Here is a 72,089-nt window from a genome sequence, read left to right on the forward strand (position 1 = left end):
AACAGTACAGGAGGAATGATCCTCGCAAGAAATTTGCGTGGCAAAGGAATGATGGTAACAGAGGACGCCGTGGAGAGAACAGAAGAGAGCAGCATGGTGGAAGAGATAATCGGAACCAACCGCAGTACGGAGACCGGATGACAGAGCGCGAGACAATACCAGAAGTTGTAATCAGGATGGTTTGGATCAACGACAGTCATTATGAAGAAGGTGAATCATCAAACAGCAATTTGGATAGCTGGAGATATGCTCCAATTATCTTTCAGCCAATTCAGAATTGGGCGTTGTCCGTCCAACCAGTGATCATTTCAGCAGAGATAGCAAATAAGTTTGTCAACTGTATCTACACAGATACAGGAAGTGAAGCTGACATCATTTACTGGCATTGCTTGAAGACTTTTCTAAGGCATGTGCAGGGCAGAGCTAGGCAAACGAGGTTGAAAGTTTCAGGATTAACGGGAGCACTAGTAAATGCCATGGGGCAGACTCGTTTGGAAGTTGTTATGGGCACATTCCCATTGTTGAGAACAGAAATAATCGATTTCACAATCATAGATGGAAATTCTCGATTTAATGTCCTTTTTGGAAGGACATCGTTGGCTAAATTCGGAGCGATAACATTGACAGCTCATGCAGAGATCAGGTTCCCAACTCCTAACAGAGTAGCCGCCATACATTCACAGTATGTGGCACCGGCTAGGGAGAGATCCACATTTGTGAACTTACCAGAAAGCAACGTAAACTGGAGAAAGCATGATCAGTTGTTTAGTGATGATGAAGTTCACGAGTTTTTCATTCCATAATCAAGTGTGTAGGCCGGATAGCGCTGGGCGCTCGGTGTATGAAGAAGCAAATCTCAGTATGTTATCAAGAATAAAAGTTTATTATCAGAGCAGTTTTTTAGCATTTTTATGAAGACATTGCCTTTTACAATCATTGTATTCATGCCAAAATACACATGTTTGGCATTTGAAGAACATATTTTCGCATTATATGAAGAGCAACGTTTATCAATTTACTGTGAACTATTGTGGTTATTTTACAGTGCATATGTTAGCAATTGCATACATTAAACATTCATGGCGTACTAATTAGGCTTGATCCACCTAAATTCGTCATCAATCATTTATGTACTGCACAGTACCGAACAATAAATTTTATATTTTTCTTAAACAAAGTGCTGCCCGTGACAAATGTAAAACATTATATTTATAACCTGCCCACAGAAGGAGTGTATTTTTAAAATACCTCCGATGGCGGAAGCATTTGTGCTGGCCAGCAAAAGGCACAAGGGATCGGCTAGAAAACGTTTAAGTTTTACTAGAACGCATCGAGGCATGATACAAAACTCAGATATATGTCATGACAAACATTATAAAAAACTTACTTCACAGAACGAAGTTCTATATTTTATATAAAGGCAAAAATATTTGGCAATTCTTCCTCATATACTTTATGACAGAAGGCGTAATACGGAGAGTCTATTGATTTGTAATCATTCTTCTAAAACATTTCATAATTCTTCCTCATTAATTTTATGACGGAAAGCGTGTAACAGAATTCAGACATCATATCAATTTAGCAAAACTTAATACTATAAGGCATCTACATATGAATTACCTTATATACTTTTCAAAATGATTTGCTCAATTATACACTACACAATTGTGTATAGAAATTTTATGCTCGGGTGCATAATCGATTGGTATTAAAGCATTAAGCATCAAAATATTTGCAACAAGCATGTAAACACACATAGTCATCACAATAAAGTTAGTATGTATATAATGTCAAGGTCAGAAGGAAATTTATTACAAAACATTGTTTGACATTTTTACAAAAATCAATCAAATTTCACGCTAAGCACATCTTGAGCAGATGAATCTTCTTTGCTGCATGCTTCATCATAAACGTTTATCTTCAAATTTATCAATTTGTCTTTAGTCTCATCAACCTTTTCCTGAGTACCAGGGGGCATAAGTTTGGTAATAGCAGCAGAAGGGGTTTGGTTGGGAGCAAGGCGTTTAAACAGCTTGCCGGTCACATCAGCAATGGCATGGGTGCGGACAGCATCAACATAATCGTTGTAGGGATTTGCCACAAGACTGGATCCAAGTACCTTAGTTATCAGACCTGGTATACCCTTCTTAAGCTCAGCAAAATTACCTTCGCCTTTCTCCACCCTCCGAAGAAGCTCAACAGACTTTTCCCTCTCTGCATTCACCTGCTTCTCCAGCTCAACCACTTTCACCTGCTCCTCTTCAAGTCTTTTCTTCTCAGCATCCCTTTCCCCTTGCAGAACAACAGCGACATCTTGAGCACTTTTTAGCTCAACTTCTCTAGCCTTTATTATTTTCTGCGCATCACTTAAGGCACGCTCAACATCAGCAGCTCTTTTACGAGCATTTGCACCTTCAGTTATGTCTTTACGGGCTATAGCAAGAATAGACTCTTGATGCTTCTGCAGTTGCAGCACAGAGTCCAGATGATTGGTTAGCAGTACATGAGCTGCCATAGTTGATTCCCTGAGTTGATCAGAGCGGAGAGCAGTGAAATGGGGTTTCAGCTCAGGGATAACACAACCCTGTACAAGAAAAAATTTTATGAGTAATTTTAGGCAACTCACATCAATAAATTACAAACATATACATGCAGAAGGTCTTATCATTCATACCTGAAGAAGAGTTGCAAATTCTTTATCCTTAGTGGCAGGGTTTGCAATGATGGCCTGCAATGCCTTCACATGAGCAGGAAGAGTTGGCTCTTGAACATTGGAGGATGTGATAGCTGGGTTAGTGATATTAGGAGGAGGAGAATGATAAGCAGAGTTGTCTTCCGGCCTATCTTCATGAAATTCAGATTCCTAGAATGGCGTAAAGTTTGGATCAGGAGTTTTCAGGCCCTTCTCTCCTTCACTTTCAAGATTTTCCTCCGGCACCCGTTCACCGCCCTCCGTAGCCTTCCCTTGGCTATCATCCGATTCTGCTAAAATCACTAACAAGAACAAATTAGCATTATGAACAAACATAACGGTTGTAAGCAAAAACATGTGCATTTTTAAGAAAGCACAGAATGGACATACTTCTCCTGCGTTTCTGCTTTTTGCCCTCCTCTGTACTCTTCGCCCTTTTAGAGCCTATGCTCTTCTTTCTTGTCTTTTGGGTTGGAGGAGGAGTGGGGTTAGTTTCACCTATGATGTCAACTGACCCTGATGTTTGTTGATCGGCGGTGGTGGTATCATCCGCTGTCCGCTCAGTGTCTGTATGTTCAGACCCGGATTCACTGTCTGAGCTGCTCACAACAATTTTTTCTCCCTTTTCAGCAGCAGCAGCATTATCAGCAGCTTTAACTTCAGCCACAACTCTCTCCGCCTCTAGCTCTTCAGCAGTTTTGTCACGAGCAGTGATCTCTACATCATCATCAAGATCAACGGATAAAAGAGCAGAACGAACCTGCATCACGACGTTGGCTGCAAAAATAAAACATGAACAGCAATATAAGTAAACATGACAAACAATAGACACAAATCTATATATATAATAGGATGATCATATCACATCCTACCCTGGTTTTTCTCACGAAGTACTGGCACAGAATTGCTTGGCCATTCTTGACTCACTTTGCACAGCACAAGAATTCCCTCATACCTTTCGTATGATCTGGGCGGAAGGCGGAGCTCTTTCAAGCTATTTACTATCCGCTGCTCTGCGGGAGAAATCTTAACACCCTTTCCTATGCCAGCATCAATAGCACCCCATTCCCGGACAACGGAGTATTCCTCCGGAATAACAGTTTCATCAACAAAGAAAAATGGACTTTTCCAGTCCTTCAAATTTGAAACTCTATTCGCACCAACAAAATGAGTATTTTTCTTACTATCAACAGTAAGCCAGCAGTCACTAATTGTGCGAATTCTAAACAAAGAGATAAAAACTTTAATGCGAGGCTTTATATTAATAGTATTGCAGTACATTTCAAAAAGGATGATTTTTTGAAGGCCATGGGGGTACATCTGACTAAGACAGGCCCTATAATATCTAAGAAGGTGAAGAAGAAAGTTAGTAAGGGGAACACGGAGGTTGCCGTGGGTAATTTGTAAAGTGTAAAAGTAATTTTCCCCTTAGGAGGGTTGTCCGCAGTTTGTTTGTTGGTAGGAAGAATAGGGTTGTATTGATTGAGATGGCGGAAGGCAATATTTAAGCCATCTAAATATTCACTTGTCAATGATGAAGCCATTGTGCTAACTTCTGGAATGTCAGCGGTATTTGACTAAGAAGGCTTAGCGTGCTCTTGGCCAGTACTCCGTGTAGAAGCCATGATAATACAGTAAAAGATATCAATAAGCAGAAAATAGCAGTAAGATGAAGTGTACTGACCTTGGAAGACGGTAAACCTTAAAAAGTTGAAGATTGAAGAAGGCGATGAAGATTTGGGGGAGAAATATGCTTTTTAGATCTTGGCAAAAGTAAAAAAGTGATAGTAACAGGGTTATGACGGTTTTTATAGGATTTCATCGATGCAATTTTTATGGTCACGATTAAGACACGTGTAGGGGTGAGTTTGAACGTGGGGTACGAAATAACACTTTTTACAGCTGGAGGTGCGTGGATGATCTCAGCCGTAAAAAATTAATCATAACACCGTCAATAAAATTCGTCTGCATTTAATGCCTAAAATGTTTTCCCCGATGCAAGTGGGCAATGAACAGGCTGGTTTGGCATGCGTTTTCAAAAGTTTAACGACTTAATCATTCTTCAACTGCTTAAGTCATTAAACTGGGGGGACTTAATGGTGTATCCTATCGTATACACACATAAAAGGCATAATGGTTGCATAAAAGTAGCATCAGGAAGGCTGGAAACAACAGTTCTGTGAAGTTTTTCGTTCAGCGTTCTCCACTGTACAGGCTGCTCCGTCATGCGTAAGCCCTGAAGGCCGCCTAACGCGTAAGCCCTGGCCGAAGAACGCCACCTTCAGCGTAAATTTCAGATCACAAGTAACAGAACGTATCATCATCTGACATGTGTCCCCAAGCAATCTGGTGGATCTGAAACTATAAATAGACCCCTTGGGTCGTCATTTTACACAGTTCAGATATTCTGACAACTTTAAGAGCTGAGACTTCACTTCTCTTTCTCTCTCTACTTTCTCTCACTAGAAGTGAACCGGCTAGCACTCTTACGCTCTACGAACGACAGATTGATTAAGCCACCCCACAAGTTTCTACACTTGTGAACCGGGTCTGCAGGGATTATTTCCCGAGAGTAAAAATCAATCGGCAACACTCCGCCCTCCTAAAGCTAGATTACTTCTAGTATCTTGTTGACACACTAAGCCTTACCTCATAAGGAAATAGGTGTTAACAGTGATCATCCACCTGAATCACCTAAGAGACCAGTTTATAAAATGACCGCTCGTATAACGACTGTTGGTTTTGCTCCCAAATAATTAGCCGAAAGAACCAATTGTGAGGAATTGAAAAAAGAACTATCCAAATGAAAATCCAAACCTTTGGCTGAGAAAGAAACAATGTCAACATCTAAGAAATCTCTCCGTTCTTGAACCATCGGCAGCTATCCTGTATTCCATGCATTGTGAAATATGTATTATATTGTGTGTTTAAGTTTGTAAGAAAATCCGCAATGTAATTTTCCTTATGATTGTATAATAAAAAGAATAAGCATGGAAGGTTTATTATTATTATTACAACTTATTATTACGTAGTAACGTAATAACTTACCATAGTTTTTCATATTAGAATTTTAGTAGTTAATTTGTGTGTTAGCTGCTAAGTATGAACATTATTACAGTTATAAAACGCTAATATGAAGAAAAGGCTTTTATAATAATAAGTTCATATGAAGCTACAAAATACTTTTTGGCTACTTCTAAAAATTCTATAAGATTAACTCATTCGGCTATTTTTGAAGGAAATGGCTCCTCCAGCTACTAGACAACAACAATTGAACACAGAAGAACTTCAAGCTTTCGCTGCAAATGTGGCTGCTGTGGTGAATGCAATGAACAACAATAACCAATTGGGTTCCAGCAGTGGAGGAAACAATGGCAGCCGGATAGGATGTTCCTACAAAGCTTTTATGGGCTGCAAACCCAATGAGATTGAAGGAACCGAAGGAACCGTTGGACTAAAGCGGTGGACAGAGAAGGTTGAAGCTGTGTTCGCAATCAGCAACTGCACAGAAGAGGATAAAGTTATGTATGCCACACATACTTTCAGGGGTACTGCTTTGACATCGTGGAATACCTACATGGATTACGTAGGACAGAATACCGCCTACACACTTCCATGGTCTGCTTTCAAGCACATGATGACGAAAGAGTACCGTCCCAGAACCGAAATCAACAAGCTCAAGGCAGAGCTTAAAGCACTGACAACCCAAGGGTTAGATGTCACTACCTATGAGCGGCATTTCAATGAACTATCTTTAATGTGTCCTGGAGCATTTGAGGACGAAGAAGCAAAAATTGAAGCATTCATTAAAGGGTTGTCGGAACGAATCCAAGAGCATGTAGGTGCTAACGACCCTGCAACAATGCAAAAAGCGAGCCGTATAGCCCACAAATTGATAGGCCAAATTACAGGAAGGATAAAGAAAGAAGCGACCGAGGAGGCCATAATGAAACAGGAGAAAAGAAAGTGGGAGGAAAGTGGTGATTAGGGTCACCAGTACAACAACAACAATCAAAACAACAATTACAACAACAATCGCAACCACCCAACAACAACAATAATCGTAACAACAACCGCAACAATAACCGCAACAACCATCCCAATAATAATAACAATAACAACAATCCCAATCACAACAATAACAATAACAAACGTCTCAACAACAATAACCCTAACAAGAACAACAACAACGACAACAAAAAGCAAAGGACTATATGCCCAAGGTGTGATACGTTTCATCCGGAATGGTTTTGTAGAGAATTATGTACCAAGTGCAATAGGAATGGCCATATTGTGGCAAAGTGTGAAGTATACGGACCAAATAGAAACAAAGGAGTAAATAATGCCGAAACAAATAATAACGGAGTTGTTTGCTATGGATGTGGAAAACCGGGACATACCATAAACCAGTGCCGGAATGGAAATAGGCAAGGCCGTGGGAGAGCCTTCAACATTAATGGGGAGAAAGCACAGGAAGATTCGGAGCTTGTTAGGGGTACGTTTCTTATCAACAATACACCTGCTTATGTTTTATTTGATTCGGGTCCCGATAGAAGTTATATGAGTAGAGAATTTTGTGCCAAATTAAATTGCCCGTTAACGCTTTTGGATAAAAAGTGTATAGTTGAAGTAGCAAACGGTAAACTAATTAAGGTTGATAAAATTTACCGAAATCGAAAAATTAGTTTAGTTAGCGAAACGTTTGCAATTGATTTAATACCGGTGGAATTGGGAAGCTTCAACATAATTATTGGAATGGGCTGGATGTCCAAGGTGAAAGCTGAAGTTGTTTGTCATGAGAAGGTGATTTGCATTCCGAGAAAAGACGGATTACCCTTAATGGTGTACGGAGAAAGGGGTAATGCCAAATTAAATCTTATTAGTAGTTTGAAGGCGTGCAAACTAATAAGAAAAGGTTGCTATGCCGTACTAGCACACGTCGAGAAGGTTGAAAAAGAAGAAAATAAAATCGATGACGTTCCCGTTGCAAGAGAATTTCCTGAGGTGTTTTTGGACGAATTACCTGGACTACCTCCACACCGATCCGTTGAATTCCAAATAGATCTTGTACCAAGAGCCACACCAATAGCTCGTGCTCCATATAGACTTGCACCCACCAAAATGAAAGAATTACAAAGTCAGCTACAAGAATTATTAGAACGTGGTTTTTTCCGACCGAGTACGTCACCATGGGGAGCTCCAATTTTGTTCGTTATAAAGAAAGATGGGTCTTTTCACATTTGTATCGATTACCATGAGCTGAACAAAGTAACCATCAAAAACCGATACCCTTTACCCCGAATCGACGATCTATTTGATCAACTCCAAGGTTCGAGCGTATACTCCAAAATAGACTTAAGGTTGGGTTATCATCAACTGAGGGTTAAAGAAGCCGATATATTAAAAACAGCCTTCAGAACTCGTTATGGCCATTATGAATTCATGGTTATGCCATTCGGTTTAACCAATGCACCCGCAGTTTTCATGGATCTCATGCACCGAGTATGTAGTCCATATTTAGATAAGTTTGTTATTGTCTTTATTGATGACATTCTTATCTATTCGAAGAATAACCAAGAACACGAACAACACTTGAGACTTGTGTTAGAATTGTTAAGAAAAGAACAGCTTTATGTAAAATTCTCTAAGTGTGCTTTTTGGTTAAATGAAGTACAATTTCTTGGCCACGTAGTCAGTAGTAATGGAATCAAAGTTGATCCTGCCAAGATCAAAGGCATCAAAAATTGGGATACCCCGAAAACTCCAACGCAAATACGTCAATTTTTGGGTTTAGCCAGTTATTATAGGAGATTTATTCAAGATTTCTCCCGAGTAGCCAAACCTTTAACTGCCTTGACACATAAGGGGAAGAAGTATGAATGGACTTCCGAACAAGAGGGTGCCTTCCAATTGTTGAAAAAGAAGTTGACTACGGCACCTATTTTATCGTTACCTGATGGAATGGAAGATTTTGTTATTTACTGCGACGCATCAAGAATGGGTTTTGGGTGTGTTCTTATGCAACAGAAGAAGGTGATTGCATATGCTTCTCGACAACTCAAAATTCATGAACAAAACTACACCACACATGATCTGGAATTGGGCGCCGTTGTTTTTGCATTAAAGATGTGGAGACATTATCTATATGGGGTCAAGTTTATCGTATACTGATGTTATGCGAGGTGTATATAAAATAGCTTTATTTTTACAACTAAATACTATTAAATACGATACAATTTTACACAAGATATTTATTTATTTATAGAATGGATATACTTAAACCTTGCTACAACACTTATAGGCAGTGTACCTAATCGTACAGTAGTGTAGTTTTTAGTAAGTCCGGTTCGTTCCACAGGGAAAATCTTTAAACAAAGCTTAACGCTATATTAGTTTTAATTTATAAAAATACAAATATATATAAGTAATATTATTATTATAAAGGGGGGTTTTTACCGTTTAATGACCGGTTTGTCAATTTTAAAACTTTAGTCGCAGTTAAAACCTAATGTAAAAAAATAAATAAATAAAAGACTAAATTTAAAGCGTAAAGTAAATAACGATAATGAAATTGCGATTAATAAAAGTGCGATAATTAAAGAGTACGATAATTAAAAAGTGCAATTAAATACAATGACAATAAATAAAAGTGCGATAATTAGAAGTGCAATTAAATATAAAATAAAGGAAATTAAATATGAAATAAAGGAATTATGCTTATTTAAACTTCCGTAATCATGATGTTTGACGCGTTGATTTTAGTTTTATGCCCATGGGTTAATTGTCCTTTGTCCTGGATTATTTAATTTGTCTGTCTGGTTTTTGTCCATAACAGTCCATCAGTCATAGATATAAAGTGCGAGTGTCCTTGTCAAATTATCCTTATACCCGAAGTCAAATATTCCAACTAATTGGGGACTTAAACTGTAACAAGATTTTAATACTTTGTTTAATAATTACACCAGGTTATCGACTGCGTGTAACCCAAGGTTTTAATACTTTGTTATCAATTATGCCAAGTGTCCTTGTACATAATTTCACCCCTGTTTTAATAATTCCATAGACTATTAATCCATTCTCGTGTTCGGTTAAATGAACGATTATTCGTACATATAAATATCCCACCCATCGTGTCCGATCGAGTGTATATGGTTATTTATAGGGACGTCCAATTGTAATCTTTATATTAAAATTAACAAACTATCATTTAGTTAAACAAATATAAAGCCCATTAATAGCCCATAGTCTAATTTCCACAAGTGTCGTTCTTTTGTCCAAACCCCAATTATTATACAAAGCCCAATTACCCAATTTTAGTAATTAGCCCAACATCATGATTACTTCGTTTTAAATAAGCATAATAATAACTTAGCTACGAGACATTAATGTAAAAAGGTTGAACATAACTTACAATGATTAAAAATAGCGTAGCGTTACACGGACAGAATTTCGACTTACACCCTTACAATATTCGCTAACATACCCTTATTATTAGAATTAAAATTAAAATTAAAATTATAATATATATATTACGTATGAATGAGGAGAAGAAAAAGATATATAAAACGTTCAGAATGCGCGAGCTTTTATAGGCATTTTTGTCCAGGACAGCTCCGCGAGTTGCGGCATTTTTGCACTACAAACTCCGCGAGTCGCGGAGTTTGTAAATCCAGCTCACACAAGTTTGGATCCTAGTCTGCCGACGGTTTTAATATATAAATATAATATATATATAATTTATATAATTAATTATATATTATATTATATTTATATACATAGTTAAATTGAAATTTTTAGTCCGTTGAGTCGAGCGTTGAGAGTTGACTCTGGTCCCGGTTCCGGATTTTCGAATGTCCTTGCGTACAATTTAATATCTTGTACTTTGCGTTTTGAATCTTGTACTCTTGTAATTCTGAGACGTTTCTTATCAATAATTGGAACCTCTTTGATTGTATTTTGTACTTTTGAGCTTTTTGGTCGTTTGCATCTTCAATTCGTCGAATCTATCTTTTGTCTTCACCTTTTATTATTTAACCGAATATCACTTGTAAATAGGACAATTGCAAATAAAAGCTTGTCTTTCTTGAGGAATAATGCTATGAAATATATGTTGGTTTTTGGCATTATCAAATATTCCCACACTTGAGCGTTGCTTGTCCTCAAGCAATATAGTCTTGAAATATACTAGAATCACTTCTTTATTCTTCACACTTTGTACATCAGTGATTTCTATACGGCGGTATAAACAATGGTAGTAACGATGTGGTTTACAGTCCCACATGACTATAAAATTTAGATCCATTAAGGAAATTAGATCTTTATGAAAACATTTGATCTTTTGAAAATTCATTCTAGCTTTTACCCTAGTTAAGTTTTCCGGAATAACCCTTCACCGGTGTTTGCAAAATATTTTTGAGGGTTTGGTGGGTTTCAGATTTGAAAATTTTAGCTCAAAACTTGTGGTTTTGTATCACCCACTTGCTAACCTTGTATTAGGAAAGCAACACGTCCAGTATACTTGCTCCGTATATTACCTTTCAGTAAACTACCATCCGGTTGTAAAGGAAAGCGTTGAACAAGCAACTGTTAAGGCAATGTCCCCTGACATGCTTTTAATTATGGTCTATAACGTGTCAGACGCAATTACTATCCTTTGTAGGAGAAATAGTAAAGCTCACCCTTATAATTTTTCGGTCTGGCACAAGGTCATGTCTTTGACCATACTATGCAACCACCGTTCTTACGGTTGACACCCGATTTGGTTCAGGTGACCTAATGAATTCCAGGTGAATTCCTAGGATTTTACGTTCAATGGTAATGAACGCATTGAAAATGGGTTTTTAGAAAACAAATCGGTTTGAAATTTTGATCAAAATATTTTCTCGTTCAAGCTCGAGTTTAGATATCATTGAATTCCATGAGTTTGTAATTCTCAATCTTTAAGGTCAATCTCTAGGATTGAGTAATATCAGTCTTAAAAGCTGATTTTTGATCTTTAAGGAGATTATCCTTTCTGGGGATCTGATTTATTAGTCTTATCCAGCTAATTTGCACGGCGTCCTCCCCATTTTACGAGACAGATCCTCTCATGGTTAGGATAAGTCTGACCACTTGGCGACCCTGTTTGATGCTGAGGTCCGTGGATTTCCTGCTGATTTTAGTGATGACTTTTCTAGGTTTTTCGTCAACCTACAGCTGGTCTGGACGACAACTTCTTGACCTAAATCAAGAAGCGCGTTTCTTTTTCGAAAGACTTTACTTCCTTTTAATGATGGAATTGATTCATCGTGTAGATCCATCTTTCTTTCAAATATATTACAGTAAATTGGGTAAAACTGATTATTTTCGTCCAAAACAAAAGTATTTTCAATTATTTGTACAAAAACATGTGATATATGTTTTGAATAACTTGGTAAAAATTTCCCACACTTGGCTTTTATTTTCCTTTCTTTGCCTTTTTATTTTCATCTATTCCATTTTAAATGAATTCTAACATTTTAGTTTGTTTCTCAATTTATGTCCTTTCCGAGGTAACAATAATTTCGGTGTTAACACCTAGTTTTATCGTTCATAAATATGTATAAACATGATTTTGAGTTCATTTAATTGAAAATTTTGAAAAATTTTACTAGAATTGGATAGTCAGTATATAAGACTAGGGCTGTTCTTTATTATCAGAGAGCACTAGATTCTAATACAACTACTGCGTTACTAGTATTTTTAATGGTAACCAAGTGTTTAAATAAAAAATTTTTAAAATCCGAAAGAATTTAACCCCTTCCCACACTTAAGATCTTGCAATGCCCTCATTTGCAAGAAATCAGTAACAATTTAAATTATTGAGGGTGATTAGCGTAGAAAAATGATTAAATTTTACCAAAGTTTCCAAACATATTGGCGTTTTTTTGCTGAATGATAAATGGTGCACATCATTTGTTCATTCCGTCTTGTTGTTACATCACATTTATTTTTCGTCAAAACTAGCTTTTGTTGAACTTAATGCCAGTCTTTGAAAATGCGTTGTTTTATCCTGTTCTATACATAAGATAAACTGCAAACATATATACATATTTTTGAAGTTTGGTATATTACCCCACATTCAAAAATTATTAAAATCTAATAATAAAAGTTAGAAAATTATAAAAACTATTACAATATCAACATAAGTGCTAAATGTAGTAACATTACAAAAATAAAATAAATAAAACTAAATAAACTTGGGTTGATACTGATACCAGTAGGGGTTCCATGCATAAACTTATGTGTTATAGAATGCTTCAGCTGGGTTATAAGTAGGATACGGTGGTTGAATCTCTATAGACCAGGGAGGAAATACGGGCTTTGGAGTAGGAATATAGTTTCTACGTACATGTTGGCAATGAGCTATGATGTGGTTTTGATGAACTTGCCAATCTACAAATGCTCGATGTCTAGCATTTTCATACTCTTGTGAAGCTATAAACCTTTGCATTTCTGTCATTTCATTTCCTCCTCCCACATTACCTGGCTGTTGATCTCTTTCAACCTGTGGATGTCTTCCATTATATGGTACAGCGGCGTTATTTCGCCTCTTCAAAACCTTAGCACCATGATATACATTTAAACCAATTGTATCGTGGGGTTCTGGTTCTTCGATTAATAATCCCCCCGACTTATATCCACATCGAGATACTTAGCAATTAATGTAATAAATATACCACCTCCTATTATACTGTGCGGTCTCATCCCCCTAACCATAGCCGATAAATAATAACCCACACAATAAGGTATACTTACAACGCTTTGTGGGTCTCGAATACACATGTGGTAAAATAAATCTTGCTCATTTACCTTTTCCTTATTTTTACCTCGCTGTGTAATCGAGTTCGCTAGAAACCTGTGAATTACTTTTAACTCAGCTCTATCTATATCCGTATAAGAGAAATTTCCCCCTTTAAATCGGTGATGACTAGTCATTTGACTCCATACACCATGCGTATCAAAATTTTCATCAATCTTCCTACCATTTAATATCAACCCTTGACAATTGGCAGATGCTAGCTCCTCAGGCGTATATATACGTAAGGCCTGAAGATTCACCCCTTTAGTCTAGTAGAGACATGTGGCGCATCGAACCTCCTAAAAAAAATCTAATAAAAGTTCGATCGGTTAAAGTAGCTACCCGATCATTTATTTCTATACTACACAATAATTCTTCACACCATACTTTATATACAGGTCTACGCATGTTGAATAATCGTACCCAATCGTTAAAAGTAGAATTACCATACCTCTGTGTAAGTAATTCTCTAATCCGTTCGCCCAATCCTACAACTTCTAACGGTTCCCATTCTATTACCCTAGGTACTTCAACAGCTTTAGAATGAAGAGTGTGTAAGCCCCTTTGGTATTTTGGATAATCTATCCAACGTCTGTCTAATCTCAAGTTCGGGTGCAAATCTTCCACGTGCATATCTGAAAATGTCATAACTGGATGAGGTATATCTTGTTTGTAATAGTTATCAACATCCTGTTGTTCCGCATTCTCAGAAGGAGCAATGCGAGCTTGGGATGAAGATTCACCCCTTTCAGTCTGCAAAACACATCAAACACAATTTTTGTGCATCCAAATATGCATTAGTGTCAGCAAAATCATCAATCAAAATAATTACAATGACATGTTCAATTTATATCAAACTTATGCTCATTTTCATATTTTTATCAAATCTACACTTTTTCAAATAAGCATATACGAAAATGTTCGCCAAGTTCATAAGCATTCAACTCAAATAACATGTCAAAATAATCATTATTAGCAATTAAACAAGTTTCAAATGGCATTATCTCTCAAAAATCAAGTTCATGAATTTTAGACTTGAAAAAGTCCACTTTAATTCTCAAAAATCATGTTTAGGCTCAAAGTTTGGATCATTTAACTACCTAAACATGTTACACTACTTAATTTAGCAATAATTCATGATAAAAATTGGCCATAACCTGTTTATATCAAAAAGCCCCAAATTGCTCAAGAACACAAACCCTATATTACTCAAAATTTGAAGTTTAAGGCTTCTAATCATGTTAAATAGCATCAATCTAGGTTATACAAGCATAATACATAAGCAAATTAAGCATAATTACACTAAAAAGCATCAAAATCGAATTGGGTATAAATTTGTTCAAGAACACTAATTTTCGGATTAAATGGCTGTTTTGATGAAGAAATTACCGTTTTTCTTGAGTAATTCCTTGATAGCATCCTTCTCAACATGATTTTGTGAAAGATTTGATGAAAAATGGCCAAAAATTGCGAATTTGGGAGGCTTTTTTTCGGGTTTTTTCGTAGAAAAATGAAGAGTGTGTTTTGGGGACTGTCTGATCTTGCGTTTTATTTTTTTTCCTGGAATTTGCATCCTCCGCGAGTCGCGGTGTATAACACCTTCAAACTCCGCGAGTCGCGGTGTCTTTTTTTTTTTTTATAAAAACCTTAACTTATAAAACAGTTAATTAATTAATTTTAAAATTTTGTTTCCCTTGTTATTTAGGACGAGGTCATTTCGGAACGATGTCCTAGTCCGTCCCTCGACAAAATTTTAAAATTTGTCAATTTAAAGCGCGGTTTTAAAAGCAAAGATTTATGGGTTTTTTAATGTTTTTGGCATACTTTAATTCAATAAGATTAAAAATAATGATAATAAAAGTTCTCGTCCCTCCCTCGGGTAAAGCAATTTCGGTTCAAAGACCTAGTCTTCAACTCACGACGAATTTTAAAAATCATATTTTTAACTTAGCGAAATAAAGTAAATTTTTGTTTTTAAATTCACACCAAACTTAAATTTAAAATGCATAAAATTAAAAATTCATATTTTTTTAAAAATTAAAAATTCACACCAAACTTAAATTATATTTTTGTTTTTATACATACAAACTTATATTAATTTTTCAAATATTTACAATTTTAAATAAGTTTACAATATTAAATTAATATTTATATATTAATTTTAAAAAAAACATGGTAAAAATAAAATTAAAAATCTTTTAGGCTTTTATCCCACTTTAATCAATCAAATATTATCAAAAATATGCGCCCCTCTTTTCGGTAAAGTAATTTCGGTTCCATGACCTAATTTAACTCATGATGAATTTTTGAAATATTTTAGGTTGATTGATTAAAGATATTTATACCTTAAGAATAAACGGTAAATTTCGCAGTGATGTAATAAATTTTTGTATGATATCAATAATTTCGGTCGCAAGACCTAATTTTATTGAATACCAATTTAATACTTTATAGCGAACAAATTAGCGTTTATTATCAAAAGGTTAAAAATAAAAATAAAAATAAAAACTGTACAGACTTACCTGTGAGATATATTTCTTAGTGATATGCTCTAGCCCACTCATAAGATAGTCGGACTAATTGATTTTCCATGGCTACATAGGCGTAACCTCGAGCATTCAGTGTTTTTTCTTCTAAACATATGAACGGTCCATCTCTGCATAAAGTAACAAATTCGGTGTTTGAATAGGTTTGATTATTTGAACATTTACCTTCGTGTGGCCATTTTCCGCATTTGTGACATTTTTCAAGGTGTCGTGCTCTTCTTTTCGCTGCGGATTTTGATTTTCCTTTACCAAATTGTAACTTATTATCTTCGCATCTGGATTCTTTTCTTACTCCGTCCAATTTTTCTCTGATTACTGATACCAGTTCACTCGGAAGTGTGTCATTATTACGTTTAGTAATCAAAGCGTGTAGCATTAGACCATGGTTTAGTTCACAGGAAGTCTTCATATCGTAAAAACCTAAAAAAAATAAAAATTCAGAATGGGGGGAGAAGACTAGTTCTTCAGGGTCTGCTAGGGAAAGACCATTCGAGTTCCATTTTCGAGAACTACACGAAAACAGAAAATCTAACTCTAACAGAAATACATATTATCCTTTAAAGACTTGATTCTCCCCACACTTAGTTAGCTGTGGTATTGAAATTGTGATTAACTTCGTTGTCGACTTCCATCGGACTATCTATGTAGTGTTTAACTCTGTAACCATTAACCTTAAATTCAATCCCATTTGAATTTATTAATTCTATCGTTTCGTATGAGAAAACTCTTTTGACTATGAATGGTCCAGACCATCTTGATTTCAATTTTCCAGGAAATAGCTTGAATCGTGAATTGAAAAGAAGAACTCTGTCTCCTTCTTTAAATTCTTTTGAACTTCTGATTCTTTTATCATGCCATTTCTTCGTTCTTTCCTTATAGATTAACGAATTTTCGTATGCTTCTTGTCTTAATTCTTCTAATTCGTTTTATTGACTTAACCGTAGACATCCAGCTTCATGTAAATCAAGATTACATGTCTTCAAAGCCCAAAATGCTTTGTGTTCAATTTCTACTGGAAGATGACATGCTTTTCCATAAACGAGTCTAAAAGGTGTGGTTCCAATTGGAGTTTTGTAGGCTATTCTAAAAGCCCAGAGTGCATCCTCCAATTTTATGGACCATTCCTTCGGATTTGATCCTACGGTTTTCTCTAGAATACGTTTTAAAGCTTGGTTGGTATTTTCAACTTGTCCACTCGTCTGTGGATGATAAGCGGTGGAGATTTTATGAGTTACTCTATATCTTTTAAGAACTTTCTCAAGTTGATTATTACAAAAATGAGTTCCCCGATCACTTATTAAAGCTTTCGGTGTTCCAAACCTTGCAAAAAGACGTTTTAAAAAGTTGACTACAACTTGTGCATCGTTAGTTGGGAGAGCTTGTGCTTCTGCCCTTTTAGATACATAATCAATGGCTACGAGAATATAGAGATTATTATGAGATTTTGAAAATGGACCCATAAAGTCAATACCCCAAACGTCAAATACTTCACATACTTGAATGACATTTTGTGGCATTTCTTCACGTTAACTTATTTTTCCGGCCCTTTGACAAGCATCACAGGATTTACAAAGAAGGTGTGCGTCTTTGTAAATTGTAGGCCAATATAATCCAGCATCATAAACTTTTCTTGCCGTTAGTTGAGGCCCATAATGCCCTCCTGTTGGTCCTGTGTGACAATGGTTTAAGATTTTACTAGCTTCATCTCCGAATACACATCGGCGTATTATTCCATCGGGACAACTTTTAAACAAATGTGGATCTTCCCAGAAATAGTGTTTTATATCACTGAAGAATTTCTTTCGTTTTTGGTACGACAATCCTTTTTCAAGGAATCCACATACTAAGTAGTTTGCATAATCTGCAAACCATGGAATTTCATTATAATCTATCTTCAATAGATATTCATCAAGAAAGTTGTCTTATATGGCCGATTCATTTAGAACTTCTAATTCGGGATTTTCAAGACGAGAAAGATGATCAGCGGCGAGATTTTCTGCTCCTCTTTTATCTCGGATTTCAATATCGAACTCTTGTAAGAGTAAGATCCAACAGATTAATCTTGGTTTGGCATCTTGTTTCGAAAATAGGTATCTAAGAGCAGAATGGTCGGTATAGACCACCGTTTTTGCTAGAAAGAGATATGAACGAAATTTTTCAAAAGCAAAGACAATAGCAAAGAGTTCTTTTTCAGTAGTTGTATAATTCGTTTGTGCTCCTTGTAACGTCTTACTAGCATAATATATATGTTGAAATCGTTTTTCAATCCTTTGTCCTAAAATGGCTCCCATTGTAAAATCACTTGCATCGCACATTAGTTCAAATGGTAGATTCCAATTAGGAGTTATCATGATCGGCGCATTAGTGAGTTTCTCTTTAAGAATATTAAAGGATTTGATACATTCATCTGAAAAGCTGAATGGAGCATCCTTTTCTAGGAGTTTATTCATAGGAGTGGCAATTTTAGAAAAATCTTTTATGAAACGTCGGTAAAAACCGGCATGCCCTAGAAAACTCCAAACTCCTCTAACATTGGTGGGATGTGGAAGTTTAGCAATTACATCTACTTTAGCTCTATCCACTTCAATTCCTTCCTTTGAAATTTTATGACCCAGAACGATGCCTTCTTTAACCATGAAATGGCATTTCTCCCAGTTAAGTACTAGATTTGATTGTTCGCATCTAATAAGCATTCGTTCAAGATTAGCTAGACATGTTTCAAAAGTATCACCGAAGACTGAAAAGTCATCCATGAAAACTTCCATTCATTCTTCTATCATGTCGTGAAAATTTGCCATCATGCACCTTTGAAAGGTTGCAGGGGCGTTGCAAAGTCCAAATGGCATGCGTTTGTAAGCAAAAGTACCATAAGGGCACGTGAATGTGGTTTTCTCTTGGTCCTCGGGTGCTATTGGAATTTGAAAATATCCGGAAAAACCATCAAGAAAACAATAGTAACTATTTCCGGCTAATCTTTCCAACATTTGATCAATGAAAGGTAAGGGAAAGTGATCTTTTCTGGTGGCGTCATTTAATTTTCTATAATCAATACATACACGCCATCCTGTTACAGTCCTAGTAGGAATAAGCTCATTTTTCTCATTTGTAATGACAGTCATGCCACCCTTCTTAGGCATGCATTGAACTGGGCTTACCCATGGACTATCAGAAATCGGATAAATTAAACCTGCATCAAGCAGTTTAATAATTTCTTTCTTAACAACATCTTGCATATTAGGATTTAGTCTTCGTTGGTGTTGCACATACGTTTTATGACCTTCTTCCATAAGGATTTTATGTGTGCAATACGAAGGACTTATTCCTTTTATATCATGAATCTTCCATGCAATAGCTGGTTTATGAGCTTTCAGCACAGAAATGAGTTGAGATTTTTCATTTTCAATAAGAGAAGACGATATTATTACAGGTAATTCCGATTCACCATGTAAATAAGCATATTCCAAATGGTTTGGAAGTGGCTTTAGCTCTAATATTGGAGGTTCTTCTATCGATGATTTATATCGATATCTGTCTTCTTCTTTTAACATTTGAATTTCTTCTGTTGTTGGTTCATATCCATTAGCCATAAGTATAGCTAACATTTCAGTTTCATCAATTGGTTCAGTTCCTTCTCCTAAAGAACATTCCCCCGTTCCTTGTAATTCTGGAAATTCTTCTAACAATTCTGCATGTGATTCTATAGTTTGAATATAATAGCATGTATCATCTGCAGATTGCGGTTGTTGCATTGCTCTATCAACTGAAAAGGTAACACTCTCGTCCTCTATACTTAGGGTCAGTTTCTTACCAAACACTTCTATCATTGCTTTAGCCGTGTTTAAGAATGGTCTTCCTAATATGAGAGGAACTTGAGAATCTTCTTCTATGTCCAGAACAACAAAATCTACTGGAAATACTAAAGTACCAATTTTAACTAGCATGTTTTCCATTATCCCTCTAGGATATTTTATTGATCGATCAGCTAGTTGTATGCTTATTCGTGTTGGTTTCAATTCTCCAAGGTCTAGTTTAGCGTATAGTAATACGGCATTAAATTTATACTAGCACCTAAGTCTGCCAATGCTTCTATTGAACTAAGACTACCCAAAAAACATGGAATTGTGAAACTTCCTGGATCAGATAGTTTTTCTGGTATCTTATTCAACAGCACTGCTGAACAATTAGCATTCATAGTAACGGCCGAGAGTTCTTCCATTTTCTTTCTATTCGATATTAGATCTTTCAGAAATTTAGCATATCTAGGCATTCCTGAAATTACATCAATGAAAGGAAGATTTACATTTATCTGTTTAAACATATCCAAGAATTTAGATTGCTCGGCTTCAAGTTTCTCTTTTTTTATTTTACTCGGGTAAGGAAGTGGTGGTTGGTATGGTTTAACATAAGGTTTAGCCTTAACTGTGTTATCTTCATTAACCTTTTCAACTACCGGTTCTTTTTCCTTATCTTGATCAGGTTGTGGTTCTTGTGGAGTAGGAATAGCTTCATCAGAAATTACAGGTATTTCAGGTGGTTTAAGTGTAATACCACTTCTTGTGTTAATGGCTTTAGCTGTTTCATTCCGGGGGTTAGCATTTGTATCACTAGGTAGACTTCCCGATTTTCTTTCACCTATTAACCTTGCTAGGTTACTTACTTCTTGTTCCAAATTTTGAATAGAAGCTTGTTGATTTCTAAATGCTTGAGCATTTTGTTCATTGGTTTTTTTCTGAGATGTGAAAAACTGTGTTTGAGTTTCAACTAGCTTCGTCATCATATCTTCTAAATTCGGCTTTTTATCATCGGTTTGTGGTGGTTTGTTTTGAAAATTAGGTCTTTGCTGATTGTAAGTATTATTGGATACTTGTTGATTACTAGGACCTTGTTGGTTGTTGTATGGAATATTTCGGTTATAATTCTGGTTTTGATTGTAAATTGGTCTTGGCGGTTGATAATTATTCTGATAATTATTTCCAGGCCTTTGGTTTATGTATGAAATATTCTCTCTTTGTTCCATTGTTAGCTCAATACTAAGACAATCTTTTGTCAAATGTGGTCCTCCATACTGCTCAAAACTAATTCGTATTGAGTGTATATCCTTAGTCATCTTTTCCATTCGTCTCTCTACATCATCTATCTTTGCTGAAATGGAATCTAAGTCATGGCTAGAATCGGCTCTAGCTGCTTTAGATGATCTAACGATATCTTTTTCTTAGTGCTACTCATGTGAATGGGAAGCAGTGTTATCAATAATTTTATAAGCATCAGTTTCGATTTTCTTCATAATAGAACCACCAGCTGCTATATCGATGTCTTTCCTTGTAGTGATATCGCATCCTTGGTAGAATATTTGTACTATTTGACAGGTGTCTAAACCATGTTGCGGACATCCTCTTAATAACTTTCCAAATCTGTTCCATGCCTCATATAGAGTTTCATTCGGTTTCTGTGTGAACGTAACAATTTCTCCTTGAAGTCTTACGGCTTTAGATGCCGGAAAGAATTGTTTAAGAAATTTTTCAACTAAAACGTCCCATGTATCAATCGCCCCTTCAGATAACGATTCCAACCAATCTTTGGCTTCTCCCTTTAAAGTCCAGGGAAATAACATGAGATATATATGTTCATGTTCAACTTCTCTTATTTTAAATAGTGTGCAGATCCTATTAAAGGTACGAAGATGTTCATTTGGATCTTCCTTCGGCGCACCACTAAATTGGCATTGATTAGTTACCATATGTAGAATTTCTCCTTTGATTTCATAATCTGGCGCATTAATGTCAGGATGAGTAATTGCGTGACCTTGGCCAGTGCGTTTAGCTCTCATTCGGTCTTCCATACTTAAAGGTTCCAGATTTTTCATGATTGAATTTGTTGAATCTGAATCACTAGAGGATTCTGATTTAATGGTTCATTCCTCAACAATCTCTGTTTGAATGATTGGTGGTTCCGGAGGAAAAATTAATGGTTCAGGATCAATGAATCGTCCCTGAATATTCTCCGGATTCTCAATTGTAAGGTTGGGTTCAAAAAATGAATTATCGGAAATTTGAATTGGAGTACTTGGTCGACTGGATGACGATTCTAAAGGAAAATCAACGGCGACAATATTTGCTAGATGTCTTGATCGAGTTACAGGTGGTGAACGTACAAAAGGTGGTGAACGTCTTGCTCGGTGCATTCACTGAATATCCTATTAGTTTTTAAAAGGAAAGAAAAAAAATTATATAAGTTATCCAATTAATAGACTTTTCTGATTTTGCCCACGTTTCGAATAGCCAAAAGATGCAGCAGAGGGGCAGGATTCGTTTGGTCTCAATATAATTGAGTACTGTTTGGCTTCAATAACCCGGTCCACGTACAAATCCAACTATTACTACGAACCAGAAAATTTTGATGTCTATCAATTTAACCACTTAAAATAAATTTTCGTAATTTAAAGAAATTTAGAGAAGAAGTAGAAAAATTCTAAGTCCTAAAAACTAGAATGGCGAGAAATAAGAAAGAAAAAGAGCGCGTCGGAAAAGGTCGAAAAAGAAAAGGGTTGAAAAATAAAAGGCGTCGAAAAATAAGAAAGAAAAAGAGTGACTTATAAAACTTTAAAACACTCGACTAACTCAACCTTATTACTATCACTAACTTAAAATTAAAATTGCAAATTGAGATTACTAATTGGAGTGATAATTGATACATAGGTAAAAGGCGTCGAAAAATAAAAATAAGAAAGTAGCGCGTTGAAACTTAAAAAGGAACTAAAAACTAAAAAAAATAAAAGTTGCGTCTAAAAATATTAAAGTTTACAAGTAAAACTATATCCCAAATGGCAATATCTTAAAAAGGTACTAAAATTAAAAAATGGCGTCGCAAAATTCTAGAGCACCTAAATCTTAGTCTAAAGAAAAAGCACTTAAGGGATTTTACGGCAAAGCCTAAAAATCTAGAAGTGAAAATAAGCTACGGCAAAATACTAGAACTTACAACTAGCTACGAACAAATAAAAATACAAATATTACGATTAAATGATAAAAAGATACAAAAATAAAAATAAGCTTAAATTTGATAAAATTATTTATTTTTAAAAAAATATTATTTATTTATTTTTATTTATAAAAGTATTAATTTATATAAATATTTAATAATACTAATTAATATTTAAAATACAAATTAATTTAAAAAATAAAACTAAATATTAATATTAAATATAAACCTAATTAAGTTTTAATAATAATAATTAAATTATACTCCGTAATAAATGCCAAATTAGGGTTCTGCTCGTGTAAGGGTGGCTTCGCGAGTTGCGGTACACCTGGCAACAAAATCCACGAGTCGTGGGGTATGAAATTTCAGAATAGGTGGTTTCGTTTGACAGGTTTCGTTTTTAATATTTATATATATATATATATATATTTTTATTTTTTTATTTTTCTATTTTAATAATTATATAAAATATTTATATTAAATAAATAAAACTTATATTTAAAAACTAAAATAGAAATAAAAATACTTTATAATTTTATAAATAAAAATCTTATAAATAAATTTATATATATATATATATATATATATATATATATATATATATATATATATATATATATATATATTTTATATTTTTTTTAATATTTAAAAAGTATATATTTTACAAAAACTAATTAAAACTTAATAAAATTTTTTTTTTATGTGTGTGGCGTTTCGCTTCGGCGTTCCCCGGCAGCGGCGCCAAAAATACTTGATGTTATGCGAGGTGTATATAAAATAGCTTTATTTTTACAACTAAATACTATTAAATACGATACAATTTTAAAAAAGATATTTATTTATTTATAGAATGGATATACTTAAACCTTGCTACAACACTTATATGCAGTGTACCTAATTGTACAGTAGTGTAGTTTTTAGTAAGTCCGGTTCCTTCCACAGGGAAAATCTTTAAACAAAGCTTAACGCTATATTAGTTTTAATTTATAAAAATACAAATATATATAAGTAATATTATTATTATAAAGGGGGGTTTTTACCGTTTAATGACCGGTATGTCAATTTTAAAACTTTAGTCGCAGTTAAAACCTAATGTAAAATAATAAATAAATAAAAGACTAAATTGAAAGCGTAAAGTAAATAACGATAATGAAGTTGCGATTAATAAAAGTGCGATAAAATAAACTTGCGATAATTAAAGAGTACGATAATTAAAAAGTGTAATTAAATACAATGACAATAAATAAAAGTGCGATAATTAGAAGTGCAATTAAATATAAAATAAAGGAAATTAAATATGAAATAAAGGAATTATGCTTATTTAAACTTCCGTAATCATGATGTTTAACGCGTTGATTTTAGTTTTATGCCCATGGGTTAATTGTCCTTTGTCCTGGATTATTTAATATGTCCGTCTGGTTTTTGTCCATAACAGTCCATCAGTCATAAATATAAAGTGCGAGTGTCCTTGTCAAATTATCCTTATACCCGAAGTCAAATATTCCAACTAATTGAGGACTTAAACTGTAACAAGATTTTAATACTTTGTTTAATAATTACACCAGGTTATCGACTGCGTGTAACCCAAGGTTTTAATACTTTGTTATCAATTATGCCAAGTGTCCTTGTACATAATTTCACCCCTGTTTTAATAATTCCATAGACTATTAATCCATTCCCGTGTTCGGTTAAATGAACGATTATTCGTACATATAAATATCCCACCCATCGTGTCCGATCGAGTGTATATGGTTATTTATAGGGACGTCCAATTGTAATCTTTATATTAAAATTAACAAACTATCATTTAGTTAAACAAATATAAAGCCCATTAATAGCCCATAGTCTAATTTCCACAAGTTTCGTTCTTTTGTCCAAACCCCAATTATGATACAAAGCCCAATTACCCAATTTTAGTAATTAGCCCAACATCATGATTACTTCGTTTTAAATAAGCATAATAATAACTTAGCTACGAGACATTAATGTAAAAAGGTTGAACATAACTTACAATGATTAAAAATAGCGTAGCGTTACACGGACATAATTTCGACTTACACCCTTACAATATTCGCTAACATACCCTTATAAAATTAAAATTAAAATTATAATATATATATATATATATTACGTATGAATGAGGAGAAAAAAAAGATATATAAAACGTTCAGAATGCGCGAGCTTTTATAGGCATTTTTGTCCAGGACAGCTCCGCGAGTTGCGGCATTTTTGCACTACAAACTCCGCGAGTCGCGGAGTTCATAAATCCAGCTCACACAAGTTTGGATCCTAGTCTGCCGACGGTTTTAATATATAAATATAATATATATATAATTTATATAATTAATTATATATTATATTATATTTATATACATAGTTAACTTGTAATTTTTAGTCCATTGCGTCGAGCGTTGAGAGTTGACTCTGGTCCCGGTTCCGGATTTTCGAACGTCCTTGCGTAAAATTTAATATCTTGTACTTTGCGTTTTGAATCTTGTACTCTTGTAATTCTGAGACGTTTCTTATCAATAATTGGAACCTCTTTGATTGTAATTTGTACTTTTGAGCTTTTTGGTCGTTTGCGTCTTCAATTCGTCGAATCTATCTTTTGTCTTCACCTTTTATTATTTAACCGAATATCACTTGTAAATAGGACAATTGTAACTAAAATCTTGTCTTTCTTGAGGAATAATGCTATGAAATATATGTTGGTTTTTAGCATTATCATATACACCAACCACAAAATTCTCCAACATATTTTAAATCAAAAGCAATTAAACATGAGGCAGCGTAGATGGGTTGAGCTACTAAATGATTATGATTGTGAAATCCGTTACCACCCGGGAAAAGCGAATGTGGTAGCCGATGCCTTGAGTCGAAAGGAAAGAGAACCTATTCAAGTAAAAGCTATGAACATGATTATTCATACTAATCTTACTACTCGAATAAAAGAGGCACAACAGGAGGTTTTGAAGGAAGGAATTTTTGGAAGGGAAATACCCAAAGGATTAGAAAAACAGCTTAATATTCAGGAAGATGGAACCAGGTATTTAGCTGAAAGAATTTGGGTACCAAAGAATGGAGATTTGAGGAAAGTGGTACTAGATGAAGCACATAAAACCATATATTCAATACATCCCGGAGCGGGGAAAATGTACCAAGACCTCAAGAGAAACTTTTGGTGGCCAGGACTGAAGGCCGATATAGCCACATATGTAGGAGCATGTTTGACTTGTTCTAAAGTCAAAGCTGAACATCAGAAACCATCGGGCCTACTCCAACAACCTGAAATCCCAGAATGGAAATGGGAAAGCATTACCATGGATTTCATTGATAAGTTACCGAGAACCGCAGGTGGTTATGATATGATTTGGGTAATAGTCGATCGCCTTACTAAGTCAGCACACTTTCTACCAATAAAAGAAGAGGATGGTATAGAGAAATTAGCACGATTATACCTGAAAGAAGTTGTTTCTAGACATGGTATACCAATCTCTGTTATCTCTGATCGTGATAGCAGATTTACTTCCAGATTCTGACAGGCATTACACGAAGCGTTGGGAACTCGTCTAGATTTAAGTACTGCCTATCATCCACAAACTGATGGGCAGAGTGAAAGGACGATTTAGACACTCGAAGACATGCTACGAGCATGTGTTATTGATTTTGGAAGCAGATTGACATCTACCGTTAGCTGAGTTTTCCTGCAACAACAGCTATCATTCTAGTATTGAGGTGGCACCATTCGAGGCACTTTATGGTAGGAAGTGCAGGTCTCCAATTTGTAGGAGTGATGTGGGGGATAAACATATTACAGGTCCGGAAATTATCCAAGAAACCACTGATAAAATCATTCAGATTCAACAACGATTGAAAACAGCCCGGAGTCGACAAAAGAGCTATGCGGATGTTAGAAGAAAACCTTTAAAGTTTGAGGAAGGTGATATGGTTATGCTTAAGGTATCACCTTGGAAAGGTGTTATTCGTTTTGGAAAGTGGGGGAAATTGAGCCCAAGATGCATTGGGCCATTCAAGATTGAAAAACGCATTGGGCCGGTGGCCTATCGACTTGAGCTACCTCCACAATTAGAAAAGATTCACAACACCTTTCATGTTTCAAACCTGAAGAAATGCCTAGCTACCGAAGATCTCATTATTCCTTTAGACGAGATTAAAATTGACGAGAAACTAAATTTCGTCGAAGAACCCGTCAAAATTATAGATCGTGAGGTCAAACGACTCAAACAAAGTAAGATACCAATCGCTAAGGTTCGATGGAATGCTCGTAGAGGACCTGAATTTACTTGGGAATGAGAAGACCAAATGAAGCTGAAGTACCCACATTTGTTTCCCGATATCGCACGTTAATTAGGTACTATTCTAAATTTCGGGACGAAGTTTAATTTAATGGGTGTGTAATGTAACGACCCGGATTTTTTCGCTAATATATAGAAGATTAATATTTACATAATTAATGTTTCCAACATGTTAAGCAATCAAACTCATTAAGACTTGGTTATTTGAAATGAATTTGATACAAATGTTTGGCCACCCAGTCTGTATGACGATTCACGAACGTCATAACTCGAAATAATTATATAATGATGTATATATGGATATATATACTTATGATTTGATAAAATGATATTTAAGTATCTCATTACATATAATAACAATTGGTTATATACATAAAATGAGATTACTAACTTAAAGGCTTCAAGACTATATACATATATATAACGATTAACGTTGTAATAACTTCTAAATTAAAATGTATATACATATATATATATATATATATATATATATATATATATATATATATATATATATATATATATATATATATATTGTATTAATATGAATTAATACACTTTTAAAGGACTTAAGTACATATATGAATATACTTATACTCAACAAAGATAGCTATATTGGTAATTGCATTCAATTCTATCAAGAATTCTACTCGTATTCATACCGTATTTATACCCGTATCATACCCAGCTTCTATACATATTTACTATTGGTATATACATACCAAATAATTGATCTTAGAAGCCCTCAATCAGTTGTGAGACATGTATAAACATGATGTAGACTTGTGGGAACCATGGCTTGGAAACTAGTATGACTAAATGCATAAAATTACAAACCATGGAGCCATGTTGATGCCCCCATTTTGACGCCAACTTGGAGGTTAAATAACCATCCATTTCATTCTAATTAACTACATCATTTTACTCTTTAAACACATACTCAAACACTCTCTCAAACCTCCATTCAATTCAGCAAGTATTGGTCTCAAAATCCAAGTTATAATTATCATAACAAAGCTTGATCAAGAACACTTCAAGAATCATTCCAAGTGTACAAGTTTACTTCCAATCTTTCAATCCAACTCCACAACTCTTTAGAATCCATAATCCTACTTTCATATCAGTAGCTTCTCATATAATAATCAAGGTAAGAATCATATATAAACTTTGGTTCAATTTATATACTTATAACTATCTTAATTGAAGATAGAATTCTTATTCGAACTTTTGTTCATTCCATGTTTATACTTCAAGAATTCCAAGCCATCAAGGGTATCTTTGAACTCAAAATATTCTCCTTATTTCTCTAGCAACTTTATTCATTTGATTTGAGATAGTAACCTTATTCATAATCTTATTCGATTCGTATTCATATAGCTATCTTATTTTGAGTTATAACTAATAACAACAAGAACATACTTTAGATTATTTCTAAACTAGTTTGCAAATAAACTTAATCTTTCTAACTTGACTTTTAAAATACTTCAACACATGTATTATGACTATATGTCAAGCTAACATAAGGATATAAAACTTGTAAACACGAAGAACACCTTAAAATCGAATATACGCCGTCCTAGTCAAACGGGGGCTGTTTTGGGTTTAATTTTAAAAACCTATCTTAAACTTTGAATTAAAAGATTTCCTTTGGTGAAAAATCTTATTTTATATTGATATGAAATATATCCAAAATCCATGGTTAAACTCTAAGTGGAAGTATGTTTTTCAAAAGGGTCATCAAGATGTCGTTCTTACGACGGATATGACTATCTTCTCTTATTTGACACCTAAGATATATTTTCGACTATAAAAATATACTTTTTCTATTAATATTAATAATCGATATGAAACCATGGCAACTCGAATCACTCAAAACGGATTTGTTACGAAGAAATTATGGGTAAAACAAAATTGGATATTTTTCTTAATTTTTAGCTACGGACATGATTCATAAAAATGAATGCTAACCTTTTCCTAGCTAACTTACCTTGTATCCTACATGTATTTATACATGTTTTTCCCGAACTTATGAAAATACAATTTATAATAGTCGTGATTAAGTTCTACGACAATATATTATAGTCTTAATAAAGATCGTAAGGCACCATATATATATATATATGACTTGATCACCGTGGATCCGTATACAGCGTTTTGATATATCATTTTGATTTTTTCTATATATATTATTGGAACGAACTATAAGACACCATTGGCAGTAATTTCGAGTTAGCTGTGGGTCGAAGTGAATTCCAAAATATTATATACTTTGAGTTGTGATCGAGCCTGAGACATGTATACAATGGGTTGCGGATTGCTTCAGACAATATACATATTATGTGTCTTATTATATTAAGACAATATATTATAGTGTTAGTGAATTCTAACACTATATACGCATTTATATTTATATATATATTTATACTGTTGGACTATTGGACTATTGGACTATTGGACTACGAACGTTGGACTACTAACAATGGACAATTAAAATTATCACAAGTATCATAAGTATGAAATATTAATTATATATATATCTTGACACAAGAATATTATTATTAGGTTCGTGAATTTGTCAAAGGCCAAGTCTTACCACCATCTATTCGGAAATCATCACAAGTGAGTTATAGTCCCATTTTTACTATCTAAATTATTTTGGGATGAGAATACATTCAAAATTTATAAATGTTTTACAAAATAAGCACAAGTTCATGGAACTACATTCTACGATTGTTTTGTTATACCGGATATCTGTACTTATTATTATTATGCTTCGTAACCTAAGAATTAGTGAAAAACACTAATTAACGAGAATCCTAAAGGTAGATCTACGGGCACCAACCACCCCCATTTTCGAATAGTGGAAATGCTTTAGTACTTCGAAGGGTCCTTGTCATACATTTGAATAGTGGAATATATGATGCCAGATATCTTAAGCGCTCTATGTTAAGGTCGGTTACCAGGCGACTCATCGTATGAATGATTTTTGCAGTTTTAATGATCCTGCGCATTTAATTATATGAAATCTTGTGGCTTATTAAATATTATGATTATTATATAGAAATTAAACCTATGACTCACCAACATTTTGTTGACGTTTTAAGCATGTTTGTTCTTAGGTGAATATTAAAAACGCTTCCGCTGTCGTATGCCAACCCAAGGTTAAGATTTGGAGTCGGCATAATTGTTTATATTGTTTAAACTTGCATTCGGAGTATTTGTTGTAATATATTTGATCGTATTGTAATGGGTTTTGTAAAAACTTATTTATTTGAGGAGATTGTCTTTGATAGACAATCTAAATTATGTCACTAAGACCTTTATTCAATAATAAAGGTTATGGTTGTTTCTAAAAATGAATGCAAGATTTGAAAAACGTCTCTTATAGAGGTCAAAACCTCGGAAAGAAACCAATTAATATGAAACGTTTATAATTAATATGAACGGGGCATTTCACGCAACAAGGAGTTTTAAAAGAAGGAAACTTAAAGGATGAAATACCCAAAGGATCGGGGAAGCTCATAAAACCAGATACTCAATACATCCTGGAACGGGGAAGATGTATAAGGATCTCAAGATACATTTTTGGTGGCCAGGTATGAAAGCCGATGTTGCTAAATACGTAGGAGAATGTTTGACGTGTTCTAAGGTCAAAGCGGAGCATCAGAAACCATCAGGTCTACTTCAACAATCCGAAATCCCGGAATGAAAATGGGAAAACATTACCATAGATTTCATCACTAAATTGCCAAGGACTGCAACTGGTTTTGATACTATTTGGGTAATAGTTGATCGTCTCACCAAATCAGCACACTTCCTGCCAATAAAAGAAGATGACAAGATGAAGAAGTTAGCACGACTGTATTTGAAGGAAGTCATCTCCAAACATGGAATACCAATCTCTATTATCTCTGATAGGGATGGCAAATTTGTTTCAAAATTCTGGCAGACATTACAGCAGGCATTGGGGACTCGTCTAGACATGAGTACTGCTTATCATCCACAAACTGATGGGCAAAGTGAAAGGATGATACAGACCCTTGAAGACATGCTATAAGCATGTGTTATCGATTTCAGAAACAGTTGGGATCGACACCTACCATTAGCAGAATTTTTCTACAACAACAGCTACCATTCAAGCATTGAGATGGCGCTGTTTGAAGCACTTTATGGTAGAAAGTGCAGGTCTCTAATTTGTTGGAGTGAAGTGGGGGATAGACAGATTACGGGTCCGGAGATAATACAAGAAACTACCGAGAAGATCATCCAAATTCAACAACGGTTGAAAACCGCCCAAAGTCGACAAAAGAGCTACGCCGACATTAAAAGAAAAGATATAGAATTTGAAATTGGAGAGATTGTCATGCTTAAGGTTGCACCTTGGAAAGGCGTTGTTCGATTTGGTAAACGAGGAAAATTAAATCCAAGGTATATAGGACCATTTAAGATTATTGATCGTGTCGGACCAGTAGCTTACAGACTTGAATTACCACAACAACTTGTGGCTGTACATAACACTTTCCACGTCTCAAATTTGAAGAAATGTTTTGCTAAAGAAGATCTCAGTATTTCATTAGACGAAATCCAAATCAACAAAAAACTTCAATTCGTCGAAGAACCCGTCAAAATAATGGATCGTGAGGTTAAAAGATTTAAGCAAAACAAGATACCAATTGTTAAAGTTTGATGGAATGCTCTTAGAGGACCTGAGTTCATCTGGGAATGAGAAGATCAGATGAAGAAGAAATACCCGCACTTATTTCAAGAAGATACGACAACACCTCCAACTGCTTAAAATTTCGGGACGAAATTTATTTAACGGGTAGGTACTGTAGTGACCAGAATTTTTCCATGTTTTTATATATTAAATGAAATTGTTATTTACATGATTAAGTTTTTCCAACATGTTAAGCAATCAAACTTGTTAAGACTTGATTAATTGAAATAGGTTTCATATGGACAATTGACCACCTAAGTTGACCGGTGATTCACGAACGTTAAAACTTGTAAAAACTATATGATGACATATATATGGTTATATATAGTTAACATGATATTATGACAAGTAAATATCTCATTAGGTATTTTAACAATGTTTTATATACATAAAAATGAGACTATTGAATTAAGAAACTCGAAAACGATATATATAACGATTATCGTTATAACAACGTCTTACTAAGTACATATGAATCATATTAAGATATTGATACATTTAGTTATTTATGTTAAATTATAAGTAAATATATCATTAAGTTTATTAACAATGAACTACATATGTAAAAATAAGACTACTAACTTAATGATTTCGAAACGAGACATATATGCAACGATTATCGTTGTAACGACATTTAACTATATATATATCATACTAAGATATATTATATATCATAATATCATGATAATGCAACAATTTAACATCTCTTTATATATAATAAACAATGGGTTAACAACATTTAACAAGACCGTTAACCTAAAGGTTTCAAAACAACATATACATGTAACGACTAACGATGACTTAACGACTCAGTTAAAATGTATTTACATGTAGTGTTTTAATATGTATTCATACACTTTTGAAAGACTTCGAGACACTTATCAAAGTACTTCTACTTAACAAAAATGCTTACAATTACATCCTCGTTCAGTTTCATCAACAATTCTACTCGTATGCACCCATATTCGTACTCGTACAATACACAGCGTTTAGATGTATGTACTATTGGTATATACACTCCAATGATCAGCTCTTAGCAGCCCATGTGAGTCACCTAACACATGTGGGAACCATCATTTGGAAACTAGCGTGAAATATCTCATAAAATTACAAAAATATTAGTAATCATTCATGACTTATTTACATCTAAACAAAATTATACATCCTTTATATCTAATCCATATACCAACGACCAAAAACACCTACAAACACTTTTATTCTTCAATTTTATTCATCTAATTAATCTCTCTCAAGTTCTATCTTCAAGTTCTAAGTGTTCTTCATAAATTCTATAAGTTCTAGTTTCATAAAATCAAGAATACTTCCAAGTTTGCTAGCTTACTTCCAATCTTGTAAAGTGATCATCCAATCTCAAGAAATCTTTTTTATTTACAGTAATATATCATTCTAATACAAGGTAATACTCATATTCAAACTTTGATTCAATTTCTATAACTATAACAATCTTATTTCGAGTGGAAATCTTACTTGAACTTGTTTTCGTGTCATGATTCTGCTTCAAGAACTTTCAAGCCATCCAAGGATTCTTTGAAGCTAGATCTATTTTTCTCATTTTCAGTAGGTTTATCCATAAAACCTTAGGTAGTAATGATGTTCATAACATCATTCGATTCATATATATAAAACTACCTTATTCGAAGTTTAAACTTGAAATCACTAGAACATAGTTTAGTTAATTCTAAACTTGTTCGCAAACAAAAGTTAATCCTTCTAACTTGACTTTTAAAATCAACTAAACATATGATCTATATCTATATGATATTCTAACTTAATGATTTAAAACCTGGAAACACGAAAAACACCATAAAACCGGACATACGCCGTCGTAGTACCGCGGGCTGTTTTGGGTTAGTTAATTAACAACTATGATAAACTTTGATTTAAAAGTTTATCTTCTGGGAAAATGATTTTTCTTATGAACATGAAATTATATCCAAAAATCATGGTTAAACTCAAAGTGGAAGTATGTTTTTCAAAATGGTCATCAAGACGTCGTTCTTTCGACTGAAATGACTACCTCTTACAAAAATGACTTGTAACTTATATTTTCGACTACAAACCTATATTTTTTCTGTTTAGATTCATAAAATAGAGTTCAATATGAAACCATAGCAATTTGATTCACTCAAAACGGATTTAAAACGAAGAAGTTATGGGTAAAACAAGATTGGATATTTTTTGATTGTTGTAGCTACGGGAAATATTGTAACAAATCTATATTAATCATATCCTAGCTAACTTATATTGTATTATACATGTATTTTAATATATTATGTAATCTTGGGATACCATAGACACGTATGCAAATATTTTGACATATCATATCGACCCATCTATATATATTATTTGGAACAACCATAGACACTCTATATGCAGTAATGTTGGAGTTAGCTATACAGAGTTGAGGTTGATTCCAAAAATATATATACTTTGAGTTGTGATCTAGCCTGAGACGTGTATACACTGGGTCGTGGATTGATTCAAGATAATATATATATCAATTTATTTCTGTACATCTAACTATGGACAACTAGTTGTAGGTTGCTAACGAGGACAGCTGACTTAATAAACTTAAAACATCAAAATGTATTAAAAGTGTTGTAAATATATTTTGAACATACTTTGATATATATGTACATACTAGTTATAGGTTCGTGAATCGACCAGTGGCCAAGTCTTACTTCCCGATGAAGTAAAAATCTGTGAAAGTGAGTTATAGTCCCACTTTTAAAAATCTAATATTTTGGGATGAGAATACATGCAATTTTATAAATGTTTTATGAAATAGACACAAGTAAATGAAACTACATTATATGGGTGAAGGATCGAAGCCGAATATGCCCCTTTTACTTGGTAGCCTAAGAATTAGTAAACCGATCTACTAATTGACGCGAATCCTAAAGATAGATCTATTGGGCCTAATGAACCCCATCCAAAGTACTGGATGCTTTAGTACTTCGAATTCGTTTTTATCATGTCCGAAGGATTTCCCGGAATGATAGAGGATATTCTTATATGCATATTGTTAATGTCGGTTACCAGGTGTTCACCATATGAATGATTTTTATCTCTATGGATGGGATGTATATTGAAATATGAAATCTTGTGGTCTATTATTATGATTTGATAATATATAGGTTAAACCTATAACTCACCAACATTTTTGTTGACGTTTTAAGCATATTTATTCTCAGGTGATTATTAAGAGCTTCTGCTATTACATACCAAAATAAGGACAAGATTTGAAGTCCATGCTTGTATGATATTATGTAAAAACTGCATTCAAGAAACTTATTTTTGATGTAATATATTCTTATTGTAAACCATTATGTAATGGTCGTGTGTAAATGGTATATTTTAGATTATCATTATTTGATAATTTACGTAATACTTTTTAAACCTTTATAGATAAAATAAAGGTTATGGGTGTTTTAAAAACGAATGCAGTCATTGAAAAACGTCTCATATAGAGGTCAAAACCTCGCAACGAAATCAATTAATATGGAACGTTTATAATCAATTTGAACGGGACATTTCATCTTTTGAGAAGTTCGTAGGTCTGATGCTTGGAAAAGTACCTGGCTCTTTCCAAATAATTTTGCAAAAACATAGACATAATCCACTACACAAAATTTTTAGTACATGTTTTTCTGATTATGATAAAAATAATAAACTATAAATAATAGATATTGATGATAACTATCTTGTCTATGTATCTGTGGAGTTGTTGTTAAGTCAGGGTCTCAAATAGTAGCTGGATCAAAGTCCTCGAGCCCAGCTATGTCATCCAATAAACCATCACAAGGTTCCCTCAGAAGATCATCAAGAACAAGGTTTGAAGGTAACGGTAAGTCCTCCAAACTGAAAGGATCATAGGGCAACAGAGCGGGTATGGTATCTGTAAGAACAAAAAGCTGCTCAAACTGTGGCTGAGGTACGAATCCTGGCTCTAAAGTGATGGGGACAGTGATGAGGTGACCGTCAGCAGGTGGTGCGGTAAATGAATGCTCAACAACAACAGTCTCAACTCTAGGCGGTGGTGTGATGATAGGGGCTGCAGATGCCGGAGTGGCAGTAGATGCCGTGGACACAAGGTGTGCGGCGATAGGTGGGACATCTTCGTGAGAAGGATGGGAAGTAAGATCCAACCTAAACGAATAGGGTCTCAAATACCTGCGTGGCATACCAGATTTCTCGAAGTGTGCCACTTGTGCTCCAAATAGTGTCTGATGGTCTTGCATCATACACCAAGTCAAGTCTCTGTCTGTGGAGCATACCCCATAATAGAACACAGTGACTGGTGGGGGTGGCCCTGATGGCTCTTTCTGACGTACCGACCGTGAGGCGAGCCGTGTGGATCATCTCAAAGGTCATGATGGTGCGATCGGTGTCTCATCTTCCTCGTCCAAACTCGGCGTAATCATCCTGCGAGGTCGAATCTGGCCTGTAGAAGGCATAGGCTGATCTGACCCTGAACTGTAAATGACGTCAGTCCTCTTTCGTTTGACCGGAATGCCCGTAGTAGAACCTGTTTTCATCTTTTTATCACATTCAACAACTTTGTCAGAACTAAGTAATTTCTTACACATGGTGTAAGATAAACACTTAGGGTTAGTAATCAGGTAAAGAAAAATGCTAACTAGGATAGGTTTGCGGTGCCTCTCAAGCGTTTTATTTAAAAAGTCTTTCAAGCTCGACTTTTAAAATATGGTTAGTTTAAATTTAAGGTGGATTAAATGTGAAAGAATCTTCCTCCCTTGGGTAATCTTCCATATAAGCCTTTAAACGGTGGCCATTTACTTTGAAGCTCCCAGTGGGTCCTTCTAATCCCACGGCTCCGTGTGGAAAGATATGTAACACTTTAAACAGTCCACCCCGTTTGGATTTAAACTTACCAGAAAACTTCTTTAGTCTCGAATTGAAGAGTAGTACTTTATCTCCAGGAGCGAACTTTATCGTAATTAATTTTGCATCGTGTAAAAGCTTCGTCTTCTCCTTGTAGATATATGACGTCTCGTACGCTTGATCTCTTAATTCGGCTAATTCATTTAACTGCATTTTTCTATGTATGTTGGTTTCAGAAGTATCAAGGTTGCAGGTCTTCAGTGCCTAGAGAGCTTTGTACTCTAATTCCAGCGGAAGGTGACAAGCTTTGCCGTAGATCATCCGGTATGGTGTAGTGCCAAGAGGATTTTTGTAAGCAGTGCAAAATGCCCATAAAGAATCGTTCAGCTTCTCAGTCCATCTATTTCCATGATTACCGACAGTACGTTTCAATATTCTCTTTAACGCTCTGTTCGTGACTTCCGCTTGTCCGTTAGTCTGCGAATGGTATGCAGTGGACATCTTGTGGGTAACTTCGTATTGTTGCATCACCTTCATGAAATGAGTGTTACAGAAGTGTGTGCCTCTATCACTGATAATAGCGCGGGGGGCTTAGAATCTACTGAATAGACTCTTTAGGAAATTGGTGATGACCTTGGCATCGTTTGTTGGGAAGGCTTGTGCTTATACCCATCGTGATACGTAATCTACTGCTACTAGGATGTATTCTTTGCCATTATACTTAGGGAATGGCCCAATAAAGTCTAAACCCCATATATCAAAAATCGTTTTTTTTTAACGGTAGAATTTGCATCAGTGTATCATTTATTTCAACGACACTCATCATTTGCACACACACACACACACATGTTCGAGAGGAATCCCGAATCGCATTACAGGAACCCAATCCTTTAACCATCTCGAGGGGCAGGCGGACCGGGTTTGAATCCTGAATGGATCCAGGAGAAAACCCCCTGAGGTCAATCTAGATATCCATATTTCAGGCAGATTAATTAATAGGATGGGCAGAGCGAGGCTCGAACCCATGAACTAACCCCCAGCCCCAACACACAAGGTGAAGGGGATGTCATTGAAGCAATGCTTCATTGGCTTGTGATATCGGCCAAAAAGTCACGTTTTTACCCCCGATATTAGGCGCTAAATCCATAAAAGTTCCAAAATTTGTCGCAAAAATAATCACTTTGTCAGTTTATTTTATAGATTTAGTAATTACAAAGGCGATGCAAAAAGAATCAAGTAAAACGGAGCTAAAACGAAGAATCTAGAGCGAAAACGGTGTAAGACAAGAAATCAAGTTACGATCCGGTGAATTCAACTGACCAGGCAAGCCAAACGGCTTGCCCGTATGGAAAACGGCCTGCCACACGGTCAGCACAAACGGGCACAGTAAACGGCTGATCTGACCAAACGGGCATAACAAACGGCTTGCCAAATGGCCTGCCAGCCGTTTGCTGGCAAAAACCAAGTCTATTTAAAGGGCTCTTTCCATCCATTCCAACACACACTCAATTTATAATTCATTTTATATTTTCAAGTTTTTAGTTAGTTTCTAGTAGTAGCTAGCTTAGCTTTTATTTTTCGGAGGATATCCCGGCGAGTCCCTGCGATCTCGAGAAGATTTCTTCAGCCTTTTCAGGTTTTTATCCGAAACGCTTGTCTTTTGTATTAAACATGTATTCTTACCTTTTATGTTTAATAATGCATTCTGATATTACCATGTTAGCTTAATTAATCCGTATGTTTCCATGCTAGAAGTTTGGGTTAGCGTAGTTATATTAGCGTAGTTATATTAAATTAGTACGGTTACTATTATTATGCTGAACTTGTGAGTCTGATAGATTTGTATGCTAGCATCTTAAGGATTGAACAACTTAGGTTGTGATCAAGATTTTTCCACCTATATGAACTTAGCTACTTCGTAGGATTAAGACCCCTGGTTATACTGTATCTGAAGATTCTATGAACTCGGTATGGTCGGAGTTCCCGAGAGGCATCTAATGCGCTTTTAGGACACGGAACTTAGGAATTGAGACATGAATGACCTAGTATGCTAATTAACTGTTCCAAGGAGACCTCTTAGGAGCTGTTAAGATCTAGCTAGTGCCTTGATTGTATAATCCAAATCTATTGCGTGTTCTTGTTTGATTGTTGCCTTAGGATTAAGTCATATCAACTGTTTAGGTATCTGCTAGGTTTCTATCTGCTTTACTTTCACTATATCAACGGTAATGCTCTATAATTTTTGATTTGGTATGATCTCATTAGTAGATGAAATGGTTGTTAGTTTTCAATTAAGGTTTTGTCAACTTAACTCGACGGACTCCTTCCATTTGTGATCAGTGTTCAATCAACACGGCACGTTGTTATTCAGTTAAGTAAACTGATAATGATGGTTAGGATTAGAAATCAACTCACTAATAAACCTAGTACTTTACTAAGGATAACCTCCAAGGTATAGTTACCTTTCAATTATACAACCAAGTGACATACTTTTCACTACTCAACGAGAACTCTGAGAGTCTTGAGATAAGTAGGTCTGTATAATTGGCTCATCCAACCAGATCTATGCCACTTTAATCATAGCTTTAACATCAACATAATTACCTTTCCCTAACCCAAACTAATATCTAGGTTAACATTTCCCTGATCTGCTTACACCCGATATCCTTCCACTTTATTTACTTTTCCGCAATTAGGACCTTTAGCTTAAACCCAATTACTATCTTGACCCAGGTAATTTAACCAAAGACATTTATCTACTAGATCTTTAATTCATTAAACCATTCAACAACACGTCCCTAGGTTAACTTACAGCTTCTACATCTTAGAAAGTTAAAAGTACATTTAGGCCCCGCACAATATAAATAATAAACCACTGTTCGCTACTCTGATCAGCTGATTCTGACGTCCTGCGACCTAACGACAACGACCAAATAAAACCGCCCGTTTTGGTCATATCAGCTTGAATGTTAGTGATTGGCATTTCATTCCTTGTGGAAATCATCCCTTGACGTTGACATGCGTCACATCTTTTCACGAGCTCTTGCGCATCTTTAAATATAGATGGCCATTAAAAGCCCAAATCGTAGACCTTTCCTGCTGTTAAATTAGCTCCATGATGACCTCCAGTTGGCCCGTGATGACATTGATGAAGAATCCAGATAGCTTGCTTTTCGTCTACACACCACCTAATTACTTAGTCTGGACATAATCTTCCTAGTAGTAGGATTTCACATCTCTGAAGAATTTGCGTCTTCGGGAGGTGCTCATTCCTTTTTGAACTACTCCAGCCACTATAAAGTTGCTATGTCTGCGTACTAAGGGGTATCAATAAATTGTGATCCTACTTCGGCTTGTCCTAAAGCTCATAAGTTGTTATTCCGGAAATTTGTCTCTGATATCTTGTTCTTCAAGTGGTCCCATCGATGGATTCTCCAATTGACTAAGATGATCTGCTGCGACATTCTCTGCTCCTTTCTTATCTTTAATCTCGATATCAAATTCTTGTAAGAGCAGGATCCATCGTAGAAGTCTCGGTTTTGCGTCTTGCTTTTTGAACAGGTATTTAAGTGCTTAATGGTCTGTATAGACTGTAGTTTTGGATAGGACAAGATATGATCGGAATTTATCGAAGGTGAATACTACGGCAAGTAATTCCTTTTTCGTGGTTGTATAGTTCTCTTGAGCTCCAGTCAAGGTTTTACTAGCGTAATATATCGGATGGAAATATCTTTCCGTTGACCAAGGATGGCTCCAATAGCAAAATCTCTAGTATCACACATGAATTTAAAACGTAAACTACAATCTGGACCAATCATGATAGGTACGTATATGAGCTGCTCTTTCAGATAATTAAACGCTTAAGTGCACTCTTCGGTGAAGTTGAAGGGAATATCCTTTCCAAGGAGGTGAGTGATGGGCCGAGTGACCTTTGAAAAGTCTTCGATGAACCGGCACCTCTGAAATGTTGCTAGCGCATTACATAGCCCGCAGGGCATACGTCGGTAGGCGAATGTTCCATAGGGATAGGTGAACGTTATTTTTTCTTGGTCCTTAGAATCGAGGGGAATCTGATAATAGCCGGAAAATCCATCGAAGAAACAATAGAATTCATTTCTCGACAATCGTTCCAACATTTGATCAATGAACGGGAGTGGGAAATGATCTTTCTGGGTTGCATAGTTTAATTTATGATAATCTATGCAAACCCTCCAATCAGTGACTTCCCGAGTTGGTATCAATTCAGTATTGTCATTTTTGATAACGCTCATCCCTCCTTTCTTTGGTACAACTTGTACAGGACTGACCCATGGTGAATCAGAAATTGGATAGATCAGACCGGCATCCAGAAGTTTGATCACTTCTTTCTTGACGACCTCTTGAATCTATGGATTCATCCTTCGCTGTCTCTGAACTGATGGCTTAAAGTCATATTCCATGAAGATCTTGTGACTGAAGTAATTTGGATTGATTCCTTTGATATCGAAAATCTTTCAAGCAATCATTTTCTTGTGTGACTTTAAGACTATGATTAACTCTGCCTTTTCCTTAGGTGTAAGTTCCTTAGAGATGATGACTGGTAATTGCGAATCTCCTTCTAAGAACGCATATTCCAGGTGCTCAGGTAACTTTTTGAGTTGCAATTAAGGCGGTTCCTCGATAGATGATTTCATCCTGGTGATTTTCTCCCTATCTAACGGATCATACCCTTCTTGGTACTCAGATTCTTCATGTTCTTGGATAGCGGTAACTGAAGCTATCTGTTCTTTTATTCTTGAATTTGTCCATCTTAATGCCTCGTCTTTCGAAACTTCTTCCTTTGTTTCGTATGACTGCTCAGGATTATCTACTTTTGTTTCTTTCCCTCCCCTAGTTAAAACTAGGACATCAAACTCTTTGTATTTTGTCTCGAGTTTAGATGATAATTGTTGTATAGTAAGTTGAAAACTTTCTATTAATTTTCAAGGGTTAAAGCCAAAAATAGGCTACAAACTTACACAAATGTACTGATGTCGCCCACAAACCCATTTCTGTCCTACTATCGCCTACAAACTTTCAAAAAATGTGCTAATATCAACATTTTATAGTTTTGACCTGTTACATACTAATTTTGACCAGATAATTTTTTTTATAGATCCAATCCACGAATGACACGTGTTGATTTTAACCAGTTTAGCCGGTAGCAAGTCATTTTTGTTTACATTGGTACACTTTTTAAAAGTTTTTGTTTACATTGGTACACTTTTTGAAAGTTTGTAGGCGACAGTAGGACGGAAATGAGTTTGTGGGCGACATCGGTACATTTGTGTAAGTTTGTAGCCTATTTTTGGCTTTAACCTAATTTTCAAAAGTAAAGATTAAGTTATCTAACTTATTTTGAAATTCTATAACTTGAAGATTTATACTTTGTTGTTTCGTCATAAAATCAGCTAAGACTCTCTGAGAGTTACAGAGGGTTTGTGTACTGGAAATATTATATTGAATCCGAGCTATTTTGCTGTTTATATGCCCATCTAGGGTAAGGATACCTTAGATTGGTTCTGGTAGCATCGATAATTATTTTAGCAGGAATTGAAAAGTTTTGAAGCGTAAGATTAAGATCTTCTAACCTTGATTCTAGCATCTTTAAAGCTTATGTAGAAACATCTGTCTTAACATCTTCATTACTCCAGTCTTCCTTCTGTGTTGCAATCGTTTCTAGGAGATCCCATGCTTCTGTTGCAATGCGTATCATGAAGTTTCCTTGTGAAGCCATGTTGAGAGTGGATCTATCGTTTTGGGTCAAACCACTGTAAAATGTGCAAAGTAGATCCGGTTGACCTATTGAATGATTTAGACATCTCCGAAGCATCTCCATAAATCTCTTCCATGCTGAGCTTAATAGTTTGTCATTTCATTGGTGGAAATTAACTGTTTCATTCTTTAGTTTGGTTTGAAGAGAAGGTGGATAGAACTTTTCCAGGAATTTTTTTGCTAATTCTTCCCATGAAAGGATCGAGTTGGAATCGCGTCCATCAAACCACAATAAATCGTGTGCAGATAAAGAATATTGAAAAAGATGGAGTTTTAAAATATTTGAATAAGTTATCCCTTGCTTATAAGAGTTGACCAGACTGATGAACTTACTCAGGTGAGAGTTCACGTCATCATTCGGAAGTCCTTGAAATTGAGAGAAATTTTTGACCAATTTGATAATGGGTGAATCAATTTCTGGGGTTTCTTCATTAGTTAAAACGATTGGTCCGCCTCGATTTTCTATACACGACTTTTACATATAAGCAAGAGTAACGCGGTTTTCCATTTTTAAATTTTTCTATTTTATGAAAACGTAAAATGTAACTTTCAGATATTAATCTGAAAGGATCGACAATTTAATTTAAACGGTTATATTTTCAATTCGGTCACTAACCTTATCGATATAATAATCAATCCAGTTTCTTTCAGACAACTTCTTACCTAGGTGGCCAGGATGACAACGAAGAGGCAGGATCCTTTTGGTTCCAATATAATTGGAGACTGTTTGGAAAATCCAACAACTAAGTCTGTATAAATCGTGTTCCTAAGACACCACCCTACAGTATTCTTCGGTTGTGATTAAAACTTTCTTGATTAAAATATTCGAGTCCCCAGAAGCTGCACCAAGAAATTAGATAGCTACTTATATCGCTTAAAAAGTCGGTTACGTTTGTCGTGGAACGAGGTAGACAAGCGGGTCAGCAGGGTTCTCAATTTTTTATTTTTAAGTGCAGGACCTAAATCTTATTAGCACTTTCTAGGGTAGAAAGAGTAATTTGACCTAGGGTCATGTTTTTGAATGGTTTAACGAATTGAATTTCAAAGGGATAATTGTTCTTGGTTAAACTATCTGGATAAAAGAGTAAGTTAAGTTTTAATCTAATAGGTTCCTAAATACCGGAAAAGTAAAAAGGTGGAGGAATATTGGAGTGTGCAGATCAAGGAAATGCTATCCATGATATACGACTAGGCTAGGTCTGATTAGCCAATCGTACAGTCCTACCAGTCTTCGAACTCTCAGAGTTCTCTTTGAGTGAAGGCTGGCATGTCACTAGGGTTGCACTATCAGAATGTGTCTAAACCTAGGGGTTATCCTTAGTTAAGCACTGGGTCATGTCAGAAGTTGACCTCCAATTCTATCCCTAGTTATCTGTTAGGAAACAGATTTACGACATGCCGTGTCGAGTGGACACAGTCACAATAGGAGGGGACCTACAGGGCTAAGTTGGCAATAATAGTAGAAACTAACTAACCTATCATCATTCTACAAAGATCCTATTAAATTACTTATTATATAGTGTTACAATGCTATGCTGACAATGATACAGATAGGAATCTACCAGATGTACTCAATATATAGTAAGACCAGTCCTAAAGCAACAATCAAACAAGATCATGCAATGGGAGATGGGGCATACAATTGGGTACAGCTAAGTGAATCATAATAGGCCCTAAGAGGTCTCCTTGGGTCAGTTTTCAAGTATACTAGGTCATTCATGTCTGAATTCCTAGATTCCTTGTCCCATAAGGTCGGGCCTCTCGGGAACACCGGCCATACCGAGTTCATAGATGCTTCAGGTACAGAATAAACGAGGGTCTTACTCCTATGAAGTAGCTAATTCCATATGGGTGGACAAGTCTCATTCACAACATAGGTTGGTCAATCCCTAAGATACTAGCATACAAGCCTTACTATAGTCATAGGTTCAACGTAACAATAGTAAACGTACTAAAAAGTCATAACTACTCTAGCCTAGGTTTCTATCATGGCAACATACGAATACTCTAAGCTATCATGGTAATATCATAAAGCATATTCAAACATGGATAATAATAACATATATTTAAATAAATAAAAATAAAAGCGTTTAGATTAAAACTTGAAAAGTGATTACAGATTCGCCCGAGATCGCTACAACTCTGGAATTTCCTCCGTAAACACTAACTAACTAACTACTAACTAACTACTAACTAAACTACTATTGAAAAGTGAATTGAAAAGTAAAAATTAAGTGTGTGTTCAAATGGAACAAAATTGCTCTATTTATAGTGTGTAACAACCCGACTTTTTCCGTTGCTATCGTTACTTGTCCGTTAAATATTTAACGGTGATTACTTAGAACCTTATGTGTTTAAAAGAATTAAATGCATATTTGATCCTAGTGAATTACTTGAATTAATATGTTATATTAGTTTATGAACTTATTTCGGATAGCGGAATAACTAGAAAACGTTACGATTAAGTTAATCGCCTAGAAAGCTTTTCAGTTTACGGAACTCGGAAAAACGATGAAATAATTATTTTCAATAATTATTGATTTTAAGAAAAACTTATTTAATTTATTATTTAATTAATGGATTAAATCCGGTGATTTCATTTTAACGACTAGTTAACGTTCCGGAGATCCGGTAAGGTTAACGGCACTCGAAACGGACCACGCGCGTACAAGCAAATACCGAAATGAATAGTATTTCACTTTTAATAATTATTTTATGAAATTATTATGTTTTAAGCATACTTTCAATTTATTAGAATTTATATAGATTAAAAACGTGAGAACATGACGTTTAACGTTCCGGTTTGCGTTTTCGGCTAACGATACTTAATGAGTACACTTAGGAAACTTGTATAGCAACATTTGTGAGCCTATGGACTCCCTTTTAGACCCATTGGCCGAATTCCCATCACCCTACCCATTTATGCGATTAATTTTAGCCCATGTGTGATTAACTAGTAATTTAAGCCCTAACCTAATTAAGGAAATAAGTATAAAAGGCATTTAATCACAATTCTTCCACCCATAACCCTAAGCCACAAAATTTTTCAGCCTCATTCACCCTCCAAATCATCGATCATCATCATCCTCATAATCACCTTCAATTTTGATTATTTGCTCTTGCGTTCTACACGAAAGTGCTTCCTTTGATCGTCCTCTACACGCTAGTACTAATTGATTTGTGTTTTAAGGTATAAACACTAACCCTAATCTTATTAGATCTGATTTTTGTTCAATTACATGGTGTACAAGAGTCTAGTGCTTAATTGATTACATTTAGAGTTGTCGTTAATCGTTAATTTGCTCGATTGTTGTCTTTGTTATGAAAACCAAATTTGATTGTTATGAATCTGATTATGTGATTTTATGTACTGATCATATAATGTATCTAGATGTATAGATCTCAAAATATTAATAAATTTGGACTTTGGATTTGCATGATTTCGTTACCGGATGCTTAAGTTATGATTAATCGAAGTTTCGTTAGGGTTTCACATGTAATCCGAATTTTTTGAGTTGCATGCTTTGTATTTTAGTTTATATAAAGTGTACTAATGTATTTCTTGTGAAAATTTCTGCAATTTAGACTTAATATTTGCGTCAAAAGGTTATGTAATACTCCCGATATGTCAAAATGAAGTTTCGTGTTGTTAAGTGAGCTGAATCTGTTTTCAAAGTAACATAAAAATTTCTAGAGTGAACTAGGAATTGATTTAGACTTTGATCTACTGGAATATGTTAGTTTATATGTTACTTGACATGTTTCATTTGTATGTGAACTTACGAGAACGTAATTTTCCAAGAGATATATGGTCGTCTAAATGATATCTATGTTTGATGAACAAAACTGATAGGTCTGAAAAGGTTTGCGTATCTGTACAAATTGGCTTAAGATATATCTTTGATTATATTATCACTAATATTCTGAGATGTTTTAAGTTGACTCCAAATGGCCGTTCATCAAAATCTATTTTCTATATTTTATAAAAAATGTTTAAAAGCTGACGCGCGGGCAGAAATTTTTGTAATGAACTATGAAAAGACCCTTTCTGATATTGGACTTTTATTTATCGTATGAGGCTTTGGCTGGACTTTTTAGAATCAATTTTAAGTGTAGTTATGATCTGAAGTTTTTCATGATTTAATGATTTATGTTCTATGAGCTATAGTTGGATCTTTCTACGACGTACGAAATTTTAACGCATGCTTTAAGGTGCAAAAGTGCAATATGCTTAATTATGACTTGTAAAGTGATACTTGACCTAGGTTTGACTTATTGATCATGTTTGTATAACCTACTGAGATGTTTGACTTTAGTTGACCACTTTGACCGAGTTGACATTAGGGTTGACTTTGGTTGACTTTTGTTGACTTGCTTGGATTAGTTGACTTTTACTTGTTCGTTGAGTCAGTCTGAGCACTAGGACTTTGCGTACACTATGGATTGGCATAGTATGACCAATATGTGTATACTTAAGATGACTTACAAGATTAGGTTGCGTTGTTCGGTCGAGATTATTCGACTACAATACGTTTTGCTAAGATATTTCATGTGCTTTTGCTAAGGTGAGTCTACAGTCCCTACTACATTTTTACAGGGATGAGATGCATGATTTTTACAAATGTTTTACATATTAGGCATAAGTAACTTAAACGACTATACATATGAGTTCATAGCTTGATTAACTCGTACACTTGATCGGTGTAGCGCCATGATAAGATAAACTCGTACACTTGATCGGTGTAGCACCATGATAAGATAAACTCCTACACTTAATCGGTGTAGTGCCATGATAAGGTAAACTCGTACACTTGATCGGTGTAGCACCATGATAGAGTAAACTAAAGATGTTGGCTCGGCTACGCAAAGGTTAAAGCTTTATAATCAAGTGCTCATGATAATGTATACTTTTCCTATGATGTTTTTCAAGAAAATCTTGTGGCCTAACTTACGAAATAATTTACTAAACCTGTAGATTTACTCAACTTTATGTTGATCCGTTTTGCATGTTTTATCTCATGTATTAGTTGCTTTCGCTGTAGAACATTACTGTTATGTAGAAGTCAAGCCAAGCATTGGGACTAGAGTTAATACGCTGTTAGTGGATTCTGATGGGTATTACATTTGGTATCAGAGCTTTGGATACAGGGAACTAGGATACATTAGTGTCCTAACCGTAGGGTGAATTAGTGGGTATAGTCTATAGCCGTGTACTTAGAATGACTATTATAAGCCATGCTTGCACTGTTTACTCTACTATGCTACCCGTAGGGCTACATATTAGACATCACATGCATATACGCATCTATACCCATAATGATATGGACTTGGACTAGATATATGATGTTACGAATCACATACGTACACACGACGCGATACTTAAGAGCATTAAGTTGACTACGATCTCTTGAACTTATGGAGTGATGTCGAATGGATATGTGAGATAGCGTAATGTAATGACCGGGATTATATTGCGGTAACTCATATAGAAGTTCTGACATCACAAAATAAGGAATTGGGAGCGAGTCAAGTAGGTTACTAGGATAAACACCGTTTAGAACATGAACCGTATAATCTTAAATATTTGTAGAAGTTTACACTGTGCGAATTAATTGCTATTATAACCTATAAGAAGCGTGTAATTACGTCACAACTCGTCACTACTTGACACTGTCCATCACCACGGAACACTACTTGATACTACAAAGACACTGCTAGAACATACTCATCATCTCATACCACTACTTATCGTTGCTTACTACTACACAACGTCGCCTCTCACTGCTAGACATGACTGATCACTATTTTCTCACTGCTTGTCATTACCAGTTACTACTTGATGCCACCCATTACGGCTTACCATACTAAATACTACTCAACACTACTAGCACTTCCACGATTTACTACTAGCTACTATGCATCACGACTCATTTCTGATATATCTTTAGAGGACGAATTCCTTGTAGCAGCTTGCGCAATCCGTAGTAGATACTGTCTACTTGACTTCCGACTTTCCTATCATTCAACCACCCGTGACTTCACGATTATGCTTTCGAATATGAGAGTACCTGAAGAGGTATTCACACCTTTCCTCATAAAGGGTATTTCGTTCTTCTCCCCCACCGATGTGGGACAAGTCTGATAATTCACCTTACAGTCAACATCAACTTTGGAGAAGTTCTTCATGAGTCTGTTCTTACTCAGCAATCATAATGTTTATATACTATCAACATCGGTGCAGATAGAAACTTTATCGCTAGAGAATTGTGTCACAACATTTGGAATCCAATATCTACCTTGGTCAACGTGAACCCTATGGAACTATAAACTGGGAATGAAATGCGTCATGATTGATGTCATTTTAGTTTAAGGAGGTCCTGCTTTAAGAAGTTTGATCGTACACTTCCATCGTAAACGTCTCTCACTCAAAACTCACCCTAAACTTTAATCGACGATTGCTCCTAATCCTTTGCAAATTATAAGCTAAGACCCATACCGTTAAGCTCATAACAACCTTCCGTACCGAACAGTACTTATACCAATAATTGGCGAGCCATTACAATAGAACCTTGTGGTTGGAATGGACTGGTTATATGACGACACAACCGAGGCTGTTGTGACCAGAAGGCCATTCGAATTTCTTTTACCGAAGATGAATCAGTAATGGTGTAAAGAAAGAAGATCAGTACGCCATTGCATTACATTATCTGCTCGAAGGTCCAGAAGTACATGAGATAAGGATGTCTCGCAATTCTGGAACATATGAGCAAGGTTGAATTAGCAGTTAAGAGATCCGAAGATGTCCCAACCATTAGAAATTTTACTTAAGGTCCTTCTGAGAGAATTACCAAGTCTTCCACCGCATAAAGACGTAGAATTTCAGATTGACTTAATACCGGGAGCGACGCCTGTAGCACGTGCACCGTATAGACTTGCACCACCAGAATTGCAAGAGTTGTCTAGTCAACTGCAAAAGCTTTTAGACAAGGGATTCATTCGACCGAGCTCGTCACCATGGGGAGCATCAGTACTGTTTGTGAAGAAGAAGGATGGATCTATGAGACTCTGTATTGATTACAGGGAGTTAAATAAGTTAACTATCAAGAATAGATACCCGTTGCCGAGGATTGATGATTTGTTTGATAAATTGCAAGGAACAGCGTGTTACTCTAAGATTGATATGAGATCAGGTTATCATCAGATAAGAGTGAAGGAGACAGATATACCTAAGACAGTGTTTAGGATACGCTATGGTCATCATGAATTTACTGTAATGCCGTTTGGATTAACGAACGCACCGGCTGTGTTCATGAACCTCATGAACCGGGTGCGTAAGCCATATCTAGACAAGTTTATTATAGTGTTCATCGATGATATTCTGGTATACTCTAAGAATGAGAAGGAACATGAACAACGTCTCTGTTTGTTATTAGAGATGCTCAGGAAGGACAGTTGTACGCGAAATTTTTGAAATGTGACTTTTGGCTGCAAGAAGTGCAATTTTTGGATCATATCGTAGGTGTCAATGGTATTCACATTGATACTACGAAGATAGAAACAGTCAAGAAATGGGAGACTCCTAGGTCACCAACGCAGGTTCGGCAATTCTTAGGTCTCGCCGGTGATTATAGGAGATTCAAGGAGGAATTTTCTACTGTTGCCCGGCCGTTAACAACAATGACTCACAAGGCTAAGAAGTATGAATGGACTGAGCTGCATGAGTCCGCATTTCAGTTGTTAAAAGAGAAATTAACTACTGCCCCGATTTTGCCTTTGCCAAAGGAACCGAGGACTTCGTGATTTATTATGATGCTTCACGACAGGGTTTTGGTTGCGTGTTGGTGCAATGGAAGAAAGTGATTGCTTACGGATCATGACAACTGAAGATACATGAAAGAACTATATGACTCATGATTTGGAACTTGGTGCTGTGGTCTTTGCACTGAAGATGTGGAGATATTACTTGTATGGTACTAAGTTTACTGTTTTCATGGATCACAAGAGTTTGCAATATATCTTTGACCAGAAATAGCTCAACATGAGACAGAGACATTGGATTGAGCTATTAAATGATTGCGACTGTGCTATCATCCTGGCAAGGCTAATGTAGTTGCAGATGCATTGAGTAGGAAGGAGAAGGTTAAGCCTATTCGAGTTAGAGCATTGAATATGACTATTCGAAGGAACCTTACTTCCCAGATACACGATGCACAACTAGAGGCGTTGAAAGAAGAGAACATTGCTACCGAATTACTTCGAGGAATCAATAAGAAGTTTATTACCCGAGAAGATGGAACCCGATATTTCATCGACAGAATATGGGTACTGAAGTTTGGCGGATTAAGGGAACTAGTGCTAGATGAGGCACACAAGATAAGGTATTATATTCACCCTGGATCCGACAAGATGTACCAAGATCTTAAGGCACTATACTGGTGGCCTAATATGAAAGCAGATATAGCAACCAATGTTAGTGAGTGCTCAACGTGTGCTTAAGTAAAAGCAGAGCATGAGAAACTGTCAGGACTACTAACACAACCAGAGATTCCCAGTGGAAATGGGAATGTATTACTATGGATTTCATTACTAAGTTGCCCAAGACTGTGGGAGGTTATGATACGATTTGGGTTATCATTGAACGACTCACAAAGTCAGCTCATTTTCTACCGATTCGGGAAACGGATAAGATGGAGAAGTTGGCACAAAGCTATGTAAAGGAAGTAGCTTCTCGTCGTAGAGTGCCGATATCCATTATTTCTGACAGAGACAGCAGATTTACATCTAGATTCTGGTAGGCATTGCAAGAGGCAATGGGAACTCGTTTAGATATGAGTACAACATATCACCCTCAAATAGGTGGTCAAAGTGAGAGAACCATTCAGACATTAGAAGACATTTTAAGAGCGTGTGTTATTGACTTTGGAATTTGATGGGATAGACATCCACCGTTAGTAGAGTTTTCTTATAACAATAGTTATCACACAAGTATAAAGGCAGCACCTTTCGAAGCACTGTATGGCAGAAAGTGCAGATCACCCGTATATTGGACTGAGTTAGGAGATAGTCAATTGACTGGTCCTTAGATCATACATGAAACAACCGAGAAGGTTACGCAGATACAAGAGAAACTGAAAACTGCACAAAGTATTCAAAAGAGTTACGCCAACGTTAGAAGACGGGATTTAGAATTTCAGGTTGGAGATAAGGTTATGCTCAAGTATTGCCCTGGAAGGGTGTAGTGCACTTTGGTAAAAGAGGCAAGCTAAGTTCGAGATATTGGACCGTTTGAAATTTCTGAAAGAATTGGACTGGTAGCGTACAGATTGAAACTACCGCAAGAACTAAGCGAGAGTCACGAAACTTTTCACGTTTCTAACTTGAACAAATGCTCATCGGACGAAAGTTTGATAATTCCTTTGGATGAGATACAAGTTGATACTAGACTTCATTTCATAGAGGAACCTATTGAAATTACGGACCGTAAGGTCAAACGTATAAAGCAGAGCAACATACCGATTGTAAAAGATCAGAGGAACGCCCGTAGAGGGCCAGAATTAACGTGGGAGCATGAAGATCAAATGAGACTAAAGTATCCACAACTGTTTTCCGAGGAGACGGCTACGACGGACATGCACTAAAATTTCGGGACGAAATTTTTCATAACAGGTGGGTAATGTAACAACCCGATTTTTTCCGTTACTATCGTTACTTGTCCGTTAAATATTTAACGGTGATTACTTAGAATCTTATGTGTATAACAGAATTAAATCCATATTTGATCCTAGTGAATTACTTGAATTAATATATTATATTAATTTATGAACTTATTTCGGATAGCGGAATAACTAGAAAACGTTACGATTAAGTTAATCGCCTAGAAAGCTTTTCAGTTTATGGAACTCGGAAAAATGACGAAATAATTATTTTCAATAATTATTGACTTTAAGAAAAACTTATTTAATTTATTATTTTATTAATGGATTAAATCCGGTGATTTCATTTTAACGACTAGTTAACGTTCCGGAGATCCGATACGGTTAACGGCACTCGAAACGGGCCACGCGCGTACAAGAAAATAACGAAACGAATAGTATTTAACTTTTAATACTTATTTTATGCAATTATTATGTTTTAAGCATACTTTCAATTTATTAGAATTTATATAGATTAAAAACGTGAGAACATGATGTTTAATGTTCCGGTTTGCATTTTCGGCTAACGACACTTAATGAGTACAATTAGGAAACTTGTATAGCAACATTTGTGAGCCTATGGACTCCCTTTTGGACCCATTGGCCAAATTCCCATCACCCCACCCATTTATATGATTAATTTTAGCCCATGTGTGATTAACTAGTGATTTAAGCCCTAACCTAATTAAGGAAATAAGTATAAAAGGCATTTAATCACAATTCTTCCACCCATAACCCTAAGCCACGAAATTTTGCAGCCTCTTTCACCCTCCAAATCGTCGATCATCATCATCCTCATAATCACCTTCAATTTTGATTATTTGCTCTTGCGTTCTACACGAAAGTGCTTCCTTTGATCGTCCTCTACACGCTAGTACTAATTGATTTGTGTTTTAAGGTATAAACACTAACCCTAATCTTATTAGATCTGATTTTTGTTCAATTACATGGTGTACAAGAGTCTAGTGCTCAATTGATTACGTTTAGAGTTGTCGTTAATCGTTAATTTGCTCGATTGTTGTCTTTGTTATGAAAACCAAATTTGATTGTTATGAATCTGATTATGTGAGTTTATGTACTGTTCATATAATGTATCTAGATGTATAGATCTCGAAAAATTAATAAATTTGGACTTTGGATTTGCATGATTTCGTTACCGGATGCTTAAGTTATGATTAATCGAAGTTTCGTTAGGGTTTCACATGTAATCCGAATTTTCCGAGTTGCATGCTTTGTGTTTTAGTTTATATAAAGTGTACTAATGTATTCCTTGTAAAAATGTATGCAAAACGAAGTTTCGTGTTGTTAAGTGAGCTGAATCTGTTTTCAAAGTTACATAAAAATTGCTAGAGTGAACTAGGAATTGATTTAGACTTTGATCTTATGTAATATGTTATTTTATATGTTACTTGACATGTTTCATTTGTATGTGAACTTACGAGAACATGATTTTCCATGAGATATATGCTCGTCTAAATGATATGTATGTTTGATGAACAAAACTGATAGGTCTGTAAAGGTTTGTGAAACTGTACAAATTGGCTTAAGAGATGTCTTTGATTATTTTATCACTAATATTTTGAGATGTTTTGAGTTGACTCCAATTGGCCATTCATCAAAATCTATTTTCTATATTTTATGAAAATTTTTTAAAAATTGACGCGCGGGCAGAAATTTCTGTAATGAACTATGAATAGACCCTTCCTGATATTTGATTTTATTTATCGTATGAGGCTTTGGCTGGACTTTTTGGAATAGATTTTAAGTGTAGTTATGATCTGGAGTTTTTCATGATTTAATGATTTATGGGCTATGAGCTATAGTTGGATCTTTCTACGACGTACGAAATTCGAACGCATGCTTTAAGGTGCAAAAGTGCAATATGCTTAATTATGACTTGTAAAGTGATACTTGACCTAGGTTTGACTTATTGATCATGTTTGTATGACCTACTGAGATGTTTGAATTTAGTTGACCACTTTGACCGAGTTGACATTAGGGTTGACTTTGGTTGACTTTTGTTGACTTGCTTGGATTAGTTGACTTTTACTTGTTCGTTGAGTCGGTCTGAGCACTAGGACTTTGTGTACACTATGGGTTGGAATAGTATGACCTATATGTGTATACTTAATATGACTTACGTGATTAGGTTGCATTGTTCGGTCGAGATTGTTCGACTACAATACGTTTTGCTAAGATATTTCAGGTGCTTTTGCTAAGGTGAGTCTACAGTCCCTACTACATTTTTACAGGGATGAGATGCATGCTTTTTACAAATGTTTTACATATTAGGCACAAGTAACTTAAATGACTATACATATGAGTTCATAGCTTGATTAACTTGTACACTTGATCGGTGTAGCGCCATGATAAGATAAACTCGTACACTTGATCGGTGTAGCGCCATGATAAGATAAACTCGTACACTTGATCGGTGTAGTGCCATGATAAGATAAACTCGTACACTTGATCGGTGTAGTGCCATGATAAGGTAAACTCGTACACTTGATCGGTGTAGCGCCATGATAGGGTAAACTAAAGACGTTGGCTCGGCTACGCAAAGGTTAAAGCTTTATAATCAAGTGCTCATGATAATGTATACTTTTCCTATGATGTTTTTCAAGAAAATCTTGTGGCCTAACTTACGAAATGATTTACTAAACCTGTAGATTCACTCAAGTTTATGTTGATCCGTTTTGCATGTTTTATCTCAGGTATTAGTTGCTTCCGCTGTAGAACATTGCTGTTATGTACAAGTCAAGCCAAGCATTGGGATCAGAGTTAATACGCCGTTAGTGGATTCTGACGGGTATTGCATAGTGCTCCTGGACTGGCAGGCCGTTTATGGCAGGCCGTCTGATTTTATGGCAGGCCGTCCAATTTGGTGGCTGGCTATTTAATGAGCCCGTCCAATTTGTTGTTGGGCCATCCATTTTGAAGGCAGCCCGTTTAATCAGCCTGTTTTCTTGGCAGGTCATTTTCAATCAGGCAGACCGTCCACCATAGTGTGGCAGGCCGTTTTTCTTCTTCACTGGTGTAACGACCCAACAAAATCGTCATTGACGGCGTCGTGAACTTAGGTCCCGTTACGTGGTCGTAGTCCCTATATGAGACGCATTTGACTAAAATTATGTCGCATTCATTTGAAACGTATAAGACTTACAAAGTTTTGTTTACCAAATTGTTCGACAACAAGTTTAAGTTTACAAAAGTTGGAAAGTATAAATGAAATAACTTGTGACATAATAAGTTGAAAATCACGGTTGCTATAAATAGCGTAAATATGTATGCTTTATGTTTGAATCCAAAAGTGCTATCCCTAGCGTAAGCATGTATGCTTGACTCCAAGCAAGTAATCAAAGTGCGGAAGCATGTATCAAGTAGCCAAATATGAACCTGAGAAACATATAGAAAACCGTCAACGAAAAACGTTGGTGAAATCATAGATGTAGTAATAAACGTTATTTTTGAACCACAAGATTTAGTATTCCCATAAAATTGATCATCCAAATAGTTTGCATTCCAAAATAAGTTCGTGAGCACCCAATTATCAAGGCTTAACTTTCCTTCCATAGAACCCCATCACAATAGTGTTAGAACATACATTGTTTCTCAAAAATACATTCCATCCGAATTAACGGTAGCGAACCATCCGGATGAGGGTTTTGTCAAACCCGTATGGCCATACAACATAAGTTCCCGCTTACACCCGACAAGTGTAACTAATGATAATCGAATTGAGGATTTTTGTTCAAACTCGCTGTGGAATGTTTGTTTCATCGGACTTGTGTTCTAAACATAAAAGTAAGTAGTACAAGATGTAACAAAGTATATGTTTCTCAGCCCACGATTTAAAAGTATAAAAGTTGTTGAAAAGGTGAGACTATGATCTCACCTCGAGTGCATGAGTATAAAGGTACTTCACAAAGTAAACGTGTGCATGAAAGTTGCTTAGCCTTGACCTAAACAAGTAAGTTGTATAAATTAACCGGTCACGACACAAGGTCGGGTGAAATGTGTTCAATTAGTCCTATGGCTCGTTACGACTCAAATATATAGCATATGAATCATGTTGTCAAGTTTCATGCAAGATATAAGTATAAAAGCACGTTAGAACGATTGCATAAGTGTTTGGTTAAGTTTGACTAAAATTCAAACTTGGTCAAAGTCAACGGAGTTGGGTCGGGCATCCGATAATTTTTCTATGAAAGATAAGCATATATAAGTATGTTGGCCAAGTTTCATGTTAATCGGAGGTGCGTAGCATAGTTAGAATTAAACGTAAATGAGACTTTTTGGACAACAAGCAAATGGTGCTCCGCTCAGATTCGTGGCGCACCACTCCATTTCAAGGAAAAAGTCTCAGCACCACTTTGTAGGTATTCGGCACTCCGCTCAGAAATCGACGTGCCGCTCCGTATGCCTGACAGAAATTCTGGGCTGTTTTCATGTGTAGGCTCGAACCAAACTTCAAACAAACGTAACTAATGAACAGTAAACATTCAAAACATGTATCTTATATCATTGGAAAGGTAATTTAACAAGGAATACAACTAAACACTTTTCATTAAACAAAAACATCATTTACAATAACCGAAATCTCACCGAATGATCGTTATTTAACGTTTCAAGCTCAAAAATGCAAATGTTGATTCGGGAATCCAATTTACACATACGATATGCCGTTTCGAAGGTAATTAAACATACATTGTAACTAAACACTTATCAACAACATTTACAAGCAGTCAATGCAACAAAAGTTCATTTTAAGTCTATCAAACCCTAACCAAAAATCATAAAATCCACAATCATGCTAACGAAGTTTTTCTAAATCAACATACATATCAAATTGAAGCTAATGATGCTAGTAACACATTTAATACATGAACTTTAACATTTAAACAACATTTAATCACCTAAAATTAAGGATTTAACAAACCCATTTTTCATATTCAAGCTAGTCACTCAAAATAACAAATCGAGCAAACTAAAGATATATTCATGTTAGATTTGAGCCATAGACACTAATTAACACCATTTCAAGTCAAAAACACTAAGAGCATGAAATCTAGAGTTTTAGAAATGTTATCCAAACGAGATGAAATTGGTATCAAGTTGTAGAGGATGAAGAGAGGATTCCAAAAGTACAAATCGTTTTGTTGTAAGCTTTCTTGAAATGATTTAGATGATGATTTAGTGAAGAAGATGAAAAGAATGAAAGTTTGGAAGTAATATTTGAGAGAAAAATGGAAAAGAAAAAGAGAAGAGAAATGAGTGGTGGGGAGGGAGGTGGTGACTAGTTCAACTAGTTGCCACTTTGGCCAAGTGACAAGATTAGTCCCTCAAGTTGTAGTCGGGTGTAGGAATTAACCAAACGAATTATTTTAAAAACGCTAGAGTAAACGAGAGATGTTAAGATTAAATATCAGAAATATTAAGAAAGTTAATTAACAAAAGGTGCGAATTTAGATAACGAAAGATATTGTCTTAAAAAAAAGACGGGCGTTAGAATGAATTAACGGAAAAATGCGGGATGTTACAACTGGCAGGCCGTTTTTCTGAATGTCTTCTGATATTTTGCCATTTCCGCTCTAGATTCTTCGTTTTATGTCCGTTTTCTTCGATTCTTTTTGCATTGCCTTCGTAATTACTAAACCTACAAAATGAAGAAAAAACTTGCCACTTTTGGCGATAAAGTTTGAACCTTTATGGTTTTTGGGCTTAATATCGGGGGTAAAAAGGTGACTTTTTGAGCGATATCAGCGACATCGGAACATTTCTTGAAAGTTTGTAGACAACACTGGTACGCAAATGGGTATATGAGCGACATTGAAAGTTTGTAAACCCTTCTTTATTTTATCTATGCGTGTATCTATTTTTATTATTCAATAGTTATAACATGACACAAGAAAAAATAATATCAAGTAAATAATGTAGACGGTCTACATCACTAGGAATCAGCTCTTTCGAAAAACCTACTGTTAGGACCCCAAAATGTATAGTATTAATGTGAATGAAGCTTAAATAGAAGGTTCTATAGAGGAGGGCTATATATAGAACCTAAGTAGTTTTAAAAGATAGTCATTGCATTGTGGTGAGTTTAAGAAGTTATGGAATTTCGATTCATCCGATTTTCTCTTTATCCGAATCTGTTTAACGTTCATCTGAATCTCATTCTTTCTCTTGATTCTTTAATATTCAATCATAATGTGACCTATCATTTGGTATCAGAGCATCCAGGAAGTGATTCTCTATCACTAGAGCGATCCTAATTTTGAAGATTTCAAGTATGGATCACATTCGGCTATATTGAATCAGATTCGCATATGTCGAATCTGATATTCTGACGTTTAAATTTGTTTGAAAAGCTCAGCGAAGGTGCAATATACTTGATAGAAAGGAACTCAATCAATATAACAGTTTTACAACATTAATAATGAAGATTCAAGCATTTTAGCAGAGTTCGTGGCTAAAACTCTTATATTCGGTAATTTCAATCTTGATTCTATGTTCTATTAAAGATCAGTGGATAAAGTGTTGCTCGTTTTGTGTCTACGCATCTTTTTGAAGTGGATAAAGTGTTGCTCGTTTAGTGTCTACGCATCTTTTTGACGGATTGATATCATCTATTGAACCTTAATTGCATACTTGATCAGCATTCGGACTTGTAACTGCTTCAAGATTTGATTTTTCTTGAATAAATGTTATTATTTAACATTGATCCGAATCTGACAGCAAAACAGTTGAGATTCGGATGTTTAGAAATCTCAGATTCTCTCAATCTTATTTTTAATGAAAAAATGATAAACTAGTGTTTTAATACATTCGGATGGTCCAAAGTTTGTGTGAAAATGAATTAATGGACTTCATAAACTGAACATTTGGTTAAAAAGGCCCATTCGGTGACAGATTCGCATGGCACAATTTTGACCATCAGATTCAGACTATATATATTGAGTCAAAAAGTCAAATGTTTTACCTTTTTCAATATTCTCTCATTCTGATAACTTCTGAATTTGATATAAAAAGTGCAAATCTGAGCCAAATTTCAAAACAAATCATGGTAAATTTGATTTTATTCAAGTTTTTCATAAAAATGAATAGATCTGAACCGTTCATGCTTAAACAAAACAATATTTGTTTATTTATTCATGATCAATTAACAAAATGAACCTAATTTTGAAACATATGAATCTAATGTAAGTATTCAACTTGAATGCTTGAATAGATTCGTATACTTTAATGATGTTTGATTGTGATAAATTGATGCTTGATAACTAGATCTAGCATCTAAACGAATTGGATTACATGTTTAACTAGATTTTTGATGATTCTAAGGTATAAGAATTTGATAGATCTTGTATGCGAATCTGGTATTTTGTCACAGCATGCGAATCTGTTCATAATTTGATTGTATTCAAATCTGCAAATGCTTTGAATGATAACATGATTAGATTAAGGTGCTGCTTACATGTATATGTTCATTCTGATGTGGGTGAATCTAACAGATTTAACTTGAATATAAGAGATTCTCGTATATCCGAATCTGATAAACTGCTTAGGTTTAAACACTTTGATCATATCTCTTGTATCAGAATCTCATCATGTGAATCTAGTTCATGACTTTGAAATGTTAATTAATGAAGTATCCGAATTAGACCTAAAAAGTCAGATTCTCATTTGTTCAATCTGATCTCTTTTTGATTAATTGCTAAGTGTTGTTTGATTCTGATTTTGTATTTGCTCAATCTTAAATGTTCGAATCTGATATGATCTTTACATGAATATTGAGATGAAAAGTCAATTAGTCAAGATTTCATAAGGATAAATGAACTTCATTAGAAAATCCATAAACACTTGTAAATTTAAAAAACATCATAAGAACTTCAAGGAAAATAAGAATAAAGATATTGTTTGTTTATAACATCTTGTGGTCTTATGTTCTTATCAAGCAGCAAATGGCGAACAATCACTTCATTACTTTTGTAAAAACCATCCCAGTAAAGTACTGGTTGGCCATAATTGAACGACATCAGATCTGGGGTGCTTTGAACTATTCAGTTAGTCTACCTGAGGAAGATTTAAGAATACTCAATCAATCTATCAGATTTGTTGAGGAAACTCTTCCACCACCTACAAATCCTCAAGAAATACATGCTAATTTCTCTTTCAATCTCGGAGGTGTCTAAGGAAGGAGAACAATTACAAAGGCTGAATTAGAAGGATCTTCAATCTTCCTGTTGTTAACAATCCTCCAGCATTCCCATCAAATTCTACAATGCTTAATTCTATCTTTGATTTGGGTTACAGTGGTGATGCGAATATTGCCTTAAGGTTCTTCAAGAATAAATTCCTTCACTATAGGTGGTATGTGATCTTCTCGATCATCAACATATGCTTATTGATGAAACCAAGGGGGACAGACAGCATGACGATTTCGATGCTGAAGCTATTTTACTCTTTTGTGAGAGTTGAAAATGCTGACTTCGGAGAGCTAATATGGGATCTGGTTCAAGCTCAAGTGGACAAGCCACAACCCAAATATATTCCTTGTAAAAGGTTTTATTGTTTATTTATAAATGATGCACTAACCTCTTGAAGGAATGCAAATATACCAATCTCTTCTACTCATGGACTTAGAATGGTGGTATTTTATGAGGTGAAAATAAATACATCCAATGTACCTAACAACATATTCACTGCTCTAATTCCTGAATGGTTGTTAAGGATAGTTGATCCAATGGATACACGCATAGATAAATATCTTGAAGCTACAGGTTTACCTCTACCGAACTGGGTACAACAAGAACAAGTTGAACCATACGCGGTTTCACCCTAAGAGGTTAGAGAAGAACCTAGAATCCAACCTGGACCAGCTGAACCTTCACCTAGGGCAAACCTCAAATGACTTAGGGCTATCCGATCATCATAACCTGTGTGGATCAGTGAGCCTAGTCCAAATAGGATTACACCTACCTTATCAACACCTGAGGGTAGTGGAAACGGCACGTCAACAACTGAATCATCTCCCGAACCATCGAAGAAGAAAACTTGATGAGATGATTCAGACACCACTAACAATTCGAATAACTAGGTCTAGGACTTCAACATTTATCATTTAAAACCTAGCCGACACTGTTATTGGTATGGACCAAGACTTAGAGCCTTCTAGAACACCATCGATGATCTTTGTATTGATTCCAATAATAACAGTATGCCCTGCGCTAAATGAGGCGCTAGCTTCAGTAGGCAAGAAAGCTAAACACACGGATGGTAAAAAGGCCAACAATCCCATCCAATCTAAACAGAATTTAAGAATAAATCACACCCAGAAAGATGTTTCTACATCTTCAAAGGAAGTAAAGTACTCCTATTAAGTAAAGTCTTCGCAGACTCAATCGATTGAGGAAACTCAGTCATTGAAGTCTAAAACGGGCGAAGAGTAGTCGAAAAACCTTTAAAAGGAACCCTATGTATCGGCTAGAAATCCTCTTGATATAATTCGTCCAAGTGACGTTGTAGAGCCTCAACATCAAACAGGGCCTGTAGGTCCGAATTATCTCGATGAGGGAGATCTGTCGCGCACCACGGAAATGAGTCAGCATGGCAGTTCAACTGGAAATTTATCAAACTTCTGACAGACTGATCCTTTGGACCAAGCAATTGATCCATCGAACAAACCACGTCTCGTCTTGATCTTAAAACTCAGGGTCAGGGTGATAAGTCTGTAACTGAAAGAGATGTGTTACCTCATAATACATCGATGACTTCAGGAGTTGGGTATATTAATATACATGCGAGAAATAAAATGCAAGTAGTTCTTCTATCTTTTTAGAGTCCCATGAGACATATATCATTAAGGTGAATGACCCAAAAGGTCCTCACAGGCTACAACTCCGGTTGTTAGTCAACCTCCATCAGAATGGGACAATCTGACTAGTAGTAAGTATCAACCTACATATATAAATATTCCCATTAATCCCTCACCTGCCCTCACGGCAAATCAAACACTTTCACAGACATTACCAACTACATCAACGGCAGTTCCAATGTTGGTAATTCTTCCACCATCTCCTTGTTACGCTATTGTTTTACCACCACAGTCACCTTCTCGACCATCACGAATATATGGTTTTGAATATCTATCTTCTAATGAGTTGGAGGTATTATACCTTGCTAAATTTTCTAGACTTCATGATCATGACGAAATTCATGAGACGATGCTGCTTTATACTGAACACGCACGGTAATGTTTCCTAATTCATCATGCAAGTCACCTGGACCAATTCATGAGGGGGAGAATATATATGGTTATGGGTCCGGTACTTATACACGCTCAACTGATGATGTAGTTGATATCTCAGACAGTTCTGAAAGTGACGAAGTTGAGGGGATTAAACATGACAATATTGATAGTTTTCTAGATGAAGTGATTCCAAAGAGAGAAGGTGACTCGGGAATGTTAAGGATAATGGATGTCGATCGATGGAAATGTTAGAACAACAAACTTTACAAGATGATCGACATCAACAACAAACTGAGGATATATCGGTACCCGATGATAATCGAAACTTTGATGACATTGAGGAATTCTGAAGAAGAAGAGTTTAGTAAATGAGTTTACAGAGCATCAATTTATCAACATTACATCATCAATAATGGAATTTTGTTTACATCTCAAAAAGGAGATTTTCTCAAATAGGGAAGAAGATTCCATAACGCCTCCTAATTCCAATGTTCCTTTCCAAACTTCAGAGGTTACTCTTGTTAGAGGGGCTAATTATCATATTGATGAGGATGAGGAATATCTGATTCTACGTTCACCGTTTGTTGAAGAACAAGCTTATAAGATTTTCTGTGAAACAGATCTCATCCTGTCACCATCAATGTGCGTACTCGGTGCTTGAAAATTTCATAAGAAACCTGAATTTATGAAGTCTTATCTGGAAGTTCGAAAGCAACATAAATTAAAGAACGAAGAAAACCTTCAAGATTAAAGAAGTTATGAGATCAAAAGTATCAACAAGATCTTGATGATCAATAAGAAGGGAGTTCAAATGCCTAAATTCTTTGTACCAAGAATGGATGATGAGGATTATCAATTATCGAATGCAGATTTTAACGTGCTAAAGATGAATGACATCATCTTCATATATAACTACTTGACATACTGTATGAAGTGGCAATAACTTTTCATGCAATCCTTAAAGGCAGTCTATAGGTTCATCCTTGATTCGATGAGATGGATGTCAGTTCATGACTTTTAGATTTGGTTAGAGTGTGGACATAGAAAGATTGGGATTAAACCTCCAAATCAACTGATTGAAGGATTGCGATACATGTATTTACTTGAAGGGATTGACAATCCATATGGATTTATCTTTGTAAACTCGAATTACATGAAGATATTCATAAGAGTTTCTGATTTCATGATATATTCTGACGAAAAGTTAGGATATTCTCTCAAATATTTGAGATAGAGATTGGAGAATAAGTGCTACTCTTAAGAAGATGCTGAAATTGTTAAAGTGCTTATCAAGAGACTTCGAAGCTGTCTCAACACAGGAAGAAATGTGAGAAGGTATGAGAAGCTCAAAGGATTTCAGTCAAGAATTTATTTTAGAGAAACACAGTTCCTTTAGACTTTTGTGTAAGATTACATTGTAAGATTCACATTTAACACTACGGGGGAGATTGTCGGGACCACAAAATGTATAATGTTAATGTGAATGAAGCTTCAATATAAGGTTTTATAGAGGAGGGTTATATATAGAACCTAAGTAGTCCTAAATATAGCCATTGCATTGTAGTGAGTTTAAGAAGTTGTGAAATTTCAATTCATCCAAATTTCTCTCTATCCAAATCTGCTCACTGTTCATCCACATCTCATTCTTTCTCTTGATTCTTTGATATTCAATCATGATCTTACTTATCACCTACGCTCTAAGTTAAGTAACCTCTGCATAACTTGCGATTCAAGTGCAGTCATCTCATTCTTTAAATCTTTGAAACGACACCCGAGGTAATTAACATCTCACCGAATAGTCGCAACAATCTCACGATCACCCTCTAAAGCAGTGAATCTATAGATCTTCCATAACCTTCTCCAAATGTCCGTCATTAGTAGTGGGTAAAGGAGCAGGTTTTATGGTACTAGTGGACGGTATGTCAATATTTCGATGAATAGCACCGGGCGACGGAACTCCCAGATCAATACAACCTACGATGTCATCATTACCATCCCTACACGCATCAGGACCAAAAATCATACTACGAGTCTTACGCTTGTGTGGGTTATCCGAAAGTGGTATATTACGAGGATTAGAAGCTAGAGTAGTGTTGGTGGCAGTAGCAAGTGGGGTTGGGTTAGGAGTAGCAGTAGGTACCGTCGAGTTTTATGGACTCGGCTCAGTAGGGTATAGTTCCTCGGGCTCCTCTTCCTTTAGTTTCCATTTCAACTGAAGGATCAACGTCACTCGGTTCAGAAGAGTATTCTACAATGGTGCTATAGGCGATTTCACGCTATCCTCAGTCTCATACTCAGGATCGGAGTCAGGAATAATTATAAGTTTAGAAGCAGACATCTAAGCAAACATAAATTAGTCACACATATTACATACATACATACATACATACATACATACATACATACATACATACATACATACATACATACATACATACATACATACATACATACATACATACATACATACATACATACATACATACATACATACATACATACATACATACATACATACATATATATATATATATATATATATATATATATATATATATATATATATATATCATCGAAAGCACATGAACTTGATTGTAGACTAGATCACCAATGTATCCTAACAATCCAGGTCAGACACATTAATGCACCTAATTCCCTACAACCAATAACAACCCTCCAAAATTGCTATTGACACGCTACGTTAGCAACCGTTCCCACAACGAGGTTATGCCATACATATGAAACATTTAATAAAGTATTGAATTCATTATTCAAAAGTTTCCAAAAAAAGAAAGTTGTCATAAATAGCAGATTACTAATAATATTAAGTTGACCAAAAGACAAATTCATCCAACATCTAACAAAATGTAACAAATAGAATGCAATAACTGTTTTAAACGTATGCCAAATAAGACTCCAGATGCAATCATCCTGGACCTATACAGCTGAAGCAAACTACAAACCTGAGAATAAAATATGCTAAAAGGGTCAACACAATGGTTGGGGAGTTAATAGGTGTTAGGACCCCGAAGTTGTATAGTGTTAATGTGAAATATGCTTAAATGAAGGTTCCTTAGAAGAGGGCTATATAAAGAACCTAAGTAGTCCTAATTAGATAACCATTGCATTGTAAACGAGTTCTAGAAGCTGTGGAATGTAAATCTTATTGATTCTCTCTCATACCGAGTCTCCTTCACTCTTACCGAATCTCATTTTAACTTGTCTTTTCTTCTAATCTCAACATGATCTGACCTATCATTTGGTATCAGAGCTTCCAGGGAGTGATATTACATCACCAGATCGATCCAGAGATTGAAGATTACAGAATCTGAGCACTCTCGGTATATTGAATCAGATTCGATATATTTGAATCTGATAATCTGACGTTCAGATTCTTGTGATAAGTTCAGCGAAGGTGTATTAGGTTGATTAGAAAGAGTTTCGATCATGATTACAGCTTTTTAACATCAATCATGAAGAATCAAGTTGATTTTTAGATTTCGTGGCTAAAACTCTCGGTATTGATCAATTCCAGCTTGATTCTGTATTTTAGTAAAGGTTTGAGGTTTCAGTTGTGATCGTGAGGTGTTTAATCACATTTCTGACGGTTTAATTTCATCAATTCTTCAAGTTTTGAAGAGTTGATCTACATTCGATATCGTAACTGCCATACCGAATCTGCTTCAAAGTTGTTAATTCTCATTAAGTGTTGCAGATTGTGGTGTGTTTGTGATTCTATACATTCGGTTTGATCATACGCAGCTAATTGGTGTGATTTGAGAAAGGATTTGATTGAATTTCTAAGTTTTCATACTTAGACTCGGTATTGTCAACTACTACAGTTGACATTCGGTATCCAATACATTCGGTATCTTTAATATTTTGTGTGATACTAACTTGTGACCTTTTGCAGCAAGGTTACCGAATCTAATTCAAAGAAATTGGATAGTGTTTGCATTCAAAATCATACAGAATTTGACTATCGAGTCAAATACCGAACCAGAGTCTTGGTATCACTTAATTCATTGATTTTAAGTGTTCTAATGCTTTAAATCTTGTGGTAACCGAATCCATATAGAATCTGGGTGTGTTACTTGTGTTACTGATTAGTTTCTGATACAGAATCTGGTTCACCGAATATCTACCGAATCTGCTACAGTACCGAACCACTTACCGAATCTGCTACAGTACCGAATCAGATACCGAATCTGACATTTTTGTTAGATTTTTGTGATTTTTCATCCTAGATTTGTGTAATATCGAATCTTTACCGAATCTACCTCAATTTCAAGATGTCTACTCAGGATACTTTGATCGTTGGATCAGATTCCTATCCTCCAGTGTTGTTTGATGGTAAGTACACTCAGTGGCTTCACCGTATCAATCAGTACATAGACTACAAGGGTGAGAAAGCAAAGTATATATGGGCATCTCTGAGAGATGGTCCAGTTGTGGATTATCATATCGGATACTGGTATGCCAATTCCAATCTATGAACTTTCTGGTGATAAATGTGAGAGAGCTCAGGGTGAGATAGAGGCAAAGAACATTGTTATGCAAGCTATCCCGTATGAGTTGTTTGAAAATGTTGATAGCAACACCACAGCAAAAGATATATGGGATGAGATCAAACGACAGCAAGAAGGTTATGACATGTCAGATGTTACTAAATTTAATAAGGCTCTGGGATTTTATGAAGATTTCAAGCAGGAACCTGAAGAACAACTCAAGGATACCTACCGTCATTTCAATGGTGTCCTCAATGAGTTGAAAAGGTGCAAGATCATAAAAGTAAATGCTGAAGTCAACATAAAATTTCTCAAAAAGCTCAATGTTGATTAGCTTCCTTATGGAACCATTGTTCGATCTACCAAAGAGATTGATAAGATGACTATTCATGAGCTTGTTGGAGTTCTTATGCATTACCAACCTGAAATGTCTAAACTTCAAGAAGGAAGGAAAGAGTCGTCTCCAAGTGATCCTCTTGCTCTCATTACCAAAAAGAAGAGCAAATCATTTACGACTTCCAAAAGCTTGTCCAAGAAAGTGCTTGTTGAAGAATCAGCTGATTCTGAAGAGTTGAATCTTTCTGATATTGATGATTCTCACCTTTAATTAGTCAAGATGGCAGCCATGTTCACGAAAGCCTTGAACAAACACAAGTTCAAAGGTAAATCAAGCCATCAACGCAAGAACTCATCTTCATCCTCCTACTACAAGAAACCTGATCAATCAAAACAACAACGTGCTAATGATTCCAAGAAGGATGATTCCAGCTGTTTCAATTATGGCAAAGCTGGTCATTACTCTCGTGAGTGCAAGATGCCTAAGAAAAAGGATGCAGCTTACTACAAGAAGAAAATGTTGATGGCAAAGATTGTGGAAACAGGAGGAGAGCTGAAACCGGTTGATGATACTTGGTTTAACTGGACTGATGATTCAGATTCAGAGGTGGAACATGCAAATGTTTGCAAGGTGACCAAGCTCATCAAAGCAAATGAAGCAATGGAGAATTCTAACTCAACATCTGATGATGATGAGGTACAATCATCTGAAATCTCACCTGATTTTATAAAAATGCAAAATGACATGATGAAGAATCTGGTCTCAATGTCAAAAGAAGTTAAAGGTTTAAAATCTGAAAACAAGGTTTTGAAAGATAAAATCAAACTTTCTGAGGCCAGACCATCTTCATCTAAATTACAATCGGAATTGCAAAGATTGACTGTTCAACTCAGCTCCACGGAAACTGAGTTGGAAGATATTAAAAAATCAATTCATCCAATTAAAGTCGAAAGGACATATTATCGTCTAAAATCGGAACGACTTGCAGAAAAAGTTCAATTTTTAGAAAAAGATCTTTCTGATTTGAAAACTCAACATGAACCCACACTTTCAAAACTAAACAAGAAAATTATTCAATTGGAAAACACCATAATTGATAAGAACACTGAAATTTCTTCATTGTCAAAAGAGTCTCTTCAAATAAAAGCTCAACTTGCTCGATATGAGAAAAAACTCTATCGCACAGAGAAATCTAAAGCTATCATTGATATGGAACTTTCAAAACAAATAATTTTCATGAATAGACCAAAAACAATTCATGGTGAAAAGTGGGGGTTGGGTTATGAAGATCCTCAGATCTTAGATAATGCTTCCAAAAAGATTCCAGGATTATATCATTCTGATTACTTTCAAGCTGGTTTACCATCTCATTTTGTGCATGCTTCTGATGCTGATTTTGATGATATTATTGTTAATCACAAATCTAGAAAATACCATCAAATTAGCTTAATGTATGAGAGAATCAATGCTAAAATGGGTAAATCAAATCCTGATTTCTTAAAGGAACTTGTTGAAACTGAAAAGAATATGCAATGTGAAAATTATGTGGCTAAGCGTAGACTGGTTTATATCCCTACACTCATGCTAGAGAAATAAATTTTAATGCTTGAGAATGAAGTGTTTAACAAACCAAGTTCTAGCATTATTACCATAGATGAGGTGTTTGATGAACCAACTTTTGATGTGAAACCAATTCTACCGGCCTTACCTGTATGTTCTGATAATGTTTTCTGTGAAGACCTAGCACATGAACTAACTGTCTTCTTTGAGACAGAATCCCTAGGTCAAACTGATTTAGATGTAAAGGTAGAACCTCGAGATGAACCAACTGTTGAAAACTTGATAGAATTTGATGCAGCAATTGATCCTTTGCATGAATTTTACACTAGCATACCTGCTTTACACATTTTGAGTCGTAAGGTAGATAGACTGGAAAAGGAAAATGTTGAATTGCAACTTAAGTGTCAATCCTTAGAACAAATGCTTGCTTTGTGTGATAAATTGCCATCACTTCCTAATAAAGAATGTACTTATGACTTTAAGGAAGGTAAAGTGATAGTTTCTGCTGAGGAATTATGTCTTGAGATTAAAAGCTTAAAACAAAAGATAATTCAACTGAAACTGGCTAACACACTTAAGCAATCATCTTCTGTTGAAACCAATGTGTCTGAATGTGTTGGTGGGATTACTAAGATGGAGAAGGGGAGAACAACATCTAAGGATGCAAAACCCATTACTATTCTTAAAAACCTACTACGTTCTCAATTTAGTAGACGTGTTTCAAGAGTTGCACCTTCAACGCAATTTGTTGTCAAGAAAGTTCATTCTCAAAATGGTTATGTGTCAACTGAAAAGATTCCTATGATTCCAATGTTAAATAAATCAAAGGAGAGTCTTTTAACAAGATCGGTTAAGTCTACACAACACACGAGTCCAAAACCTGATTTGAGTGAGTATGATTGAAAGGACCCGTCCTAATCCATCCAGATGAAGTCCATATCGATTATAAACGACTCACAACAGTTGATTACATCGCGAAGTACTTGACCTCTATATGATACATTTTACAAACATTGCATTCGTTTTGAAAAGACAATCTTTCATTACATCTGAAGTTGACAGACATGCATACCATTTCATAATATATCCAACTATAATTGACTTAATAATGACCTTGATAAACTCAACGACTCGAATGCAACGTCTTTTAAATTATGTCATGAATGACTCCAAGTAATATCTTTAAAATGATCAAATGCACAGCGGAAGATTTCTTTCGTACCTGAGAATAAACATGCTTTCAAGTGTCAACCAAAAGGTTGGTGAGTTCATTAGTTTAGCATAAATAATCATTTCATAATTTTAATAGACCACAAGATTTCATATTTCCAATTCTCATAAACATACGTCCCATACATAGAGACAAAAATATCATTCATATGGATTGACCACCTGGTAACTGACATTCACAATATGCATATAAGAATATCCCCATCATTCCGGGATCCTCCTTCGGACATGATATAAATTTTGAAGTACTAAAGCATCCGGTACTTTGGATAGGGCTTGTTAGGCCCGATAGATATATCTTTAGAGTTAGCGTCAATTAGGGTGTCTGTTCCCTAATTCTTAGATTACCAGACTATATAAAAAGGGGCATATTCGATTTCGATCATTCAACCATATAATGTAGTTTCGATTACTTGTGTCTATTTCGTAAAACAGTTATAAAAACAGCGCATGTATTCTCAGTCCCAAAAACATATATTGCAAAAGCATTTAAAAAGGAATTAATGAAACTCGCGCATATAAATATTGTAAAACAGTTAATAAAGTATTTGCATGTATTCTCAGCCCAAAAATGAAATGAGTAAAAAGGGATTAAATGAACTCACACGTATAAATATTGTAAAACACTTAATAAAGCATTTGATAAAGCAGTTGAGTGGTGAGTTTATGGTTGAAACAGAAGTAAACAATTCAGAGATAGAACAATCGTATGTGGTGATTTAACGAGGTGAAGTGGTGAGGTGGTTTATTCATGGTGTGTCGTTGCAACAGAAAACCAATATAGCAGTAATCATGGTGTTGGGTTTCCATGGGTTTTGATGTTAAAAACTTCACAGCAGCAACAACTTACAAAGAAGAATGGTGGTGTGGTGATTGTTGTAGGTTGAAGAAGGTGATTAGGGTCTCGGTGGTGGTGGATATTTTACGGTTGTGGTTGATGGTTATCAAGGTGGTGACGGTTATAATGGTGATGATAGCCGGAGTCCGGTGGTGGTTTATGATCCAAGCTCGAAGTTAAGATTGATCAAAAGGTGGGTTTGTATTGAGTTCATATGAAACAAGAAACATAATATGTATAGATATTTTGGTTGAGTGGGATAGTGGTTTTGTAATATTTCATAACACGGAGAGTAATATATATATATATATATATATATATATATATATATATATATATATATATATATATATATATATATATATATATATATATATATATGAATGATTGAGAGACAAAAACAAAATGATATCTATTCCTTCAAGCTTTACAGCACTCAATTGTTTATCGACAACAATATTCTTCCATGATGTAAAAGGACAAAAAAAAAAAAATTTAAAAAAATTAAAAAAAATAACTTGTAATGAATTTGGTTGTATTGACAACGGAATCTACCTTTAATCTTGCAGATAAATTCTAAATGATCTCATAGTAATTCGAAACAAATTTTGTAGTTATTTGTGATTAGTTTGTATTTAATAATTACTAATAATAAATATATAAATTTTAATAATAATAATAATAATCAATAATAATGATATATACATTAAAAGTGAAAATAATAAATTATATTATAATAGTGTTGATAATAATTAACTTAATAATACTTACATAATTAATAAATATATTCAATAAACTTTTATATATTTATATAGATCCATTTTAAGTAATAAATTTTTATTTTATCTTATTTTATTTTATTTTACAAAATTAATTCTAATAACTAAGTAATATAATATTATATTTCGAATTATATTTATATATATATTTTTTTTAAGTATAAGTTCTATT

The 72,089-nt window shown here is 35.2% G+C and overlaps 1 protein-coding gene and 1 non-coding gene across 2 annotated transcripts; one reads left to right on the top strand and one right to left on the bottom strand.

Annotated features, from left to right (window-relative positions):
• Positions 1–1,594: 1,594 nt before the first annotated feature.
• On the bottom strand, positions 1,595–35,705 carry LOC139868371 (uncharacterized). The gene is made up of 6 exons (XM_071856703.1): positions 35,668–35,705; positions 3,453–3,469; positions 3,284–3,379; positions 2,675–2,787; positions 2,038–2,584; positions 1,595–1,605 (listed from the first exon to the last, which is right to left on the bottom strand). Exons 1-6 carry the CDS (start codon positions 35,703–35,705, stop codon positions 1,595–1,597), a joined length of 822 nt encoding a protein of 273 aa, XP_071712804.1.
• Positions 21,430–21,536, top strand: LOC139869866 (small nucleolar RNA R71). The gene has a single exon (XR_011766440.1). It is a non-coding gene; the product is annotated as a small nucleolar RNA R71 (small nucleolar RNA).
• Positions 35,706–72,089: the final 36,384 nt, after the last annotated feature.

This window comes from Rutidosis leptorrhynchoides, chromosome 9 (genome assembly GCF_046630445.1).
Source record: "Rutidosis leptorrhynchoides isolate AG116_Rl617_1_P2 chromosome 9, CSIRO_AGI_Rlap_v1, whole genome shotgun sequence".
In the NCBI taxonomy this organism is placed as follows: Eukaryota; Viridiplantae; Streptophyta; class Magnoliopsida; order Asterales; family Asteraceae; genus Rutidosis; species Rutidosis leptorrhynchoides.

Excerpts from the sequence above, each read along its gene's own strand:
- LOC139868371 (XM_071856703.1), bottom strand. The coding sequence starts at position 35,705 with ATGTCTATGTTTTTGCAAAATTATTTGGAAAGAGCCAG. Across the intron at positions 2,788-3,283 it reads TGTTGTGAGCAGCTCAGACA|CTATCACATCCTCCAATGTT; the intron begins GTGAATCCGGGT and ends TCACTAACCCAG. Across the intron at positions 2,585-2,674 it reads AATTTGCAACTCTTCTTCAG|GGTTGTGTTATCCCTGAGCT; the intron begins GTATGAATGATA and ends TTTCTTGTACAG.